Below are 72,089 nucleotides of genomic sequence, written 5' to 3' on the forward strand. Positions count from 1 at the left end.
TTTGCATTTCTCTAATGATTAGTGATGTTGAGCATTCTTTCATGTGTTTGTTGGCACTCTGTATATCTTCTTTGGAGAAATGTCTATTTAGGTCTTCTGCCCATTTTTGGATTGGGTTGTTTGTTTTTTTGTTATTAAGCTGCATGAGCTGCTTGTAAATTTTGGAGATTAATCCTTTGTCAGTTGCTTCATTTGCAAATATTTTCTCCCATTCTGAGGGTTGTCTTTTTGTCTTCTTTATGGTTTCCTTTGCTGTGCAAAAGCTTTTAAGTTTCATTAGGTCCCATTTGTTTACTTTTGTTTTTATTTCCATTTCTCTAGGAGGTGGGTCAAAAAGGACCTTGCTGTGATTTATGTCATAGAGTGTTCTGCCTATGTTTTCCTCTAAGAGTTTGATAGTTTCTGGCCTTACATTTAGGTCTTTAATCCATTTTGAGCTTATTTTTGTGTATGGTGTTAGGGAGTGATCTAATCTCATACTTTTACATGTAGCTGTCCAGTTTTCCCAGCACCACTTATTGAATAGGCTGTCCTTTCTCCACTGTACATTTCTGCCTCCTTTGTCAAAGATAAGGTGACCATATGTGCGTGGGTTTATCTCTGGGCTTTCTATCCTGTTCCATTGATCTATATTTCTGTTTTTGTGCCAGTACCATACTGTCTTGATTACTGTAGCTTTGTAGTATAGTCTGAAGTCAGGAAGCCTGATTCCTCCAGCTCCATTTTTCATTCTCAAGATTGCTTTGGCTATTCGGGGTCTTTTGTGTTTCCATACAAATTGTGAAATTTTTTGTTCTAGTTCTGTGAAAAATGCCAGTGGTAGTTTCATAGGGATTGCATTGAATCTGTAGATTGCTTTGGGTAGTAGAGTCATTTTCACAATGTTGATTCTTCCAATCCAAGAACATGGTATATCTCTCCATCTATTTGTATCATCTTTAATTTCTTTCATCAGTGTCTTATAATTTTCTGCATACAGGTCTTTTGTCTCCTTAGGTAGGTTTATTCCTAGGTATTTTATTCTTTTTGTTGCAATAGTAAATGGGAGTGTTTTCTTGATTTCACTTTCAGATTTTTCATCATTAGTATATAGGAATGCCAGAGATTTCTGTGCATTAATTTTGTATCCTGCAACTTTACCAAATTCATTGATTAGCTCTAGTAGTTTTCTGGTAGCATCTTTAGGGTTCTCTATGTATAGGATCATGTCATCTGCAAACAGTGACAGCTTTACTTCTTCTTTTCTGATTTGGATTCCTTTTATTTCCTTTTTTTCTCTGATTGCTGTGGCTAAAACTTCCAAAACTATGTTGAATAAGAGTGGTGAGAGTGGGCAACCTTGTCTTGTTCCTGATCTTAGTGGAAATGCTTTCAGTTTTTCACCATTGAGGATGATGTTTGCTGTGGGCTTGTCATATATGGCCTTTATTATGTTGAGGAAAGTTCCCTCTATGCCTACTTTCTGCAGGGTTTTTATCATAAATGGGTGTTGAATTTTGTCAAAAGCTTTCTCTGCATCTATTGAGATGATCATATGGTTTTTCTCCTTCAATTTGTTAATATGGTGTATCACGTTGATTGATTTGCGTATATTGAAGAATCCTTGCATTCCTGGAATAAACCCCACTTGATCATGGTGTATGATCCGTTTAATGTGCTGTTGGATTCTGTTTGCTAGTATTTTGTTGAGGATCTTTGCATCTATGTTCATCAGTGATATTGGCCTGTAGTTTTCTTTCTTTGTGACATCCTTGTCTGGTTTTGGTATCAGGGTGATGGTGGCCTCGTAGAATGAGTTGGGGAGTGTTCCTCCCTCTGCTATATTTTGGAAGAGTCTGAGAAGGATAGGTGATAGCTCTTCTCTAAATGTTTGATAGAATTCGCCTGTGAAGCCATCTGGTCCTGGGCTTTTGCTTGTTGGAAGATTTTTAATCACAGTTTCAATTTCAGTGCTTGTGATTGGTCTGTTCATATTTTCTATTTCTTCCTGATTCAGTCTTGGCAGGTTGTGCCTTTCTAAGAATTTGTCCATTTCTTCCAGGTTGTCCATTTTATTGGCATAGAGTTGCTTGTAGTAATCTCTCATGATCTTTTGTATTTCTGCAGTGTCAGTTGTTACTTCTCCTTTTTCATTTCTAATTCTATTGATTTGAGTCTTCTCCCTTTTTTTCTTGATGAGTCTAGCTAATGGTTTATCAATTTTGTTTATCCTTTCAAAGAACCAGCTTTTAGTTTTATTGATCTTTGCTATCGTTTCCTTCATTTCTTTTTCATTTATTTCTGATCTGATTTTTATGATTTCTTTCCTCCTGCTAACTTTGGGGTTTTTTTGTTCTTCTTTCTCTAAATGCTTGAGGTGCAAGGTTAGGTTGTTTATTCGAGATGTTTCCTGCTTCTTAAGGTGGGCTTGTATTGCTATAAACTTCCCCCTTAGAACTGCTTTTGCTGCATCCCACAGGTTTTGGGTCGTTGTGTCACCATTGTCATTTGTTTCTAGGTATTTTTTGATTTCCTCTTTGATTTCGTCAGTGATCACTTCATTATTAAGTAGTGTATTGTTTAGCCTCCATGTGTTTGTATTTTTTACAGATCTTTTCTTGTAATTGATATCTAGTCTCATGGCGTTGTGGTCAGAAAAGATACTTGATACAATTTCAATTTTCTTAAATTTACCAAGGCTTGATTTGTGACCTAAGATATGATCTATCCTGGAGAATGTTCCATGGGCACTTGAGAAAAATGTGTATTCTGTTGTTTTTGGATGGAGTGTCCTATAAATATCAATTAAGTCCATCTTGTTTAATGTATCATTTAAAGCTTGTGTTTCCTTATTTATTTTCATTTTGGATGATCTGTCCATGGGTGAAAGTGGGGTGTTTAAGTCCCCTACTATGAATGTGTTACTGTCGATTTCCCCTTTTATGGCTGTTAGTATTTGCCTTATGTATTGAGGTGCTCCTATGTTGGGTGCATAAATATTTACAATTGTTATATCTTCTTCTTGGATCGATCCCTTGATCATTATGTAGTGTCCTTCTTTGTCTCTTTTAATAGTCCTTATTTTAAAGTCTATTTTGTCTGATATGAGAATTGCTACTCCAGCTTTCTTTTGGTTTCCATTTGCATGGAATATCTTTTTCCATCCCCTTACTTTCAGTCTGTATGTGTCTCTAGGTCTGAAGTGGGTCTCTTGTAGACAGCATATATAAGGGTCTTGTTTTTGTATCCATTCAGCTAATCTGTGTCTTTTGGTGGGAGCATTTAGTCCATTTACATTTAAGGTAATTATCGATATGTATGTTCCTATTCCCATTTTCTAAATTGTTTTGGGTTCGTTATTATAGGTCTTTTCCTTCTCTTGTGTTTCTTGCCTAGAGAAGATCCTTTAGCATTTGTTGTAAAGCTGGTTTGGTGGTGCTGAACTCTCTCAGCTTTTGCTTGTCTCTAAAGGTTTTAATTTCTCCATCAAATCTGAATGAGATCCTTGCTGGGTAGAGTAGTCTTGGCTGCAGGTTTTTCTCCTTCATCACTTTCAGTATGTCCTGCCACTCCCTTCTGGCTTGTAGGGTTTCTGCTGAGAGATCAGCTGTTAACCTTATGGGGATTCCCTTATGTGTTATTTGTTGTTTTTCCCTTGCTGCTTTTAATATGTTTTCTTTGTATTTAATTTTTGACAGTTTGATTAATATGTGTCTTGGCGTATTTCTCCTTGGATTTATCCTGTATGGGACTCTCTGTGCTTCCTGGACTTGATTAACTATTTCCTTTCCCATATTAGGGAAGTTTTCAACTATAATCTCTTCAAATATTTTCTCAGTCCCTTTCTTTTTCTCTTCTTCTTCTGGAACCCCTATAATTCGAATGTTGGTGCGTTTAATGTTGTCCCAGAGGTCTCTGAGACTGTCCTCAGTTCTTTTCATTCTTTTTTCTTTATTCTGCTCTGCATTGGTTATTTCCACTATTTTATCTTCCAGGTCACTTATCCGTTCTTCTGCCTCAGTTATTCTGCTATTGATCCCATCTAGAGTACTTTTAATTTCATTTATTGTGTTGTTCATAATTGCTTGTTTCATCTTTAGTTCTTCTAGGTCCTTGTTAACTGATTCTTGCATTTTGTCCATTCTATTGTCCATTCTATCTCCAAGATTTCGGATCAACCTTACTATCATTATTCTGAATTCTTTTTCAGGTAGACTGCCTATTTCCTCTTCATTTGTTAGGTCTGGTGGGTTTTTATCTTGCTCCTTCATCTGCTGTGTGTTTTTCTGTCTTTTCATTTTGCTTATCTTACTGTGTTTGGGGTCTCCTTTTTTGCAGGCTGAAGGTTCGTAGTTCCTGTTGTTTTTTGTGTCTGTCCCCAGTGGCTAAGGTTGGTTCAGTGGGTTGTGTAGGCTTCCTGGTGGAGGGGACTAGGGCCTGTGTTCTGGTGGATGAGGCTGGATCTTGTCTTTCTGGTGGGCAGGTCCACGTCTGGTGATGTGTTTTGGGGTGTCTGTAGACTTATTATGATTTTGGGCAGCCTCTCTGCTAATGGGTGGGGTTGTGTTCCTGTCTTGCTAGTTGTTTGGCATAGGATGTCCAGCCCTGTGGCTTGCTGGTCGTTCAGTGAAGCTGGGTGTTGGCGTTGAGATGGAGATCTCTCGGAGATTTTTGCTGTTTGATATTATGTGCAGCTGGGAGGCCTCTTGTGGACCAGTGTCCTGAAGTTGGTTCTCCCACCTCAGAGGCACAGCACTGACTCCTGGCTGCAGCCCCAAGAGCCTTTCATCCACAGGGCTTCTTAATTTGGGATGATTCGTTGTCTATTCAGGTATTCCACAGATGCAGGGTATATCAAGTTGATTGTGGAGCTTTAATCTGCTGCTCCTGAGGCTGCTGGGAGAGATTTCCCTTTCTCTTCTTTGTTCTCACAGTTCCCAGGGGCTCAGCTTTGGATTTGGCCCCGCCTGTGCGTGTAGGTCGCCGGAGGGCGTCTGTTCTTTGCTCAGACAGGACGGGGTTAAAGGAGCCGCTGATTCGGAGGCTCTGGCTCACTCAGGCCGGGGGTTAGGGAGGGTCACGGAGTGTGGGGCGTGCCTGCGGCGGCAGAGGCCGGCGTGACGTTGCAGCCTGAGGCGCGCCGTGCGTTCTCCCGGGGGAGTTGTCCCTGGATCCCGGGACCCCGGCAGTGGCGGGCTGCACAGGCTCCCCGGAAGGGCGTGTGGCTAGTGACCTGTGTTCGCACACAGGCCTCCTGGTGGCGGCAGCAGCGGCCCTAGCGTCTCATGACTGTCTCTGGGCTCCGCACTTCCAGCCGCGGCTAGCGCCCGTCCCTGGAGCTCTCTCAAGCAGCGTTCTTAATCCCCTCTCCTCGTGCACCAGGAAACAAAGAGGGACGTAAAAGTCTCTTGCCTCTTCGGCAGGTCCAGACTTTTCCCCGGACTCTCTCGCGGTGCACTAACGCCCTGCAGGCTGTGTTCACGCCGCCAACCCCAGTCCTCTCCCGGCGCTCCGACAAAAGCCGGAGCCTCAGCTCCCAGTCCCGCCCGCCCCGGCGGGCGAGTAGACAAGCCTCTCGGCTGGCGAGTTCCGGTCGGCCCGATCCTCCGCGCTGGAATCTGTCCGCTTTGCCCTCCGCGCCCCTGCTGCTGTGCTCTCCTCCGCGGCTCCCAAGCTCCCCCACTCCGCCTCCCGAAGTCTCCACCCGCGAAGGGGCTTCCTAGTGTGTGGACACTTTTCCTCCTTCACAGCTCTCTCCCGCTGGTGCAGGACCCGTTCCTATCCTTTTGTCTCTGTTTAGTTTTTTCTTTTGCCCTAACCAGGTACGTGGGGGGTTCCTTGCCTTTTGGGAGGTCTGAGGTCTTCTGCCAGCGTTCAGTAGGTGCTCCGTAGGAGTTGTTCCACGCGTAGATGTATTTCTGGTGTATCTGTGGGGAGGAAGGTGATCTCCGCGTCTTACTCTTCCGCCATCTTCCCGGAAGTCAGACCCCTATTTCTCTTAAATGAGTCTTAGTAGTTTGTTACTTCTTTCAAGGAACTTGTCCATTTCATCTAAGTTGTCAAATTTATTTGGTTTAAAGTTGTTAATAATATTTACTTACTACCTTTTTGATGCCTGTAGGATTTGAAGTGATGTCTTCTCTCTCATTCTTGATATTGGTCTTCTTCTCCTCCTTCTCTCTCTCTTTTATCCTTGAACTGTATGGATAGAGCAGAGTTTCTCAAACTTGACACTATTAACATTTTGGGCTAAATAATTCTTTGTTGTGGGGAGTAGTCCTGTGAATAGAGGACATTAGCATCATAATTTAGCCTTTACCCACTACATGCCTGTAGCAACTATAATACATCCTCTCCATTTGTGCCAATCAAAAATGTCTGCAGACATGGACAAATGTCCTCTGGGGTGGGTGGAATCACCTTTTGTTAAGAACCACTGGGTCAGAGGTTCATAGATTTTTGTCTCATTGACTTTTTAAAAATATAACTTCTGTTGTTTTATTTCATTGTTTTCTGCTCTTATCTTTATAATTACCTTTCTCTTGTTTACTCTGGGTTTAATTTTTGTAGCTTCATTAGTTTAAGATCTTTCTTTTTTATAATATAAGCATTCAGTGCTGCGTATTTCTTCTTGGCACTTATTTAGCTGCATCTCATTAATTTTATATGTTGTGTTTTTATTTTCATACAGTTCAAATTATTTTGTAATTTGCTACTAGATTTCTTCTTTAACAAAGGGTGTCTTAGTCTGGTTGGATTGCTACAACCAAATGCCCCAGACTAAGGTGCTTTATAAACAGCAGAAGTTTATTTCTAAAGTTCTGGAGGCTGGAAGTCTGAGATCAGGTTGCCAGCAGAGTTGGTCCTGATGAAGGTCCCCTTCCTTCTGGGTTGCACACTGTCAACTTTGTGCTGTGTTCTCACATGGCTAAAGGGGCTAGAAAGCTCTCTGGGGCCTCTACAAGGGCACTAATCCCATTTATGAGGACCCTGCCCTCATGAATGTATCACCTCCGAAAGGCTTCACCTCCTAACTTCACCTGGGGCATTAGGCTTTCAACACATGAATCTTGGGGGTGACACAAACATTCAAACATAGCACAGGGATTATTTAAAAGTATGCTCTTTAATTTTTAAATGTTTGAGAACATTGTCAGATATCTTCCTGATCTTCCTGTTACTGTTTTCTAGTTTAAATTCATTTTGGCCACCATATTTTTAATTATTTTCATTTTTAAAAAGTTACTGAGGGAGTTTCCTAGTGGCCTAGTGACTAGGATTCTGGACTTTCACTGCAGCAGCCTGGGTTTAATCCCTGGTTGGGGAACTGAGATCCTACAAGCCGTGTGGCATGGCCAAAAAAAAAAAGAAGTTACTGAGAATTTTTTTTTTAATCCCAGAATATGGTCTATTTTAGTGAATGTTTCATAAGCACTTTAAAAAGTTGTGTATCCTGCAGATATTGGTAAAGTGTTCTATAAATGTCAGGTCAAGTTTGTTGTATTCTTAAAGTCTCCTACAGCACTACAAAATTTTTATTTGTTCTATTTATTAACAAGTGAGAATTGTTATAATCTCTGTATAACTGTAGACTTGTCAATTTTCCCTATTAGTTCTATCAATTCTTGCTTTATGTGTTCAAAATTTTTGTTATTATATGCATACACATTGAGAGTTTGTCATCTTGAACTTACCTCATTAATCTTTATGAACTTTATCCTTGATAATACTCCTTGTTCTGAATTTTGATTTGTTAGATATTAACATAGCCACTTAAGTTTTCTATAAGTAGCTTTGCATTTTATAGCCTTTTTCCATCTTTTTACTTTTAAACTATCTGTGCCTTTATATTTTAAGTGGGTTTCTTACAAACAGCATATAATTCCTCAGATTGTCTAGTTTATATGAAACTATCTTTAAGTTTACTAGCACTTTCTTCTGTCATCTCCAACCACCTGTTAAGACTGTCCAGTGTATGTTTTATTTTAGATATTAATGTTTCAGTTCTATGATTTCAATTTGGTTATTTCCAACATTTTCTATTTCTCTCTGGCATTCCTTATTTATTCACTTGAGCATATTTTCCTTTATAGTGTTGAGTATATTTAAAAAACTGCTTTAAAATCTTTGCTAATTTCAATATCTGTGTCATCTTTGGGTTTGTCTCCATTGATTGCCTTTTATTTGAGCTTTGGTCGCACGTTCTTATTTCTTCACATGTCTGGTAATTTTGGATTGTATCTTGGAGATTGCTAATGATATGGTTTTGGTTTCTCTTATGTCCCTCTTTAGAATATTGAATTCTTTTATCGGATAATTTTCTTGACTGCACTCATACTATAAACTCTTTGTTTGTGTGTTGTGTGAAGCAGTGGAAACCTAGTTTATTTCTTCTAGCATTGGTTGGGCTGCTTGGAGCCTTCCCCATGCACGTGTAGTTCAGGGATCAGCCAAGGATTTAAGCACAATTTATGTGCAGAATATAAGTCTCCTCCATGGCTCTCTCCTTTCTCAGATTTGATCTTAAATTTCTAGCTGCTGTGGTCCCCTTGAAACTTGTCTTCTGATTATTCAAGGCTGTAGGACTGTGGATTTTCTGGCCAAGTTTTAGCCACCCCATCTGCCATACATTGGGGTTTGCTCTCAGGTAAACAATTTGAGAAAAAATGAGCAACTTATCCCATGTCATTTCTTCCTTCCAAGAGTAGACAGCTATCAAGTTTCTGCCTGTTTTTGTTTGCTCTCCAGTGCCTTCACACAGGTGTTATATTTTCTCCAGAGTTCATAGTTGTATTTTTAAGAATATTTGGCCCAATAAGAACTATTCTTCTATTACCAGAAACCAGAATCCCATCACTCTGGCTTGAATTCTTTTAATATACAAATACAATTCTTCTCCATCACTGACAATTTTCCGTTTATTCTCAAAGATAAATCAGATCTTTCAGGAGTCTATTCTTATCTTAACTACCCAAAATGACTTTGTATCATCCCCAAATATATTTTGCTTTGTTGTCTCTCTTTCAAGTTATTTATTAATTCATAAAGTCTTTACAGAACACTCTTATTCACCTATTTCTATTCAGAGAAGTGTTCATTTATTTATACCATTTGTTTCTTATCTCTAAACCCTTTACAAGGTAAAATAGACTCTTCACTACAACCTGACAAGATTTTGAAAATAGCTTGTGTGAAACTTTGTCAAAGGTCTTTTGAAATTCTCAGTGGACAATATCAACCAATTGTTTATGCTTATGCCTTTTTAGCTCTTTAAGGGCATCAATATTTGTTTAATATGGGAAAATATAACCCATCTCTCTGTGACAGGGCACACATTAAGGACATCAATAATTTATCCAATCCATAACTTTTTTTTTTTTTTTTTTTTGCGGTATGTGGGCCTCTCACTGTTGTGGCCTCTCCCGTTGCGGAGCACAGGCTCTGGATGCGGAGGCTCAGCGGGCATGGCTCACAGGCCCAGCCACTCCACAGCATGCGGGATCCTCCTGGACTGGGGCACGAACCCGTGTCCCCTGCATTGGCAGGTGGACTCTCAACCGCTGCGCCACCAGGGAAGTCCTATCCATAACATATTTTTAAAATGTTTTTCTGAAGAATCCATGTTGCCTCATGTGTTATTTTAAGAGTTTGATAGTCCAATCCTTTATTAATTATAATCTAATATCAGCTTGTCTAGAATAGAAATGTGATGTAATTTTAAATTCTTGGATTCTTTCTGGATTTTTTTAAACTGTTATTACAGTTTATTATTCTGACCTGGAAATCATAACAAGTCAAAATTTACATTTTGGCCACACATCTCTGATTTTATACCTCAGTGACTTTAAGAGTGCCATCTAATTTTGGTGATTTAAGATAAATTTGTTTTGCTAATATTAGCTAATATTTATTGTGCATGTATTAGATGCCAGACAATGTTCTAAGTGTATGATTTCATTTTGTCCTCCAGTTGCCCTATAAATTGGCTTCATCATTCCCATCTACAGATATAAAACTGTTGGAGCACATCTGAGGTATTGGCCACCGTTTGATCTAATGCTTCTAATTTTTTTCAACTTAGAGGAAATTTTGGAACAGCACATCTTTTTTCTCAGCAAGCCTTCAAAACACAAGGTTTCTTGACCCATTCTTTAAACTGGTTCGACAAGAATAATATGTTTTTCCCCCAGGGAGGGAGAACTTTAAAAAGTGGGAGAAATGACAAAGTCAGGAGGTTGTCACTCAAAAAATTAGAAATGCTGCAGCTGCCAACAGAAATAGACTAGCATGTTGTGGGGTAATAAATCATATTTTATTACTCTCAGAGCATCACTCTTTTATCAATGTTTGAATAAAACAGGTATGTTTTATAATTTTTTTTCCATGTGTTTCTGGCTCAGTTTATTTGCCCCATATGTTTTGTCTCTTTCTTTTCCTATTTTGGGTTATAGTTGATTTTTCTGTCATTCAGTTTGAGGCATTCCCTTGGGACCTTTTTCTCTTGACATATCTTTTCATTTTTTTAAACCTTACTTTTTGTTGGGAGAGTCTTTTCCTTTTCTTATCATTGTCTTTTTTTAAAAACTTTTATTTTTCCATTTTTCTTTTTTCATCTTCTTAGTCAGTTGTGATTCATTTTCATTCTTTGTGTTTTGAATTACAAGCTTCCTCCATGGTGCTTATTCTCTGCTCCCTTTCATAATTTTCCTTTATCTCTTCACAACATATTGTTTTCTTTCTAGAGTTAACCATCTTATTTGACTGCCCCAGTTTTTTTGTGATTTCTCCCTTAGTGGGGTCCTTTTCCTTCCTTCTTTCCTTAAACTCTTCTGCCAGCACTCAGATTGGTAATGCACTGGGTTGAAACAAAGGATTTCATGACATTTCCATTGCTTCCATTCCCTGCTTTTCAAAAACAAGTCCTTGAAATTACCCACTGTCTTTTTAGACCGTAATTCTCCCTTCAACTTAGATTAAAATGTGACAGGTGTAGTTAGAAGATGCAGTTGGAAGTTGCCCACATTAATCACGTAGAATATCTGGAACAAAGCACATCTGAACTAAGGACATGAGTGTAAGAGCTCTTACTGATGAAAGCAAGGTTTCTATGTGTTGAGAAGGAGCAGAAAATAGTCCTCTCAATCAATGAGATGAGAGATGAGCTGGTGTTGGTTTGAGTTCTTGTTTCCTGAAGTAGTAAATCACTGAAAACAAAAACAATATTGAAAAACATAGTTTACAAAAAGTTTTCTAGAGTCTTACTGCCTTCCTTTGGATTGTTATGCTACCTTGCATTTATTTGGTTCTTATTTCCAAAGTGTTTTTAAATATTATCTCAGTTAATTCTGTTTATAACTCTGAGAGAAAAGAGCTGCAGTGAAATTATGCCCAGTTGAAAGGTAAGCTCACTGAGATGGAATTTCACTTACCTGACATAAAATCATTATTTAATAACAAAAAGGATTTAAATCTATGTCTATTGAGTTGTGTGCTTTCTCAACTTTTATTTCCCTGCCACCCTCCCCACCTTACCTCTGCACCTCCTGGTTTTATATTCCTGTTTTTCTCTCCTTTTGTAACTCTTGAGTTCATTCTTCTTTATCACCAGGAGAACTAGGATGATTTGAACTGAGGGAGAAGGATGTAGTCATCATTTTCATGCACTCCCATGAAAGTGGACCATATATACCCATGCATTTAAACCTCATCTAATAATTATTTAAGTTCAAAGTTGGTTACTATTCCTGAGGAGTTCCTAAAACTTTTCAGCAGAGAGAAAAGACAGATGAATCAAGGGTGGAAATAATGGGGAAGGTGGTTTAGTAGGGAGGATGGCTAAGAGCCCCACACAGGGCGGGAGGCTGAGGAACAGAAAAAGGTTTTTCTGTCTTTATTGTTTCTACTTCCATGGTCTTCTGGTAGTGTCAGTGACAGCGGTGACTCTCCTCAGGTTCTGGAATAACCAGGAGCCCAAACTGTGCCTCCTGTTGTTTTCCTGTGGAAGGAACAACTGAACATCCTCAAATGACTTCTTATCACAAGCATCCAAAAATTCTTTTGAAGAGCTCTCAAGATATTCTCTTTTGTCAGCTGCTTTGTTTACTTTCTACAAAGCCTAAGGGACTCACACCCTGTGTTCTCATGAAAATATTTACAATCCATTGTTCCCTCCCATTATCCAGCTTGCGTCAAGGTCACCCATTTCACTGCTCAGCTGAGCTTCCACAGACCGGAAGTAGTGCTGAAGAGTATAATGAAGTTCTGGGCTTACCCCCGGCGAAGCAGGCACAGTCCTGCAGCAGAGGGTGACTTTGATTAATTCCGAGAGGTCTCATTTCATCTGTTGGGTTTCCTCACTAGTAACTTCCACTGTAGACACATTTGATGGAGGTGAGGGTGCGGCAGTGTGGAGCATGGGTAGAAATAGAAGCACAACTGAACAGAACACTCTCTGGCCACCTAGTCCTGCTAAAATTTGACAGCCTCATTGCACTAACTGATAGGAGAAGCCAGCTGGATGGCAGTCTGTGGTCTGTGGTCACAATCCTTGGTCCAATCTAAGTTGATGAAAACTTCTTTTGGAAATATTTCATTCTAAAGCTAGCTTGAATAAAAAATCTGGTGTGAAATAGATCTTATTCTGTTTCCCTGCCATCAGTCACTTTTCAGAGTTCATCCTGCAATACAACATGCCAAATAAATTTAGTCTAAGGAGAAGCACTATACTATACATTAAATACACATTTTTAATGGCCAGTAGCAATTTATCCAGAGAAATCTGTTTTCCACCACCCTCTGTAGCACAGTAAATGGCTCAGTGAATGGCGTTTGCCATAGCCAACAACACTTGCTGATGCTTTTCCAAAGAGCCACACCAACCAAGAAAAATATATCATGAATGTTATTGAAAGTAAATTGGTTTTTGAGACAATGAAAACATTTTATTCATTTAAATTAAAGCAGAATGGCAGTGGCCTGCTTTTAATTCATGTAGTCCATGAAATTGAAGTAATGCTTACATTTTGAGTTTTTCATGCTCGTTGTCCTTATTTTTAAATGGTCAACTTCAATTGCCTCTTATTTGCTCAAGTTGTTTAAATTTTTTTAAAAAAACAGATTTCTAATTTTTATTTATATGTGTGATTCTTTTTTTAATTTATTTTATTCAAGTAAAAAGAATATGAAAAAGTGGTTTAACTTTGAGTTTGTTTTTGACCAAAATTAAACAAGTGCATTGAAATATCATTGTTTAACACGTGGCCAGTCATCTCCTTAAGTGAAGCAACTTGTCCTTATAGAGTATTCAGAGACCCCAAAGATGGTATTCTCCTTGACAATGAAACAACGTTGTGCTTAGGGATTTGGTAATGGGAAGAGAGTATTTGCTAGTACCGAAAAAGCTAAAATTGAAAAAATCCTCACAAAATTGTCAGAAGCCAGCATATGCAGTCATTTAAAGTATGGTGTGTATATATATTCCATCATTTTCAGAATCAGCTTCACATTTAGGAAGTGGAAGAAGGTGATACTGATAATTTCTAAAGTCACTCTTAGCCCCCACAAATTAGAGATGTGTGACAGGCATACAGAAACATCTTCATTTTTTGAGATAAAAACTTTGTAATTTTTTTACACCAAACTTTTCACATTAAACTGATGGCTTATGTTAAAATGTCAGCTTCTGCAACTGGCACAAAATTTTTAAATGTTCTAAATATCTCAAAATGGGTGACTATATAATAAACCTTGTGCCTCAGAAACATTTATTTGTGTCACCAAAACCAGGGAATAAATATGTTGTCTAAGTGTCCTTTGAGTTGTACATGTCAGCACCATTATTCATTTATAATTATTTATCATTAAATAATTATGAGCAGCATTTACACACAGTTTTCTTTTATAGAAAAAGATCATCAAACCACAAGACTAGGTTAAAAAATTTTAATTTACAGAATATTTCTTAAGGAAATTGAGTTGTTTCTTTTACAAAGTACAGATAGAGTGGTATTGAATGTTTATAAATGGAATGAAGGGGAGGAGTTATGGTCCTTAATAGACTTACACTAAAAATCCCAAGGACCTTTATAAGGAAGGGAGTTGCTAGACCTGGAAGCAAGAGAAAAATGAAAAAATCTTTACTCAGTCAGCTCTTATTTTGAAATAATAAAAAAAACTGCTTTGAAAATCAAATATTTTATTCTTAAGGGCCCAAAACATTTTCAATAAGGAAATAATTTTCAATTTTCTATTAAATAAAAATCATAGGAGTGGTGTTTCAATTATGTAAAATTCTGGATTAGTGGAGTACAAATTAAAGAGGAATTATAGTAAAATAGAAACAGATTGTACAAGTTTAGTTTTAGAGGTACTTCAAAAATTCAGCCACAAAGCAGGATTTTGGAACATGTCGTGATTGTGGACTCCGCGCAGAGGCTGCCTTCTGAGTTTGGAAGGGGCTACATGTCTGGGTTGCCAGGCCTTCATTTCTCAGAGGATGCCATATTGAAATGACTTAGCGATCTCCCCACAGAATTTAGTTTGAGAGGAAGATGAATTGGAACTTCAGAGTGAAAATGAGCAGTGGAGCTTTCATCATGGGAGAAAGAGAAGTTTTATAACTGGACACATATGATAGTCATTTACTTTGCTATTAATGCTTTTGAACCTAAGTACATCTAGCATTATGGATATCACACAAAGAAGAGGCTATTCTTTGGGCTGGAATGAACTCAGAGAAAGAATCTAAGGATTTCTCTAGTGGACCTGAATATTCTGGGCAATTTTTTCCCCATCACTCCCTATTTATTGCCACTTTGGTTTCCTTTATCCTTCTATCATGGCTACATCTAGTCACCGAGTCACACAAAGCTCACATTGTGAATTTAGGAGGAAAATAACACCTCTGACCCCAGTCTGAGTCCTGAACTAACTGAAATACAGAGCAGAACTCCTATAGATAGGCATCAGAAAGTTTGACTGAGTAGTAATAAGCCATTTGTTCAATATAGTTTAGGTATAGCCAAAAATGGGCTTGATAGCATTCTTCTGAATTAGACGTTCACCACCAGAACATAAGCTTTCTGCAGGCAGGTATTGCTCCGAAAAGAAAGCTCAATTCCATCTCTGAAACTTACTAATCACCATAAGTGGTAAAGAGAACTTAGGAGTGTTACTCTAATGCAGTGGTTCTCAAATGTGTTCCAGGGCTTGGAGATCCACAAACCCTTTCAGGAATCCACAAGGTCAAAACAACTTTTGTAATGATACTATTATTTGCCTTTTTCACTCTCATTTTCTCGCAAGTGTACAGCAGGGTTTTCCAGAAGCTTTATGACACACAGTGTTGCAACAGACTGAAAGTAAAATTCAGAATCCAGCTGACTTTCATTAAGCTGTTCATTAAATAGGATTTTCAAAAATGTAACACAAGACCACTTTTCTCACTGAATTGTTTCTTTAGCGTCTTAAAAACTTTTTGTTTTGAAATCATTTTAAACTTACAGAAGAGTTACAAAGATAGCACAAACAGTTGCAGTGTACACTTTACCCGACTTCTATCAACATTTCATGTAACCATGATGAAATTATCAAAACTAAGAAATTAACATCAATGCAATACTATTAATTAAACTGCAGAATTTATTCAGATCTCACTGGTTTTTACACTAATGTCCTTATTCTGATCCAGAATCCAATCCAGGATATGTCATTGCATTTAGTTGTCATATCTCTTTGATCTCCTCTGATCTGCGGCAGTTCTTCAGTCTTTCCTTGTCCTCATGACCCTGATACTTTTTAATCATACTGGTTAGATATTTTGGAGAATGGCCCTCAATTTAAGTTTGTCTGATACTTTCTCATGATTGGATTGGAGTTATGGATTTTGGGGAAGAATGCCCTAGAGATAGTGAAGTGCCCTTCTTTGGGAATATGTGTTATTCCTATGTCATGTTACTGGTGATGCTAAACTTGATTATTTGGTTAAGACTGCACCTAGCAAGTTACTACTTTTCCTTTTAAATTCAATAAATATTTTGTCTATGCAATACCCTGTTTCTCGTTAAACTTTTGCCAACTAATTTTAGCATTCATTGATGGATCCTCCCTGAATCAATTATTATTGTGGTGTTCTAATGCTGATTTTCTATTTCCCTCACTCCATCGACACTTTTAATTTAAAAAATTTTGTGGTTATCTTTATCCCTCACATATTTATTTATTCAATTATTCATTTATATCAGTATGGACTCATGGCCATTTATTTTATCCTTTGGATTACATAAATTATTATCATTAATTATTTTGTTGCTCAAATTGTTCCATCTTTGGACATTGGGAATTCTTCCATCTTGGATCATGGGTTCTTTTGAGACTTCTTTACTTTCTGACACTACAAAAAGTTCCAAGGTCATTTTGTACTTTTTCTGCCCCAACCCTGGAATCAACCAATTCTCCAAGGAACACTGGTTCCTTTTACTAGAGAAGATATTTAGAAATGAAGATGTCTGAGTGCTGGGTGTGCTCATTGCTGTGGGAGTGCCGCTGCCTCTAGATACTAGAGCAAATGTATATGTATGTATAGTAACTCATGTCTATCTGCCTGCTTATTATCTATCTAGCATCTATTTTTTAAAACACATGAGTTCATATAAATAACTCCAAATCCAATCCAGCATTACATAACACATTCTAGAATCTCCCCTTTGCTTATCTGTAACTAATTTCTGTTACAGTGAGAAACTGACTACTTATTTGTTCAACTCTAATATACACGTAAGGAAAATTCAGAATTTCTAACCTAGACTTCTGTGAGAAACAAATTTACCAACTAAAACAGGGTTTGCATAAAATTATTTGTCTTTAGCCTCACAGTAGCCAGACAACACAGTTTCCAAAGTTAGGTCAGCTCCTTTGTTCCATACCTTCTTCATTGTCATTATGTCATACATTTGTAAGGTAGTTAGATATAATTATCACAGTCTATATTCCATCTTGGGTCCCACTGTTCTGGTTGATTTTTTATTAGTTCACGTGCAATAAAATTCTCTCACTGTGATGTGCAGTTCTATGGATTTTGACAAATCCACCACGAGGACACTATACAGAACAGTTCCTCCACTCCTAAATGTCTCTCATGCTGTCCTTTTACTTATTTATTTTTTAATTGTTTTTAATACATCTAATGGGAGTATAATTGCTTCACAGTGTTGTGTTAGTTTCTGTTGTACAACAAAGTAAATCAGACATATGAATACATATATCCCCATAACCCCTCCCTGTTGAGCCTCCCTCCCACCCTCCCTATCTCACCCCTCTAGGTTGTCGCAAAGCACCGAGCTGATCTCCCTGTGCGATGCTGTTTCTTCCCACTAGCTATCTATTTTACATTTGGTAGAGTATATATGTTGATGCTTCTCTCACTTCTCCCCAGCTTCCACATCCACCCTACGTGTTCTCAAGTTCATTCTCTATGTCTGCATCTTTTTTCCTGCCCTACCACTAGGTTCATCAATACTATTGTTTTAGATTCCACATATGCATTAGCATATGGTATTTGTGTTTCTCTTTCTGAATTACTTCACTCTGTATGACAGACTCTAGGTCCATCCACCTCACCACAAATAACTCAGTTTCACTTCTTTTTATGGCTGAGTAATATCCCATTGTATATATGTACAACTACTTTCTCCATTCATCTGTCAATGGACATCTAGGTTGCTTCCATGTCCTGGCTATTGTAAATAGTGCTGCAGTGAACATTGTGGTACATGTCTCTTTTTGAATTGTGGTTTTCTCAGGGTATATGCCCAGTAGTGGGATTTCTGGGTGGTATGGTAGTTCTATTTTTAGTTTTGTAAGGAACCTCCATACTGTTCTCCATAGTGGTTGAATCAATTTACATTCCCACCAACAGTGCAGGAAGCTTCCCTTTTCACCACACCCTCTCCAGCATTTATTGTTTCTAGATATTTTGATAATAGCCATTCTGACCAGTGTGAGGTGATACCTCATTGTAGTTTTGACTTGCATTTCTCTAATAATTAGTGATGTTGAGCATCTTTTCATGTGCCTCTTGGCCATCTGTAGGTCTTTGGAGAAATGTCTATTTAGGTCTTCTGCCTATTTTTTTTAATGTTTTTTTTTTTTGCTTTTTTGATATTGAGCTCCATGAGTTGTTTGTATATTTTGGAGATTAATCCTTTGTCCATTGTTTCATTTGCAAATATTTTCTCCCATTCTGAGGGTTGTCTTTTCATCTTGTTTATGGTTTCCTTTGCTGTGCAAAAGCTTTTAAGTTTCATTAGGTCCCATTTGTTTACTTTTGTTTTTATTTTCATTACTCTAGGAGGTGGATTAAAAGAGATCTTGCTATGGTTTATGTCAAAGAGTGTTTTTCCTATGTTTTTCTCTAACAGTTTTATAGTGACCAGTCTTACATTTAGGTCTTTAATCCATTTTGAGTTTATTTTTGTGTATGATGTAAGGGAGTGTTCTAATTTCATTCTTTTGCATGGAGCTGTCCAGTTTTCCCAGCACCGCTTATTGAAGAGACTGTCTTTTCTCCAACAGTCTCCAAGACTGTTCTTGCCTCCTTTGTTGTAAAATAGGTGACCATATGTGTGTGGGTTTATCTCTGGGTTTTCTATCCTGTACCACTGATCTATATTTCTGTTTTTGTGCCAGTACTGTATTGTCTTGATTACTGTAGCTTTGTAGTGTAGTTTGGAGTCGGGGAACCTGATTCCTCTAGCTCCATTTTTCTTTCTTAAGATTGCTTTGGCTATTCGCAGTCTTTTGTGTTTCCACACAAATTACAGAATTTTTTGTTCTAATTCTGTGAAGAATGCCATTGGTAGTTTAATAGGGATTGCATTGAATCTGCAGATTGCTTCGGGTAGTATAATCATTTTCACAATATTGATTCTTCCAATCCAAGAATATAGCATATCTCTCCATCTGTTTGTGTCTTCTTTGATTTCTTTCATCAGTATCTAATAGTTTTCTATGTACAGGTCTTTTGAGTCCTTAGGTAGGCTTATTCCTAAGTATTTTATTCTTTTTGTTGCGATGGTAAATGGGATTGTTTCCTTAATTTCTCTTTCTGATTTTTTGTTGTTAGTGTATAGGAATGTGAGAGATTTATGTGCATTAATTTTGTATCCTTACCAAATTCAACCTTACCAAATTCATTGATTAGTTCTAGTAGTTTTCTGATGACATCTTTAGGATTTTGTATATATAGTACCATGTCATCTGCAAACTGACAGTTTTACTTTTTCTTTTCCAATTTGTATTCCTTTTATTTCTTTTTCTTCTCTGATTGCCATGGCTTGGATTTCCAAAACTATGTTGAATAAGGGTGGAGAGAGAGGAGATCCTCGTCTTGCTCCTGATCTTAGAGGAAATGCTTTCAGGTTTTTACCATTGAGTATGATGTTTGCTGTGGGTTTGTCATATATGGTCTTTATTATGTTGAGGTAGGTTCCCTCTATGCCCATTTTTTGGAGAGTTTTTATCATAAATGGGTGTTGAATTTTGTCAAAAGCTTTTTATGCATTTATTGAGATGATCATATGGTTTTTATTCCTTAATTTGTTAATATGGTGTATCACATTGATTTATTTCCATATATTGAAGAATCCTTGCATTCCTGGGATAAATCCCAATTGATCATGGTGTATGATCCTTTCAATATGTTGTTGGATTCTGTTCGCTAGTATTATGTTGAGGATTTTTGCATCTATGTTCATCAGTGATATTGGTCTATAATTTTCTTTTTTTGTCATACCTTTTTCTGGTTTTGGTATCTGCGTGATGGTGGCTTTGTATAATGAATTTGGGAGTGTTCCTCCCTCTGCAGTTTTTTGGAAGCGTTTGAGAAGATTTAGTGTTAGCTCTTCTCTAAATGTTTGATAGAATTCACCTGTGAAGCCATCTGGTCCTGGACTTTTGTTTGTTGAAAGGGTTTTAATTACTGTTTCAATTTCATTACTTGTGATAAGTCTAATTTCTATTTCATTTATTTCTGCTCTGACCTTTATGATTTCTTTCATTCTACTGACTTTGGGTTTTCTTTGTTCTTCTTTCTCTACTTGCTTTAGGTGTAAGGTTAGATTGTTTATTTCAGATTTTTCTTTTTTCTTGAGGTGAGACTGAATTGCTATAAACTTCCCTTTTAGAACCGCTTTTGTTGCATCCATAGGTTTTGGGTCATCATGTTTTCATTGTCATTTGGGTCTATGTATTTTTTAATTTCTTCTTTGATTCTTTCAGTGATCTCTTGGTTATTTAGCAGTGCACTGTTTAGCCTCTATGTAGTTGTGTTTTTTACTGTAACTGATTTCCAATTTCATAGCATTGTTATCAGAAAAGATGCTTCATATGATTTTAATTTTCTTAAATTTTCCAAGGCTTGAATTGTGACCCAAGATGTGGTCTATCCTGGAGAATGCTCCATGTGCACTTGAGAAGAATGTGTATTCTGCTACTTTTGGGTGGAATGTTTTATAAATATCAATTAAATCTATCTGGTCTAGTATGTCATTTAAAGCTTGTGTTTCCTTATTTATTTTCTGTTTGGATGACCTGTCCATTGGTGTAAGTGGGGTGTTAAAGTCCCCTAGTATTATTGTGTTACTGGCCACTTCCCATTTCATGGTTGTTAGCATTTGCTTTGTGTATTGAGTTGCTCCTATGTTGGGTGCATAAACATAATTGTTATATCTTCTTCTTGGATTGATCCCTTGATCATTATGCAGTGTCCTTGCTTACCTCTTGTAAAGTCTTTATTTTAAAGTCTATTTTATCTGAAATGAGTATTGCTACTTCAGCTTTCTTTTGATTTCCTTTTCCATAGAATATCTTTTCACATCCCTTCACTTTCAGTCTCTATGTGTCCCTAGGTCTGAAGTGGTCTCTTGTAGACAGCATATCTATGGGTCTTGTTTTTGTATCCATTTAGCCAATCTATGTCTTTTGGTTGGAGCATTTAATCCATTTATGTTTCAGGTAATTATCAATATGAATGTTCCTATTGCCATTTTCTTAATTGTTTTGGATTTGTTATTGTAGGTCTTTTCCTTCTCTTGTGTTTCCCACCTAGAGAAGTTTCTTTAGCATTTGTTGTAAAGCTGGTTTGGTGATGTTGAATATTCTTAGCTTTTGCTTGTCTGAAAAGCTTTTGATTTCTCCATCAAATCTGACTGAGATCCTTGCTGGGTAGAGTAATCTTGGTTGTAATTTTTTCTCTTTCATTGCTTTAATTATATCCTGCCACTCCCTTCTGGCCTGCAGAGTTTCTGCTGAAAAATCAATTGATAATCTTATGAGGATTCCTTTGCATGTTATTTTTTGCTTTTCCCTTGCTGCTTTTAATATTTTTTTCTTTGAATTTAATTTTTGATAGTTTGATTAATATGTGTCTTGGCATGTTTCACCTAGGGTTTATCCTGTATGAGACTCTGTGCTTCCTGGACTTTGGTGACTATTTCCTTTCCCACGTTAGGGAAGTTTTCCACTATAATCTCTTCAAATATTTTCTCAGACCCTTTATTTTTCTCTTCTTCTTCTGGGACCCCTACAGTTCAAATGTTGGTGCTTTTAATGTTGTCTCAATGGTCTCTGAGATTGTCTTCAATTATTTTCATTCTTTATTCTGCTCCTCCACTGTTATTTCCACCATTCTGTCTTCCAGCTCACTTATTCATTCTTCTCCCTCAGTTATTCTGTTATTGATTCCTTCGAGTGTATTTTTCATTTCAGTTATTGTATTGTTCATCTCTGTTTGTTCTTCAGTTCTTCTAGATCTTTGTTAAATATTTCTTGTATTTTCTCAATCCATACCTCCATTCTACTTCTGAGATTCTGCATCATTCTTACTATCATTACTCTGAATTCTTTTTCAGGTAGATTGCCTATTTCCTTTTCATTTACTTGCTCTTGTAGGATTTTACCTTGTTCCTTCATCTGTGACATTTTTTTTGCCATCTCTTTTTCTTTGGGGGGGGGGTGGTATTGTGTTTCTGTCTTACTGGTTGTTTGGCCTGAGGTTTCCAACACTAGAGTTTGTAGGCTGTTGGGTAGAGCTTGGTCTTTGTGCCCAGATGAGGCCTTCTGGGAGATCTCACTCTGATGAATATTCCTTGGGGTCTGAAGTTTTCTGTTAATCCAGTGGTTTGGACTCGGAGCTCCCACCACAAGACCTTTGGCCTGACCCTTGGCTCGTGAACAAGGATCCTGCAAGCCGTCCAGGATGGTGGTTTGCTTGGGGTTTCCTCCCGTTTCCTTGGGAATCGAGGTGCCCCACCAGTGTTTGGCAGGTGCCCTAGTTGTGGGGAGACATCAACTCCATGTTGATGCCTCTATCTTGACTCCGCCCTGCCATGCTGTTCTTTTATAGTCAAGCCTCCCCCACCGCAACACCTAGCAACCACTGATATGTTTTCCATCCCTATAGTTTTGCCTTTTTCAGAATGTTATATTTTGTGTCTGGATTCCTTTACTTAGTGAAATGTATCCATTTTTTTTTATGAATCAATAGCTTGTTGTTTTTAACAAACAGTTTTCCATTGTATTGATTGTACCACAGTTTGTTTATCCATTCATTCACTGAAAGACATCTGGGTTGTTTCTAGATTTGGGCAATTATGAATAAAGCTATTATGAACATTCACATATGGGTTGTGTGTAAGTCCAATTGATCATTTTTTTCTTCTTTAGATTGTGCTTTGGTACTGTATTTAAAATTCTTTGGCATACTGAAGGTCACAGAAATTCTTCCATGTTTTCTTCTAGAATTTTTATAATTTTGGATTTCATATTTATGTCTATGATCTATTTTGAGCTAATTTTTTATAAGATGTAAATTAGAAATCAGTCTGGCTCTTTTTCATGGTAAGGATGGAAACATGCTTCTCCCACTTTTTTATATCCTGGTATGTAAGCAGAAGTCTACTAAATTGTGTGTGTGTGGGGGGTTGTCCAAGAAAATATACTTATTTTCCTTTTTCTCCCATTTGCTTGTTTCTTTTTAAAAACAACTTTATTGAGATAACTTTGACATATGAAAATTGTATATATTTAAGGTGTACTTAATGTTTTGATATACATATACACTGCGAAAAGATCTACAAGATGAAGCTAAGTATCTTATCTACCATATCTACATAGTTACCATTGTGTGTGTGTGTGTGTGTGTGTGTGTGTGTGTGTGTGTGTGTGTAAGGTGTATGGAAAGATGTTATTTATGTTAGTAGGCAACAGGTATAGTATTGTTATATTTAAATAAGTAAACATTCAAAAAATCATTTGTTTTTAATTTCTAATTCCTTACAAACTGAAGTAACAGAGACGTATATACCCTTCTACCTTAAACAACAACAAAAAAAGAAAGAAACAATGGTTTTATATATTAGACAAGTAGCATAGGACTGTGATACTAAGAGAGGGGAATAAACATGGAGAATTCAACAATTGCCTCAACTTACTTCCTTGAGAGAGTTTCCAGGTCTCAAGGCAGATAGGAAGAAACCTAGGTGAAGCCCAGGCATTTCTTTGAGTTCAGAAAGTGGAGCTGGGAGTTTAAGAAGGCTAGGGAAACTAGAGTTCACAGGGAAGAGTACTGGAGAACAGAGAGTTGCACAGAGAGAGAGTATAGGAAATGTGCAGAGAGCCTCCTCAAGTCCTTAGCTGAGTACTGATGAGTGCATGCATAAACACACACACACACACACACACACACACACACACACACTACACAGCACTGGGAAAGGAACACTCATAATAATCCATAGGGCTCACACATGACCAGGAATAGCTTGTGTTCCCATGAGTCAGGATGAAAAAATACCAAAAAACCTGCAATAGGTAAGGCACATGGGTAGAGTACTCAGAGTCCTTAGTATCTGTAGTGGGGCAAAATTAGCCTTAGAGTAAAAGCTGTTTTAGTCCCACTTAACAAAGCTAAAAAGTGTACCTCAAAAGGGTCAAACTATTTACTAGCAACTTAAATATGTCTCAGAATAAACCTAAAAATATTTTTAAATATATCTGAAGGCTTCCCTGGTGGTAGAGTGGTTGAGAGTCTGCCTGCCGATGCAGGGGACACGGGTTCGTGCCCCGGTCCGGGAAGATCCCACATGCTGCGGAGCAGCTGGGCCCGTGAGCCATGGCTGCTGAGCCTGCACGTCCGGAGCCTGTGCTCTGCAATGGGAGAGGTCACAAGAGTGAGAGCCCCGCATACCACACACACACACAAAAATGATTATCCAGCATCCAACAAGGTAAAATTCACAGTGGCTTCATCCAATCAAAGATGACTAAACATGCAAAAAAGAAAGATAATATGATCCACATTGAAAATGACAGCATATTTCTCATCAGAAAAAATACAACTTAGAATTCTATACTGAGAGAAATATCTTTTAAAAATAAGGTAAAATAAAGACTTTTTCAGATATACAAAACCTGAAAGTGTTCATCATCAGCACACCTGCACTGCAGAAAATAATAAAGTACTCAGGCAGAGGGAAAATAATACCAGAGGGAAATATGTGTGTATAAGGAAGGACAAACAGCACTGGAATAGTAAATATGCAGGTAAAATATAAAATATATTTTTCTAGATTTGAACATCATGTTAAGGTAAAATTAATACAATGTATGATGGGATTTATAAAAAATGTAAAGTAAAAATGCATGACAACACTGGGACACAGACTGGGAGGGGAAAAACAGAAGTATACATCTTAAGGTTCTTATAGTGTACATGAATTTATATAATATTACTTGAAAGTAGACTATAATAAGTTGAGGGCATATACTATCAACCTTAAAGCAACAATTAGGAGAATATAAAAGGTATAGCTATTGTATTAGTTTCTCAGCGTAGCTGTAACAAATTATCACAAATTTAGTGGTTTGAAAAACCACAAATCTATTTTCTTGCAGTTCTGGAGGTCAAAATTCTAAAACAGGTCCAAAGGGCTGGGTTTTCTCTGGAAGCTTCAGGGGAGGATCTGTTTCCTTGCATTTTCTGGCTCCTAGAGTCACCCTACATTCCTTACCTCATGTCCACTCTTCCATTTTTGAAGCCAGCAGCACAGCATTATCTCTTCTCCAACCTCCTGTCTCCCTCTTATAAGGCTTCTTGTGATTACTGCAGGCCCACTCAGGTAATTCTGATCTCTGCCTTCATCTTTGCATGGTATTTCTCCCTGTGTCTTCACATTGTCTTCCTCTGCCCTCCTTTCATGGCATTCTCTTTATAACGACCCAGTCATATTGGATTGGGAGCCCACTCTACTCCAGTATGATCTTGTCTTACCTAATTACATCTGCAAAGGTCTATTTTCAAACAAGGTCACATTCTGAGGTACTGAGGGTTAGGACTTCAACACATAAATTTTGAGGTAAAATAATTCAGTCCATAACAGACACAAATTACCAAAGCTCATTCAGTAAGAAAGAGATAACTTGAATAGCCTTATATTTGTTAAACAAATTGAATTTGTATTAAATTTGTATTCAGAAACCTACCCACAAGGAAATTCCAGAACTGGATGGCTTCATTGGTGAATTCTACTACCAATAAGTAATATACATTCTACACAAACTCTTCAAAAATTGAAGAGGAGAGAATTCTTTTCAATTTATGTATAAGGTCAGGTTTACTTGATACCAAAACTGGAAGAAAACATCACAGGAAAAATATAGATCAATTTCCATCATTAAAATAGAAACAAAATTTCTTAATAAATTTTAGTAAATTGAACAAAAAATATGTAAAAAGGATAACACACAATGAACAAGTGGAGTTTGTCCTAGGAATGCAAGGCTGGTGCAAATTTTGAAAATCAATGAGTGTAATTTAAGCTAAAGTAGAAAAATCATATGATCATTTCAATAGATGTAGAAAAAGCATTTAACAACAGTTAACATCCATTCTTTATAAAAAAACAATTAAGTTAGGAATACAAGAAACTTCCTCAACATGACAAAGGTCATTTACAAAAAGCCTAGAGCTAACATCATAGTTAATGGAGAAATACTGAACGCTTCCTCCCTAAGAAGGTGAACAAGGTAAGAACATTTGCTCTCATCACTTCTATTCAATATCAAACTATAGGTCCTAGACAGTGCAATAAGGAAAGAATGTAAAGGGATCCTTAAAACAAAAAGATGGAGAACACTAATCTAATGGAAATTCCTTCACATAGACAAATGAACAGTGAAAAGTAGTCATTTCTTTCTTTATATTATTTTTTCTCCTAAGTTTAGACTCGTGTAAATATTAGACTCTTGTCTAATAATGATTACCATTTTTGAATGACTGCCATGAGTTTCACAAGCAATACATATATTATCACATTTAATCCATAAACCAACCACATAAATTAATGTCATTTTAGAAACAAGGAAAATGAGGGTCAAAGATATTAATTAATGTGCCCACAGCCACATAAGTGACAGAATTGGAATTCAATCCAAGCCTGTCTGATTTCAAAGCCCATGTTCATTCCTCTACATCATGGGCAGGTAAGTAAATGCCCTCAGCTCAAGGGGCTGGAGAACACTTTCCCATCTTGTAATGCAGGCAGAGGTAGTGGCTTTGCGTCATATGTCTATTCCAAGGGACTAGCTTCCAAAATGGGAGGGAAAGGGATGGGGAAGGGGGCAGTGTGGTACAGACACCTGGCGCTGCCAGAAATGGCCTGTGAAGTTTCCATTGCATTCTCTGGAGGACTGAGGAGAATGCAGAGGGGGAAGTTTAGGCATCTGGGAGAACTCCTCACCCACCTTTTCCCAAGGGTCTGAAGACCATGGATGAGGGGCTAGGTGTATGGTCATCAAAGATTTAGTGTGTATCTTTCATGCATAAAACAAAGAAGGTAGTATTGTTATGTCTTGGGAAAGCAAACATAGACTTTCCTATCCCCAAGTTTCTTTCTGGAAGCCTACAAGGTCATTATTTTGCTTTTTCACTCTCTTTTATGCATGTACAGTACAGTTTTCCAAAGGCTACATGATATATGAAATTGCAACAGATTCAATCTGCAGAAGCAGATATGTGAATCTGGCTTTCTCCTCTTAAGTCAAAACATTGAAAAGTTTTATAAAAATGCAAAACAATGTTACTCTTCTCACCAAATTTATTTCTGCTCTGGAAAATATAATTTTCACAACCATACATTATGTTAATATGAAATGGGTTTGTTACTGGTATTGTAAACAAACTAATAACTGTTTAAAAGATTTCCAATTTTTAATTTCTAAGATGGTAATTACCAATAGATAGAAACTATGTAAACAAAAGCTCTTTGGAGTCCTCAATTTTTGAGTGTGGCAGGTCCTTAGATCAAAAAGTTTGAGAATCACTAGTGCAATAGAATCATATTAAAGATGACTAAGCTGAGGCTCACAGAGTGGAAGCAAATTGCCCAAAGCAGCTACTGTCTGGCAGAGCTTAGACTCAAAGCCAGGGTTTCCCACTCCAGACGTTTGCATTACACCACTCTGACCCTCTCTCTTTTGCCCTTTCTCTTTTTCTCCATCCTGCCTGCCCAACTGCAGCCACTGTGCTCAAAGGCGCATCACTTTTGTTTTTACACAAACATATCTGACCTCACAAACAGGGGTCACAACTTGTCACAAGCCACACTGACCTTCCCCTCTTCATCACAGATGGCGTCTCCATCCTCACCTGGTTTGGAACTATTTTAAACATAACTCACTCTCTTCCCAGAAGCCAATGATTGGAAACAGCCATTGAATCTCTGCACCATTTCAGGGTGGTCCTCATGGAGCTTTTTCCCTTCAGCTCTATTTCTAAATTCTGTTTCTTTTCTTTAATTCACTGGCACGATAATGTATTTGCATGAATTTAGAATTTCTATAAATGAAGCCTGGAAAACTTAGCCTGTGTCAAGGTTATTTAGAGAGTAGAAGGAATGTGTCTTAAAGTGAGCAGTTGCAGGAAGAATGCCACATTCCCCTCTGTCCACTCACCAGCAAAGAATGTGTGTGCTTTGGAAAGAAAAGATGTCATTTAAATGGATGCTAATGGACAGACACTGGATCCATTGGGGAATTTCTTCTATCCTCAGTTAGTGCCTAGAAAAATAAAAGAACCCCCCCCTCCCAAAAAAAATTCCAAAGGCATATTTTTTTCAGATAGCAACAAGATCACCTTTCTCTACCATAAATACAAGTTTATTTGAATACTGAGACTAATTACTTGACAAACACCTTCAAAGGAACACAATTATCCAGTTCACAAAATCAGTGCTGATTAGGAAAGATTGGGGGCACTTCTAGTAGGGGTCCTCTCTACCTTCCGCTGCCCCATGTATGAAGCCATGCAGCTCCTCTGACTGAAGGCCCTTCACACTTGAATAATCTGGCTGCCTCTGGCCTCACAGCTTCATCACACGCACATTGGGATGGTACCTTGATGTTCTGAGCAATCACAGCTATTGACCAAATGGAACTGCCCAATAGATTCTCTCTGGTGGGTCTGACTCCCCACACACGTCATTCATTTCCTTCAAAAAAATGCACCAAATATTCTTAATAACTCTTTGTAATTTTCTCCCCTTCTAACTTCTTTCATAGTTTTCTTTTTTTTTCTTTCTTTTTTTTTTTTTGTATACTTATGTGGACATTTGATAGAAGGGATGGGTTTGTAGGAGATAATTACAGATAGAATAGAAACACTTCCATTGACATGTGGAGAACTTGAATCTGAACGTTTTGTCCATCCCTGCCAGAGTCCTCAGGATGGCTCGGTGACTGATTTTGGTAACTAAGTACCAATCTGGGAGGAAGCTTTCATATCTGCTATTAATTAATTCTGTTTTCCCCATGCTTAGATTATTCCTGGTGATGATGTGCTCACCCCTTCCCAAAGGCATTAAAGATCCAGTGCACCTTAGCAGAGCCTGCAAACTATCACAGAGGCATGCTTTGCAAACTCTTCCCCAGGGCCACTTCTGGGGAGCACTGACAAGCTGTGCAATAAAGGAAAAGAAAAGGAATCGAGTTCCCTACACCCCTCCCCACCACCTACTGGGGAGGGTCAGTTTGCCCTTCCATACTTCTTATTTTCCAGCAGACTTTCCAAAGATGTTTCACTTAACAGGAAGCATTTATTACTGTGAACATTAAAGGAATGAAATTTACAAAAAGGAAAGTCACGGTTTAGAAATTGTTGTAACCATTTCCTTACTTGAAAGTCAGCAATGGAGCAAAAAATACTTTGGCAGATGTGTATACTATAATACTATAAATACTATATAAAGAGTAAATACTGTAGCAGTCAAGCTGTGAACATAGGTGTCTCTAGGTAAACAATAACTTTCTGGGCATGCCATGTCTCAATGGGTGTAAAAATGGTGGCAAGGAGAGCCTTGCATGGGACCTGAATTGTAAATATAACATGAGTTCTTTCTGCAGAAAAGTGCAGAAGTACTGCATTTTCAAATCCACTTTCCATTAATCCTAACAGCATCTACCAGCATCGTTATACTATCCTGAAACCCAGAGCAATTCGGGACCATGTTCAGAAACAGAATGCCCAGATTTGACAGACAAAGGTAACTTATGTCTTTATTTTAAACATTTAATAATTAAGTGCCTCTGAGAATCACAGTTTCCCAGATGGTTTGTGAGGAACACATGAGCCACACTGCAGGCATCTCCAAGGCAGTCGGCACAATTGCTTGAGAACTGTGCCAAACAGCTAAATGCTGCTGATGGAAAATATGACCATCAGCACATTGGCATGTGACTGACGTGACTGCCATCCAAGGGGGGGAAGGGGGAGAGCTGGGCTTGGGCCACCACCACCTGCTGAGGCTAGTGATGGAGACCCCAAAAAGGAGAAGTTCACACACCCCCCAAAAAACCACTCATTTAAGTTGAATAAATTCACTTTGAATTCTCTTTATCTTATACTGGGCAAAAAATGGTTAAAAATGAAAAGATTGTTAATAACCCTGACAACAGCTTTTTTTCCCCTTCAAACAAATCACTTTTTTTGGTGTGTGTTTTCCTTCAAAATAACTCTATGCTTTATTCACAAAGCAAACTCTATGCTTTATTCACTTTTTCTTTGTGTGTTTTCCTTCAAAATAACTCTATGCTTTATTCACAAAGCAAACTCTATGCTTTATTCACTTTTTCTTTGTGTGTTTTCCTTCAAAATAACTCTATGCTTTATTCACAAGGAATAACTTGAGATTCCAATGTATTATTTGGGGTGGGAAAGCTGGAAGTTGAAGCAGAAAGCCCCATGTTTTTGCAATTATTTCTCTTTTGCTTCCCCCCTCGTGTGTTCCCCAGTGAAGGAGCAGAGCTGAAACGTGGGGTAGGGTGTCCACAGAAAGAACTGAGCAACTCTCATGGTGAAGATGTGCTGATTTTAAAAGGTAGTAAAGAGAATCAGTGATAGAGCTCTGTAGACTCACGACTCATTTCTTACAAAAATACAGCTGTTTACTGTTGATTTTTATGCTATTTAAGTCTATAAAAATATTTTATTCAGAGTATAGTTTTGCTCCAATTAGCTTTGGGGCTAAATTGTGTTATATTGGTGCTCTCAGAAGGCAATCTGGGGACTTCCCTAGTGGTGCAGTGGTTAAGAATCCGCCTGCCAATGCAGGGGACACGGGTTAGAGCCCTGGTCCGCAAGATCCCACATGCTGTGGAGCAACTAAGCCTGTGAGCCACAACTACCAAGCCCACACGCCACAACTACTGAGCCCATGCACAACAACTACTGGAACCCGGGCGCCCAGAGCCTGTCCTCAGCAACAAGAGAAGCCACCGCAATGAGAAGCCCGTGCACTGCAACAAAGGGTAGCCCATTCTCGCCAGAACTAGAGAGAGCCCGTGCACAGCAACGAAGACCCAATGCAGCCAAAAATAAAAAATATAAAATAAATAAGTAAATTTTTTAAAAAAGAAGGCAATTTGGAAAGAAAGGTGAAAAAGATGTGACTTCCTGGGGAAAACTGTACAGTACAAGTGGAGTTTTCCTTGTGTGTGTGTGTGTGTGTGTGTGTGTGTGTGCATTTCAATAGATGGGAAAGAGATGGGGTTTTAAAAAAATACAAAATGTATCCTTGATCTCCTTTGCTAAAATTGAATAGAATTGGTTAAGGGTTAAAGAATTTATCAACAAATGGAAACAGCATAGAACACGTGTTGTTTTATAATTAAAATTTCTAAAAAAATTTAAAGAACAACAAGAGTAGAATCTAGTTAGACCCACACACACAGGCATCCTTATATGTGGAGGCACAGAAATCGTTCCCTGGAGTGCGTGTATCTGTTGTCTCATCATCATCTCAAAAACGTGAGGGCACTACCACGGATAATGTTTCAGCAATCCTGTGTGCACATGTATACAATCAAAGTACAAGTCAGACCCTTGGGTGGTTAAAGCATGGATAAGGAATACGACAGCCTTGTTTTCAAAGGGACATTGACTTTGTCCATGGTGCTTTTGGGGGCAGGAGTGAGTTTAATAGAGCTGGCCGACTGGTCTCTGGGTCATGGCCTTGTGGGAGAAGCTGAATGGAGGGAGGTGTTTCCAGAAATCTCTGAGAGCCAGGGAGTCAGAGCCAGATAGGAAGCACAAAGAGAAAGCCAGAAGGCAATCCTTGGGAAGAGTGTTAAGAATCAAGTCTGAGGGAGGGGGAAGATGGCGGAAGAGTAAGACGCGTAGATCACCTTTCTCCCCACAGATACACCAGAAATACATCTACACATGGAATAGCTCCTACAGAACACCTACTGAAGGCTGGCAGAAGACCTCAGACCTCCCAAAAGGCAAGAAAGTCCCCACATACCTGGGTAGGGCAAAAGAAAAAAGAATAAACAGAGGCAAAAGGATAGGGACTGGACCTGCACCAGTGGGAGGAAGCTGTGAAGGAGGAAGGGTTTTCACACACTGGGAAGCCCCTTCGCGAGGGGAGACTGCGGGTGGCGCAGCGGGGAAAGCTTCGGAGCCGTGAAGGAGATCACAGCAACAGGGGTGTGGAGGGCAAAGCGGAGAGATTCCCGCACAGAGGATCAGGGCCGACCGGCACTCACCAGCACGAGAGGCTTCTCTGTTCACCCGCCAGGGCGGGCGGGGCTCCACGGCTAGCCGGGGGGGAGTCCGGGAAAAAGTCTGGAGCTGCCGAAGAGGCAAGAGACTTTTTCTTCCCTCTTTGTTTCCTGGTGCGCAAGGAGAGGGGATTAAGAGCGCTGCTTAAAGGAGTTCCAGAGACGGGCGTGAGCCGCGGCTAACAGTGCGGACCTCAGAGCTGGGCATGAGACGTTAAGGCTGCTGCTGCCACCATCAAGAAGCCTGTGTGCGAGCACAGGTCACTATCCTCACCTCCCCTCCCGGGAGCTTCTGCAGCCCACCACTGCCAGGGTCCCGGGATCCAGGGACAACTTCCCCAGGAGAACGCACAGCGCGCCTCAGGCTGGTGCAATGTCCTGCTGGCCTCTGCCGCCACACGCCCGTCCCGCATCTGTTTCCCTCCCTCCCCCCAGCCTGAGTGAGCCAGAGCGCCCGAATCAGCTGCTCCTTTAACCCCGTCCTGTCTGAGCAAGGAACAGACACCCTCCAGCGACCTACATGCAGAGGCGGGGCCAAATCCAAAGCTGAGCCCCAGGAGCTGTGCGAACAAAGAAAAGAAAGGGAAATCTCCCCCAGCAGCCTCAGAAGTGGCGGATTAAATCTCCACAATCAACTTGATGTACCCTGCATCTGTGGAATACATGAATAGACAATGAAGCATCCCAAATTGAGGAGGTGGACATTGAGAGCAAGATTTATGATTTTTTTCCCTTTTCCTCTTTCTGTGAGTGTGTATGTGTATACTTCTGTGTGAGATATTGTCTCTATAGCTTTGCTTTCACCATTGGTCCTAGGGTTCTGTTGGTCCGTTTTATTTTTTTAACTGAATTTTTTTTTTCTTAATAATAATTATTTTTAATAACTTTTTATTTTATCTTATCTTATTTTATTTTATCCTCTTTCTTTCTTTATTTCTACTTTCTCTCCCTTTTATTCTGAGCCGTGTGGATGAAAGGCTCTTGGTGCTTCAGCCAGGAGTCAGTGCTGTGCCGCTGAGGTGGGAGAGCCAACTACAGGACATTGGTCCACAATAGACCTCCCAGTTCCATGTAATATCAAACGGTGAAAATCTCCCAGAGATCTCCATCTCATCACCAAAACCCAGCTTCACTCAACAACCAGTGAGCTACAGTGCTGGACACCCTATGCCAAACAACTAGTAAGACAGGAACACAACCCCACCCATTAGCAGAGAGGCTGCCTAAAATCATAATAAGGCCACAGACACGCCAAAACACACCACCAGATGTGGACCTGCCCACCAGAAAGACAAGATCCAGCCTCATCCACCAGAACACAGGCACTAGTCCCCTCCACCAGGAAGCCTACACAACCCGCTGACCCAACTTTAGCAACTGGGGACAGAAACCAAAAACAATGGGAAGTATGAACCTGCAGCCTGCTAAAAGGAGACCCCAAGCACAGTAAGATAAGCAAAATGAGAAGACAGAAAAACACACAGCAGATAAAGTAGCAAGATAAAAACCCACCAGACCTAACAAATGAAGAGGAAATAGGCAGTCTACTTGAAAAAGAATTCAGAATAATGATAGAAAACAATATCCAAAATCTTAGAAATAGAATAGACAAAATGCAAGAAACATTTAACAAGGACCTAGAAGAAATAAAGGGGAAACAAGCAATAATGAACAACACAAAAAATGAAATTAAAAATACTCTAGAGGGGATCAATAGCAGAATAATTGAGGCAGAAGAACAGATAAGTGACCTGGAAGATAAAAGAGTAGAAATAACTACTGCAGAGCAGAATAAAGAAAAAAGAGTGAAAAGAACTGAGGACAGTCTCAGAGCCCTCTGGGACAACATTAAACGCACCAAGATTCGAATTATAGGGGTCCCAGAAGAAGAAGAGAAAAAGAAAGGGACTGAGAAAATATTTGAAGAGATTATAGTTGAAAACTTCCCTAACATGGGAAAGGAAATAGTTAATCAAGTCAAGGAAGCACAGAGAGTCCCATACAGGTTAAATCCAAGGAGAAGCATGCCAAGACACATATTAATCAAACTGTCAAAAATTAAATACAAATATAACATATTAAAAGCAGCAAGGGAAAAACAACAAATAACACACAAGGGAATCCTGATAAGGTTAATAGCTGAACTTTCAGCAGAAACCCTGCAAGCCAGAAGGGAACGGCAGGACATATTTAAAGTGATGGAGAAAAACCTGCAACCAAGATTACTCTATCTAGCAAGGATCTCATTCATATTTGATGGAGAAATTAAAACCTTTACAGACAATCAAAAGCTGAGAGAGTTCAGCACCACCAAATCAGCTTTACAACAAATGCTAAAGGAACTTCTCTAGGCAAGAAACACAAAAGAAGGAAAAGACCTACAATAACAAACCCAAAACAATTAAGAAAATGGGAATAGGAACATACATATCGATAAATACCTTAAATGTAAATTGATTAAATGCTCCCACCAAAAGACACAAACTGGCTGAATGGACACAAAAACAAGACCCATATATATGCTGTCTACAAGAGACCCACTTCAGATGTAGGGACACATACAGACTGAAAGTGACAGGATGGAAAAAGATATTCCATGCAAATGGAAACCAAAAGAAAGCTGGAGTAGCAATTCTCATATCAGACAAAATGACTTTAAAATAAAGAGTATTACAAGACACAAAAAAGGACACTACATAATGATCAAGGGATCAATCCAAGAAGAAGATATAACAATTGTAAATATTTATGCACCCAACATAGGAACACCTCAATACATAAGGCAAATACAAAGAGCCATAAAAGGAGAAATCGAAAGTAACACATTCATAGTAGGGGACTTTAACACCCCACTTTCACCAATGGACAGATCATCCAAAATGAAAATAAATAAGGACACACAAGTTTTAAATGATACCTTAAACAAGGTGGACTTAGCTGATATTTATAGGACATTCCATCCAAAAACAACAGAATACACATTTTTCTCAAGTGCTCATGGAACATTCTCCAGGATAGATCATATCTTGGGTCACAAATCAAGCCTTGGTAAATTTAAGAAAATTGAAATTGTATCAAGTAGTTTTTCCAGTCACAATGTTATGAGACTACATATCAATTACAGGATATGATCTGTAAAAAATACAAACACATGGAGGCTAAACTGTACACTATTTAATAACGAAGTGATCACTGAAGAAATCAAAGAGGAAATAAAAAAAAAATACCTAGAGACAAATGACAATGGAGACACAACGACCCAAAACCTATAGGATGCAGCAAAAGCAGTTCTAACAGGGAAGTTTATAACAATACAATCCTACCTTAAGAAACAGGAAACATCTCGAATAAACAACCTAACATTTCACCTAAAGCAATTAGAGAAAGAAGAACAAAAAAAAAAAAAAACCCAAAGTTAGCAGAAGGATAGAAATCATAAAGATCAGGTCAGAAATAAATGAAAAAGAAATGAAGGAAACGATAGCAAAGATCAATAAAACTAAAACTGGTTCTTTGAGAAGATAAACAAAATTGATAAGCCATTAGCCAGACTCATCAAGAAAAAAAAGGGAGAAGACTCAAATCAATAGAATTAGAAATGAAAAAGGAGAAGTAACAACTGACACTGCAGAAATACAAAAGATCATGAGACATTACTACAAGCATCTCCATGTCAATAAAATGGACAACCTGGTAGAAATGGACAAATTCTTAGAATGCACAACATGCCAAGACTGAATCAGGAAGAAATAGAAAATATGAACAGACCAATCACAAGCACTGAAATTGAAACTGATTAAAAATCTTCCAACAAACAAAAGCCCAGGACCAGATGGCTTCACAGAGGAATTCTATCAAACATTTAGAGAAGAGCTAACACCTATCCTTCTCAAACTCTTCCAAAATATAGCAGAGGGAGGAACACTCCTAAACTCATTCTACGGGGCCACCATCACCCTGATATCAAAACCAGACAAGGATGACACTAAGAAAGAAAACTACAGACCAATTATCACTGACGAACATAAATGCAAAAATCTTCAACAAAATACTAGGAAACAGAATCCAACAGCACATTAAAAGGATCATACCCCATAATCAAGTGGGGTTTATTCCAGGAATGCAAGGATTCTTCAATATATGCAAATCAATCAACGTGATACACCATATTAACAAATTGAAGGAGGAAAACCATATGATCATCTCAATAGATGCAGAGAAAGCTTTCAACAAAATTCAACACCCATTTATGATAAAAACCCTGCAGAAAGTAGGCATAGAGGGAAATTTCCTCAATATAATGAAGACCATATAAGACAAACCCACAGCGAACATCGTCATCAATGGTGAAAAACTTAGACCATTTCCACTAAGACCAGGAATGAGACAAGGTTGCCCACTCTCACCACTCTTATTCAACATAGTTTTGGAAGTTTTAGCCACAGCAATCAGAGAAGAAAAGGAAATAAAAGGAATCCAAATAGGAAAAGAAGAAGTAAAGCTGTCACTGTTTGCAGATGACATGATATTATACATAGAGAATCCTAAAGATGCTACCAGAAAACTACTAGAGCTAATCAATGAATTTGGTAAAGTAGCAGGATACAAAATTAATGCACAGAAATCTCTTGCATTCCTATACACTCATGATGAAAAATCTGAAAGTGAAATTAAGAAAACACTCTCATTTACTATTGCAACAAAAAGAATAAACTATCTAGGACTAAACCTACCTAAGGACACAAAAGAACTGTATGCAGAAAATCATGACACTGATGAAAGAAATTAAAGATGATACAAATAGATGGAGAGATATACCATGTTCTTGGATTGGAAGAATCAACATTGTGAAAATGACTCTGCTACCCAAAGCAATCTACAGATTCAATGCAATCCCTATCAAACTACCACTGGCATTTTTCACAGCACTAGGACAAAAAATTTCACAATTTGTATGGAAACACAAAAGACCCCGAATAGCCAAAGCAATCTTGAGAACGAAAAACAGACCTGGAGGAATCAGGCTCTCTGACTTCAGACTATACTGCAAAGCTACAGTAATCATGACAGTATGGTACTGGCACAAAAACAGAAATATAGATCAATGGAATAGGATAGAAAGCCCAGAGATAAACCCACGCACATATGGTCACCTTATCTTTGATAAAGGAGGCAGGAATGTACAGTGGAGAAAGGACAGCCTCTTCAATAAGTGGTGCTGGGAAAACTGGACAGGTACATGTATGTATTTGTGAGATTAGAACACTCCCTAACACCATACACAAAAATAAGCTCAAAATGGATTAAAGACCTAAATGTAAGGCCAGACACTATCAAACTCTTAGAGGAAAACATAGACAGAACACTCTATGACATACATCACAGCAAGATCCTTTTTGACCCACCTCCTAGAGAAATGGAAATAATAACAAAAATAAACAAATGGGACCTAATGAAACTTCAAAGCTTTTGCACCGCAAAGGAAACCATAAACAAGACAAAAAGACAACCCTCATAATGGGATAAAATATTTGCAAATGAAGCAACTGACAAAGGATTAATCTCCAAAATTTTTAAGCAGCTCATGCAGCTCAATATCCAAAAAACAAACATCCCAATCCAAGAAAGGGCAGAAGACCTAAATAAACATTTCTCCAAAGAAGGTATACAGATTGCCAACAAACACATGAAAGAATGCTCAACATCATTAATCATTAGAGAAATGCAAATCAAAACTACAATGAGATATCATCTCACACCGGAAAGAAAGGCTATCATCAAAAAATCTAGAAACATTAAATGCTGGAGAGGGTGTGGAGAAAAGGGGACACTCTTGCACTGCTGGTGGGAATGTGAATTGGTACAGCTACTATGGAGAACAGTATGGAGGTTCCTTAAAAAACTACAAATAGAACTACCGTATGACCCAACAATCCCACTACTGGGCATATACCTTGAGAAAACCATAATTCAAAAAGAGTCATGTACCAAAATGTTCACTGCAGCTCTACTTACAATAGCCAGGAGATGGAAGCAACCTAAGTGTCCATCATTGGAAGAATGGATAAAGAAGATGTGGCACATATATAGAATGGAATATTACTCAGCCATAAAAAGAAACAAAATTGTGCTATTTTTAATGAGGTGGATAGACTTAGTGTCTGTCATATAAAGTGAAGTAAGTAAGAAAGAGAAAGACAAATACCGTATGCTAACACATATATATGGAATTTAAGAAAAAAAAAATGTCATGAAGAACCTAGGGGTAAGACAGGAATAAAGACACAGACCTACTAGGGAATGGACTTGAGGATATGTGGAGGGGGAAGGGTAAGCTGTGACAAAGCGAGAGAGAGGCATGGACATATATACACTACCAATCGTAAAATAGATAGCTAGTGGGAAACAGCCGCATAGCACAGGGAGATCAGCTCGGTGCTTTGTGACCACCTAGAGGGGTGGGATAAGGAGGGTGGGAGGGAGGGAGACACAAGAGGGAAGAGATATGGGAACATATGTATAACTGATCCACTTTGTTATAAAGCAGAAACTAACACACCATTGTAAAGTAAGTATACTCCAATAAAGATGTAAAAAAGAAAAAAAAAAAAGAGTCATGTACCAAAATGTTCATTGCAGCTCTATCTACAGTAGCCAGGAGATGGAAGCAACCTAAGTGTCCATCATCAGATGAATGGATAATGAAGATGTGGCCCATATATACGATGGGATATTACTCAGCCATAAAAGGAAACGAAATTGAGTTATTTGTAGTGAGGTGGATGGACCTAGAGTCTGTCATACAGAGTGAAGTAAGTCAGAAAGAGAAAGACAAAAGTGTACGCTAACACATATATATGGAATCTAAGAAAAAAAAAATGTCATGAAGTACCTAGTGGCAAGACGGGAATAAAGACACAGACCTACTAGAGAATGGACTTGAGGATATGGGGACGGGTAAGGGTAAGCTGTGACAAAGTGAGAGAGTGGCATGGACATATATACACTACCAAACGTAAAATAGATAGCTAGTGGGAAGCAGTCGCATAGCACAGGGAGATCAGCTGGGTGCTTTGTGACCGCCTAGAGGGGTAGGATAAGGAGGGTGGGAGGGAGGGAGATGCAAGAGGGAAGGGATATGGGAACATATATATATGTATAACTGATTCACTTTGTTATGAAGCAGAAACTAACACACCATTGTAAAGCAATTATACTCCAATAGAGATGTTAAAAAAAAAAAAGAATCAAGTTTGAGTAATTGGTACAAATTATAAACAGCAGGTCAGGCGAAGGATGAGGGACCAAGGAGATTAGGTGCAGATAAAAACTGTAGTTTGGTGGAGATTTTAAAATGGAGAGTGGATGCAAAAAAGTTGGGGATGCAGACTGTAAATGAGGCAGGAATGCAGTGGAAGGAAGCAGCAGTTGAGAAGCTGTGCCCAAGTCTCTCATGATGTCTTGTAGCTGGAAGGAAAGATTTAACTGGCAAAGGAATTGCCAGGCTTTGTTTGTGCTGGGGGTCCAGCCTGGGAACCACTCCTTAGCCTGGATAGGAGACTCCCCACATAGAGGCAAGACCTGATTCATTTAACAAGACCTGATGATTCCTGGAAGGTTTATTTAGCTTCTGTAATTTTTTAAACCCCAGAGAGAAAAGTGATAAAATATTTGTCCAAATTGGTGCAACCATCTTAAATGTTTCTACTCTTTCTTTATGCCTGACTCAACACCAACACATTAGAAAAAAGAAACGTGCAAACAAACCCAAACTGGGCTCAAAAAACCATTTACAAGCAATGTAGAGGGGTCTTGGAGAGGGAGGCAGGGGTTGTGCACATATTTGGAAAGCAAAATTTCCTAAGAATCCTCCTTGAACATTTATTTTCTTTCAGGAATTCTACTCCTTGAGGCAGTTCCTGCCTCTTTAACCCCGTCTTCACCTGCTTCTCCCCTCTTCCCGTCCTCCTTGTCCATCCCCTTTTGTCCTGGAATCTTCACTTCCTTTGCCTCCATCTTCTCTCCCGCAGCACAATTTGCCCTCCTCAGCTTTCCCATTCTCTCCACCTATCACCTCTCCCTCAGGGTGTCCTTTCTCTACAAGGCAGGAGAAGGGAAGGATTTTACATTTAAAAAGTAACTTTCCCTGTCACATAAGGAATTCAAATCATTGTTTCGAGTTCCTTGCTCAGCGTGATACAAATTTGAGTCAAGCAACTCGATTTAGATGCTGGGGTGAGCTGCTGGGAAAGAGGACTGCGGCCAGTTGGGATTCTTGGACTCCAGTCCCAGCCCAGCTACAAAACTGATTGACATGTACCTGGCAAGACTAGCACTTCTATGAGTTTTGTGCAACATGAGGATGTCGGCCTGGACGACAGGAGCGCGAGTGACAGCCAGCACCTGGGCAAAAAGCACTCGCAGGTCACAAAGCACTTTTCACAGTTATATCATTAAATTTTTGCATAATCTGCAAGGCTTTGGGGTCCACAGTTGACAGATGATGATAATCAGAGGGATTATCTAATTTGTTCAAGGTCACACAATTAGAAAGTGGTCAAGGCTGTATCAGAAACACAGATGGATGTAGAAGCATAAAATTTCAGTGCAAATTTAGATGCCCTTCCCTTCCAAGAGCCTTTTATTTCTCCATTGAAAAAGACACGGTCAAATACATTTGGTGTCAGTGAGCCCCAATAGCTTCAGGAACAACTACATATTTCTAGTGTATTTTAACCCTTTATAAAAATTCATTCTCATTTATTCATTGTATTAACATGGGACTCAACATGTCTTCAAATTCAGTCTTCTAATCTTTTGAATAAGCTGGTATTACATAGATGGCACTGCTATCAGAGAGTCAACAGGCTTCTTCAGAAAGCTTGTTAGAATGCAGATTACTAAGCCCTGTCCCAGACATTCAGGTGGCCTGGAGTCAGGGTCCAGGTGACTTGTGCAAATGGCCCAGGGCCCGCATATTAAGAAACACTGGTCTTGCTTATAGCCCCTGGAAATCCAGAGCCACTGAATTTTCTTGGAATAGAACTGGAGATTTCTTTTCTGATAAGCTTTGATATTGAGTAGAAATACACAATCTGGCCACAGCCTCTATGGTATGGCCCGCCATGGTGCTGGAAATCAGGCAATCCATTTAAAACATTTTTTTCCCTCCAAGGAGACCATTTTCCTTTAGGGAAGACATTAAACTTTCATGTTATTGAGGGAAAAAATCATTTTAGAGTTTAGGGAATTTAGGAGGGAGGGAGGACACCTGATGAAGAACAAAGCAAGGAGGCCCAGAAAGAGAAAATAGAAGGACCGAGAACACGCTCCCAGCAGGTCCTCAGCCTGGGCTCATGTCCACCTGGGAAGATCTGAAAATAAGAATGCCTGGGTCCCGCCTCCAGAGATTCTGATGGAATTAGTCTGCATGCAGCCTAAGCGTCAGGATTTTTAAAAACTTTCCAGATGATTCTAACGTACTGCTAAATGGAGAACCGCTCCTTACTTCTGCCCCTGCTCACTTTGCTCAGCAAAAGGTAGGAGGTTTGTGCCCAAGTGAAAACTGTAGCTGCAAAACAGCACATCCACTGAGCCCACATGGGACTAGAAAACCTTATGTTCCGTGTTGCCATGCTCCTGGGACCACAGCAGGTGTTGACTGAGTCAAATGTAACGTTTTTTATTTTTATTTTTTGGCCATGCCACGTGGCTTGTGGGATCTTTGTTCCCCAACCAGGGATTGAGCCCGGGCCCTTGGCAGGGAGAGCAGGGAGTCCTAACCACTGGACCGCCAGGGAATTCCCCCAAATGTAAGGCGTTTAAAGGAGCAGCATTTGTCTTGCGCTTTGGTCTTGGCATAGATGCACATTCAATGGATCTAGATAATAGCAAACTGATTGCAAGCACTCTGGTGTTTAGTGTGCATGTAAAAGTTTATGGTTTATTGAAATGGGCACCAGCAAGGGTCTCCTAACCCACAAAGGAAGTCTTTAACGGCCTGTGGGTTGGCAGCTCACAGTAGAGAGAGCGGGTCTTTTTTTTCTGTGTGTTGCGGGAATTGGGTTCGTGAGTTTTCGCGATTTTCACTTATGTAAAATCCCAGCCACAATGTTGCATTTCCATTAACTTAGTGGATACAGTTGTGTGTTCTGGCATGACTTCCAGCAATAGTCCCTGCACTGGTGAAGTCTTGCTGTTTGACACTGACCTATAAAACGTGTTATAATGATCTAAAATAAGGGAAAGAAATGAAAAATAAAACCAGCCACAGAGGCATTTTGAAATGAGGTAAGATTTGAAATGGCTTTGGCACGTGCAGTGTCCTATAAAGTCAAGTCCACGACTCAGCTTTTCTTTCATTTTTAAAAGATTCTTGAAAAAAAATCCAGTAATATTTATATAATAAAAGACTGGAGATGGTGAATTCATAGCAAAAGCTGTCTTACAGAAAGAATCAGGACCTGCTTGCTAACAGCTTATCTTGTACATCTTATAGCCAGCCATAGGCAGTCACAAAAATCTCTAGGCTGTGTTTAGAGATTGTCTACCAAGAGCAGGTTATTATATAAAGATGTCTAAGATAGCACTTGGTACCCATCACACAAAACACCTAATTTCCATTTAATGGCCAAAAATAATATCAACATTCTTAAAAGAAACAAGCTTACACACTTCAAACTCAAAAATGAAATGCCCTAGTTGCCACCTCCTACCAAACCAGACCCCAGGGCCACCTATAGAGAAGATGTCTATTTCAAGTCTAAGAAACATCTCCCAGACTTGTATGTTCCTTAAACGTCCTTTTCCCTTTTTAAGTGAAAAGCTGTGCAGAGTCATGGCTGAGAGCTCAGCTTTGAAGTCAGGTAAAGCTGGGTTTGACTCCTAGCTCTGTTATTTACTGGCTGTTTGACCAAGCCAGCTACTTATCCTCTATGAGAATCAGTTTCCTAATTTGCAAAGTGGGCCTTAGCTACTTCATAGGACTGTTGTGAAGACCAAGCTGAGTGGTGGACTTGACTTTATAGCACACCACATGTGCTAAAGCCATTTCAAATCTTACCACATTTCAAAATGCCACTGTGGCTGGTTTCATTTTTCATTTCTTTCCTTTATTTTAGATCATTATAACACGTTTATAGGTCAGTGTCAAACAGCAAGACTTCGCCAGTGCAGGGACTATTGTTGGAAGTCATGCCAGAACACGCAACTATATCCACTAAGTTAATGGAAATGCAACATTGTGGCTGGGATTTTACATAAGTGAAAATCTCGAAAAAATAAACATGAAAGGCTTAGTAAAGAGCACCACAGTAGAGTAGCTTCTGCAGAATTAGCAGCACAGGGCCGAGTTTGTATGGAATTATCTTCGATTCGGCATACAGTGGCTGGTGGATGCAGGGGACAAGGAAACAAAAGATGACTTTCAAATTTTTTGCTTAGTAGCAAAAAAATTTTTTTTAATCTTTTATATCATCTTCATAGCCAGAATGCTCTTGTAGATTTATTTAATGCTTTTTACTTGAAATATTAATAGTAAATTTTCTGACACTGGGTTACTTTCTGCATTTTACAAGTCACCTAAACTCCTTTTCTTAGTCTTCACTGAGAGAAGCACTAAGTAAAGAGAGAGAGAGAGAGAGAGAGGGAGATACTGGGTTAAATTTTAGTAAAGTGAGATCCTCGTAACGCCAAGGCCTCCAAGCCTAGGCTGGTAGCGGATGCTGGGATGGCGGGAAGCGGGGCAGCTATGATTTTCTATGTCTCACCACTTTACACTTACACTTAATAATAAATATTTATGGAAACAAATGAATGAATTAGCCCTGCTCTGTTGTGTGCTGACAGCTATTTGTGTGAACTAACAATGACAAATGCTTCCCTCAATTCCTGGGTAAGTCATTAATATTTATCCTGAAAATGCAGGCTCTGTGGGTGTCTGGAATATTCAGCACTTCCTAAGACGTCTACCTGTACATAATTCCATTGCCAGTGCATTGGCTGCAAACTTTGTTATATGAATAGTGGACAGTTATGAGCATTTTTGGCCTTCCAGCACATGGGCCTCCTTCCCGTGCTGGGGAAATCTTCCAGAGTGGGGGCTCTTAACTGGAAGTGGAGTGCCACTTCTCAGAAGCTCTGAACACCCTTATTGTTCCAGACCCCTAGAGATTGGCAGGAACCTAAATTCGCCTCCACAGACGATCACCACGGGGTCCCAAGGTCTGGAGTGAGTATGGCACGGGGAGCAGAGGCAGCTGATGATACCTTCCAGAGGCAGGAGGAGTGCTTGCCTCCATCTCAAGTCTCTAGAGAGACATCAGAGTCAAGAGTCCAGTGCTGCAGCCAGGCATCCGTCATCAGCTCTGTGACAGCACTCTGTTCCCCACATGTGTTCTGCCTAAACTCTCCCTTGCTCCTGCCTAGCCTCCTTAGGTGTCTGCCCATCTTATAAACAAAGCTGGTTCTCCAGACTTCTGGTTGAGTCTGTAATTTACGAAGTATTGTCCCAATAAATTCCTTTTCTGATTAAAGTTACCCAGAATCGGTTTGTATTGTTTTCAACCAAGAATTCTGATAGTCACAGTAAGACTGGATGGAGTTTGTGAAAGATGAATAAAGGCATACAATCTTTTTAAACTATCTTTTAAAAGCAATTGTCATTACGCTCATGTAATTAACACTAGTTAATTAATAGTAGTTAACACTCTGTTCATTTTCATAATCAATCCAATGCCTAGCATGAATTAAGAACTCAATAAATATCTTTGTTGAATGAATGAATGAATGCAGAAAACGCAATAATTGAAATTAAGAACTCATTAGCTAAGCTTGACACCAGGTTGAACATGCAAAGACAGGTGAGCTAGAAGAGAGCTGAGTAGAACATTTTCAGGCAACAGCAGCTGCAAAGAAATATGTTTGTGCTTTATGTCCCCATGAAACTTACAGTCTAGCTAAGAAGAGGAGACTGACTTTCAAGAAACAATTTGTGAACAGCAAAAGACAGAATTGTATATAAATAAGGGGCAAATGGGGAAAAGTGATGGAAGAATGTACATATTGTGTTCATTTGACATTCCTCTTTTGGTGTTTGTTGAATTATCCCTCACTCGCCAAGCATAAAGATGTGGGCAGGAAACGATCCAGAACAGAATATCCATGTACTCATTGTATTAGTTTTGAATGATGTCAGCTGAAACATTTATTCTCTGAGATCTGTGTATTGACCGAGCTATAATGTCAGGTTTGTCTATTGAGGTTTGGTTCAGAAATAGCCGTTGTTCTCTCTAATTAGAGAAGGCAAAGAACCAGAAATCTTGTTCAGCGACATCCCTGATCCCAGTCAACCTCTGTGGAAGCCACGGAGTCATACAGAGGGCTCCTCTGTCGCTAGATGTATCAGCCAAACACAAGCAAATCAAAATAATTTAAGAAGGATTTAATATAGAGACTATTTTCAAACGGTGTCGGGAGCTCACAGGGGATAGTGAAATACCCTGGGCTGTTACCTGCTCTAGACCCAAGGGGACAAGGTGAGAGAGTAACTATTAAAAACTGGAAGGAGAAGGTCATAGAGAGATGGCCACCTAAGAGGAACTGTGACTTTGAATCAAGGGAATCAACCTGCCCTGGAAAACACTGCTGAAAGGAAATCTGACTTACTCTCTTCCTTAATTTATTGAATAACCCAGCCAGAAGCCAGAGGATAAGAAAGGTTGCTGGTATCATCTATGTAGCCTCCAGGAGAAAAGGAGCAGGGTGGGGAGGGGAGGGAGTAATCTGGAGGGAAAAAGGAACATTACCTATCCCACCACAGAACAGTGGTTTTCAGTGTGTTATACCCCTTAACTAAGTTGAAGGACACATAAAGATTTTCCTAGGGGTATGTGGCAAGGGGAGCTCTAAAACACACAAGCTCTATATCTTTGACTTGAATTTGTATTCTTTCCTAATATTGATCTGCCAGAGAATGTGCCTTTTGTTGAGGCTACTTTTTTCCCTACCTCCCCTTCCACAAAGGCCTTAATTAAGCTTTTTTTTTTAAAGTTGTATCTTACCCATCAAGAAAGAAAGATATACCTCTTATCTATATTGATGCATTACCATGAAGTATGAAAACCTTTGAAATGACAAACAAAAGTACAACTTGAAACATTGGTGTCTGTGAACTCTCTTTCATCAAAATTTATAACATATTTAATTTATTGTGATCAATTGTGCACCTGGTAAATTTGCAATGGTTACTCAATCCATAGGAAAAATTTTCTGACATTTAGAGCAGTGATTGCCGACCATGGCTGCACATTATAAAGACTTGGGGAGATTTAAATATACCTTAATGCATAAAGCACCCAAGACCAATTAAATAAGAATTTTTAGAGGTAGGACCTATATATCAGCAATTTTTAAAGCTCCCTAGGTAATTCAAAATGCAGACAAAAATGAGAACCATTTAATTAGAGACTTAGAGAATTAGAAACCATTGGTCATAAAAATTAAATTCTAAAAATATTTTGTTTAAGAAAAATATTATATGGAAATCACAAGACATTTAAGTCTAAGATTACATTACATAGGGATCCTACATTACATAGGATACTTTTGGAGAAACTAGAATGACACTATGTAAATAAACCAGTTCAAGGAATGAAAGGAACAGTTCTAACATAGAACTTCTAAACAAATAGATAATGATATTTATCAAATTTTTACTATGTTGGGCTAAGAGAGAGTAGCTTTCAGCAGACCATACTTCTGATGAGGCAACTAGAAAGGCTGGATAAAACACAAATAAAAATTCTCTTGACCTCCTGGAGGTCATCAAAGAACTACTAAGGTAACCAAGACTTGATGAGCCAAGATCTCAGAGCAAAGAAAGAAAGGTGCACTGACATTCCTTGAAACAAATTACAAATTGAGGTATTTGCTGATTTCAGCCCTGGACAAGAGGCTGAAGACTCAAGAAGAGCATCATAGTGAAGAGGCACAGAAATCAGTAGAGCTTTAGGCAATCTTACAGGCTCAGGAGGCAAAATTTATAGTTAGGGATGCCGAGGCATCTAGGACTTGGGGGACCAAGATCTTAGAGAAAGGATGTACAAAGAAATAAGCCCCGTGCAAAGTGTTTTCCCTTCAAAGGAAAGCGCCAAATATTAATCTTCTCAGGGCAAAATGCTATGTATCTAATCCAAACAGCTTCTGAAATGCAGAGTGGTATTTTCAGCGTGTCAGAGGGCGGTAAGATTCACTGATTGTAGCAAATGTACCACTCCGATAAAGGACGTTGATAGTAGGGGCGGCTGTGGGGGGTGGGGTGGGTGGGTGGGGGGTGAGCAGGGGGTATTTGGGAACTCGTTCTTCGTGCTGTCCAGTCTTGCTGTGAACCTAAAACTTCTCTAGAAATAGAGTCTATTTCTTAAGTAATGTCAAGCATACCAAGAAATGGGACCAAAAAGAAGAAGAAAAGAGAACTATTGATGACCCAGTTACTGAAGTACTAGACACAGACTTTCATCTGTGTCAACATATTCAAGAAAATGAATGTTAAGATGTAGAATTTCAATAAGAAACTAAAATATATTTTAAAACATCAAGTGGAAATTATCAAAATGAAAAATGCAATAATATAAATAAGGAATTCAATAGATAACCTTGACAACAGATTGGATATAAAAAGGATTAGTGAACTGAAAGACAGAATAATAGATATTCTAGAGAGAGAGGATAAGAATAAGAAATATCTGGGGCATAATGAAATTCCATCAGAGGGACATCCTATACTCTACCTGACCAGCACTCCTCAAAATTGTCAAGGTCATCAAAAACAAGAACTGTCAACACCAAGGGGGACCTAAGGAGACATAACAATCAATGTTAGTTTATTAATTATAACAAATGTACCATATTAATGTAAGATGTTAATAATAAGGGAAACTATGTGTGGCTGTATATGGGAATTTTCTATAATACCTGCTCAATTTTTCTATAAATATAAAACTATTTTAAAGTACAAAGTCTATTAATTAAAAAGAGGACATTATGAATAACTTTATTCCAATACATTTGAAAGTTTAAATACCACAATTGAAAACCACAATTTTGATAGCTCAAAAACCACAATTTACCAACATTGATGGAAGCAGAAAATTTTAAAATCTGAATATTCTTATATCTGTTAAAGAAATTGAATCTGTAATTAAAAATCTTCTTAATCACAAACAAAGATATCTCCAATACCACCTAATTTTAGAGGTAAATTCTCCAAAATATTTAAGAAAGAAATGATACCAATCTTAAACAAATTTTTCCAGAGAAGAGAATAATTGCTTCTTTAATGAGGGCATTAAAAATGTGATTTCAAAATATGGTAAGACCATTATAACAGACAAGAATTATAAGCCAATCTCTTAAGAACACAAATATTTAAATCTATGAAAATATTAGCAAATTAAATCCAGATATATATCATACACATACACATATGACAATGTAATTTACCCAGTAGAAGAAAAAAGGAGAAAAATTATATAATCATCTCAATAAAGAAAAATATTTAATATACCAAATCATAATTTTAAAAGTTTAGCAAACCAGGGATAGAGGGGAGTATTTACAAAAATTTTCTTTCTCTGATAAAGAATATTTACCAAAAACACCATATTTAATTAGTACATATTGACAGCTGTCTTCATGAGATTAGGATGAATCAAAGATGCCCACCATCACCTTTTCTATTCAACACTGTATTTGAGGTCTTATCCATTTCAATAAGGCAAGGAGAACAAAGTTTTAATAAATGGAAAGAGAGGAAATTGTCACCAGAAGATGACAGTATTGCATGCATAGAAGCCTTCCAATTAAAAAAACTAATAAAATTAATAAAACATTTTACAAAGTTATGAATAAAATATTAATATATAAAAATTCAATGTACTTCTATATTTCAACAATAAAGAGAAATTTAATTTTGAAGGGATACAATTTATTTGTTAGAAATCTAAAGGAATACTGAAAACTACAAAACATTATTGAGAAAAATTGAGCAAGATCTAAGTAAGTGGTAGACATACCATGTTTATATGTTGGAAGACTCAGTATTAGAAATATATCTTCAAATTAATCTAATATATACTATATATCACAATATATATCGATATAACCTCAGTCAAAATCCAAGCTGGTGTGTGTGTGTGTGTGTTTGTGTATATGTGTAAAACAGATTCTAATTTTGTATAGAAATGGAGAGAGTCAAGAATAATCAAAGTAATATTGAAAATGAATGAGATGGGAAATGTATACCACTAGACCATATTATAAACCTGTTGGGATTAAGATGGTATGGGACCTGCAAAAGAAAGGGCAAATAGACTAATGGAACTGAATAGTCTCCAGAAACAGCCATGCATATAAGGTCACCTAATTTATAAAAAAGATGGCCTTGTAGTGTTATGTTGAAATAAATGTCTTTTCAGTAAATGTTACTGGGTCAATTGTATGTAGGGGGAAAATTAATATTAGCTCTACCTCACACAATGCACAAACAATCAATTCAAATTGACTTTTACCTAATCAATTAGGTAGTACAATACTAGTTGTATAATTAAATGTGGATGCTAAACCAATAAATGTAGATGAAAACTTGCAAGAATATTTTTTTGATGTTGGGTGGATAAAACTTTCTTATACAGGATACAAAAGGTACTAACCATAAAGGGAAATAATTGAACATTGGTCTATGTTAAAATGAACAACTTTTACATTGAAAGACACCACTGGTAGAGTAAAATGAAAGCCAAAGAGTAGAAGAAGATATCTGTGAAAGGTATCAATACATCAGACAAAGGACTTACACAGAGAATATATAAAGAACACCTATAAATCAGTAAGAAAATGAAAAACTCAATAGAAAAATGGGGAGAAATCTGAATACACACTTCACAAAAACAAGATATCTAAATGGCCAAAATTATTGGAAAAAAAGCTCAAATTTCATACACATCAGAATAAGTAAAATGAAAAAGACAGACTCCCAAAGGATGTGAAGCAACTAAAATCATCATGCACTTCTAGTAAAAATGTAATTTGTTACAAACACCCTGGAAAAATGGTGCGTAGTACCAAATAAAGCTAAATATATGCTTGATCTTATGACCTAACAATTCCACTGTTAGATATTTACTTAACATAAATGTTTACACACTTCACAAAAGGCATGCACAAAAATATTTATAGAAGCACACTCGTAATAGCCAAAAATTGGAAAGAAGCCAAATGTTCACCAATAGCATAATAAATAAAATGCAGTATATTCCTATCATGGAATACAATACAGCAACGAGAAAGAAGTATTGCTACATGAAACATAAATCTCATAAAGATAAATCTGAGCAAAAGAAGCCATACTTAAAAGAATAACTACTGAATAATTCCATTTATATAAAGTTTAAGAATAGGAAAACAAATCTATGTTGCTAAAATCACAATAACAGTTACTCTGGGGCAGGGGAATGGCTTTGGGAGAAGTAAAGAGGAACTTCTTGATTTGTTTGTTTGCTGGTTACATGGATATGTGGTTCACTTTTAAAACCAGCGAGATGTACACTTAACACTTGTGAACATTTTTAATGAATGTTATACTTCAATAAAAAGTAGGTTTTTAGAAAAATCACTATGGTATTTTGATGCCATTAGCATCTTTAAAAGAATAAAATAATGGTTGAAATTTTAAATGTTATTTATGGACAACACGCTGGAAAATGATATCGTTTACAATTATTTAGTGTTTTGGTGAAAGTATTTTAGATGTTCACTTAAACATTTGTCAGACAGTATATCATTTTTTTCTTTAAAACATTTTGGTAGATGTCTGAGAAAAAAGATTGAGGACCACTATTATAGTTTGTAGCACTCTCGGTAGAAGAAGCAGAGCTTTATTTGGGTGCTACTTCAGTAAGGGACTGTAGACCTGTATGTATTTAATATTCTCCCAGTGTAGGTCTCAAGTTCATCAAACATTAGGGTATGTTTATAAAGTTGGTGATATAAGTAGGTGAAGTGCTCTAGCTGATGAAAAGTTGTTAGCGAATTCAATGGTCATGCCAGCAGTGCTCTAGGATGTCAATTGTGGGCAGAAATCATCCCTAGGATCAGCAATGCTTTCTTCTCCCTGTCCTTCCCTACTGGTAGAGGGGGAGGCAGTGATCATACAGATGAGGGAATAAACCTTTTTACCGATCCTTTCTTGCTTTCTGGGAAATTGTTCCCTGTTAGGCAGGTGAAGTGTCTTCAGTCCCAGCTTTGGGCATATTTGGAGGTAGGGGCAATGGCTTGTTCTGATTCTTCTGCTTCTAGAATTTTCTAGAATTTACTAAGTCCACCTCTTTGATCAGGTCACTCTGCTTCTTCTCCCCTCTTCCTATGCTTGAAGTCTTCAAGAAACTCCCCACATAAAATGTAAGTTACTGGCCAGTTCTACATCTGCCTCTGTGCTGACACCCTCCATCCTCATCCTTCAACCTCAAAATCTCTGCAACTTCCTCCCCCTCCTCCTTCACCTGTGATTGCAATCTCATCTCTCTCCCCTGTTTCCTGCTTCATCCATTATACTGTTCTTCTATGTACCTTCAATGTCCTTGCTGCCAATAAATTCTTCCCTTTTGTTTTAGCTACAAAGTCTTTATTCTTCCCCCAAATTTCCCTTTTGTCTCTATTCCCCCCTTGGGTACCAAATTTTGTTGTCCATCTCTCTGAAAGAATAGTCTGGTCTTAGAAACACACTTGCACTCCAGTCATTCGCTATGTAAACTCATACTATTTGGATCTTGACCCATAATTACATGGAAAATCTCATGGAAAAGTTGTCTGATGGACAAATCCAATAACCTATTTCAGTCCTCATCTTCTCTGACTCACCTGTGTCATTTTCCCCTGTAGACAAGTCTCTCCTCCGCAGGACAACTATCTTTGCTTTGATAAGGTGGAAGTTACTGACCTAGTTCCCTCTCTCATCAACTCCTTCTGTGTCTTCCTTTCTTTCTCTTGGCATCCAGCCTTGTAAAACGGGGAGTTCCTTCAGGCACTGCACTAAGAACACCTCTTACTACACCTCACACTCCTTGTGCTTGCCTTCTCATTCATTCCCTGGTGTTGGCCTTACACATAGGAACTCCAAACATGTGTTGCAGTGAGAACTGAGGCCTCAGCGAGGGCTCTTGGGTTGGATCTGTTGACTCTTAAATCATTTATTTATTTACTCACTCAACAAGATGATGGTTGCACGGTGTTTTGTGGTGTTTTGTGTGTGTTTGTATGTTTGGCATTAAGCTGGAATGTTTTCAATTTTAAGGTACCCAAGAGCAGAGGCCATGCATATTTAACTAACTTTCTACTCTTTAGTAATGATGATGTTGGTGATTTGAAAGCTTCATCTTTCTTACTTCTTTAAGTCTCACAATAACATCTCAAGTGGCCCTTTTCCCTGATAATCCCAGCTTTTCACCCATGACTTGGCCTCTGGATGTAAGGGCAGCATATGGGAAACCAGTCAGAAATAAACAGTGCTTCTCCAGCAGTGCGTGAATCAGCAGCCACAAGTTTACATTTTGGAAATAGTTTTGGCAGTTGAGGAAATGTTCCTGAGCTCATTGGGACTGTTATCTCTGAGTGGAAAGAAGGAGTCATCTGAGGGTGAGGTGGGGCAAAATGAAATCAGTGGAGAAGAGGTAGCAATTAGGCTAACTCAACAGAAACATGGGAAAGGTTAGAAACAAATATTCCACTGAAACTGAATGTGATTTAGAGCCAGAAAATTCCTGGGAAACCACAGGAGCCAAACCTCTCATTTCACAGATAAGGGGCCCAGAACGGTTGTTACACGAATATGTCAAAGGCAGAACCACACCAGGATTCCACAGCTCCAATGCCCAGTCCCTGCTGCCTTGGGATGCTTTCAGGACACAGTCTGCCCAGTGCTGGCCTGACGGTCCTCTCTGGTGGGCCTTTTAGGCTCTCAGGAGTCTTCAGAAGCATAGCCAACAACAACTTAGCAACACTTTCACAGAAAAATCAAAGAAGGCAACAACTTTGCAGGAGCTAAGTTGTCCACGTTGTACGTAGATTTTTTTCTTCCACCAGAGTCTTAACATCATCCTAGATGAGATTATCCACGTGTTGACTCAGCCATTGTCCCCGCCTTGTGGTTTCTTGACCTTATACTCCATTCCTACACATCAGTCCCCTCCCAGGCCCACAGTCCAGATTGCCACTGCCAGGAACTGCTGTCTCAGGAAAATTTCACTCTCCGACGTCTGTCTCTGGTTCTTCCACTTCTCACACTAGCTATGTCTGTTCTGTGAATTTTCCAGTCCCACTCTGCCTCCCTACCCTCCCACATTTCTCTTGGCTTCACTTTTCTCACCCAGTTTGGACCCCATAGTCAGTAATTTCAACCACATCCTTGTCAGCATCTTTGAGTCTCTCACCTCCATGGTCTCTGAGTGTTGGGGCCAACAGTTCATAACCTCACTTAACCCCATCACTTCCATTTGCTCTGTTCCTGATGGCCTGCTAAGTTCAGTTGAAGAAAATTACAAAGTTGTAAAAATTAGCCACTGGTGCGTATTTATCATTTGCACCCTCACTTGGGCCCTCACTAGAGCTCATCAGTCTTTTTACTCTTAGCCTCTTTCTATCTCCCAGATTGCGAAGTTCTCACTTTAGCTCTTTCACTTGCCTGCCATGACCCTCAGAGATGACCTCATCTCATAAGAGACCAGAAAAGGACCCAATGATGTACCACCCTCAGATTCCACCTTCCCACCTCCAAATAAATACATCTTTACCCACGCTAATCTTCTTCAACCTTCTCTCAAAAAATATGAAGCTATTTAGATACAAACACTTGTGCTTACTCCATTCCAATAATAAGGGAAACCTCCTTATTGCACAGAGACATTAAAAACCATCATTGCACTGGGAGAAGTTAAGCCTTCTGCTTTCCCTCTTTTCACTTGCTAATTGAGTGTCTAGGTCTAGTTTCCTCTAAGTTTTACATGCACACACACTCTAATTTAAGAAGTCTGTATAAGTGAGTAAAATTAATGTCTTTTGTTAGTAATGGATTTTCTTTACAGAGCTCAGGGAAAAATAAATTTTGGTACATGTTAGGTCTGAACATTTGTGTTTCTATACAGTCTCCTAGTGAGTGATTCATATTAGTTCTACCAGTAATGAAATGCTGATTCTCAGCAGTTAACACACATAGTTAACCTACTGACATCGTATGAAGTGAATCTTTTTATTTGCAAAATTTCTAAATTGACAGGTCAGCTTTGGGGTTACTTTATAAGGCATTCCTGATACCTATGATCTCCAGGTATGTTTCCCAGAATTTATTTTAACTAAGCAGCAACTATACACATTACATTTTCCCCATGAATACCATTTCTGCTGGGAGAAATTACTTAGCCATCTGCACATCAGGAAAAAATGGACATTTTGATGGCCCAGGATCCTGGCAAAAAACACACTCTATACTTCATAGGAAAGCTGAGAAAAAATACAAAGGTATGACATCCCCTAAATAAGTATCAGTATTTGTCCCTCCTTATCAAATAAACATAAGAAACATTTGAGTGTTTCTTGACTTATAGCTAGGTTGCCATTAGACAGAAAAAAGAACCCCACATATAATAGGAGAAGGAGATCCTACGTACTTTCTTTGGCTAGCTACCATTTTCAGTTTAGATATTTCCAAACTCCAGGCTGATGGCCATAGCAATGTTCTGTCTTTCATAAATTTGGGGTAGATACACACTCAGAATTCCTAAGCCTTCCCTAGGCAGTTGATCCTGACCTTTGAGGTCCTTAATCTACAGAGGAGGATGGAATGAAGAGACTAGGCCATATGTTACCGTGTTTTATCATGACTTGTTCATAACTTACTTATTACACTTGGCACATGACATGATGTCCACAGCTGTACTTCTTTCCTGAATTTGTTTGGAGCTGATGGATGATGGCCCCTGAGCCAGGCTGGGCTGGCCCCCATTAATGGTGCCTTTTGCAAAGCTATTTTGTCCAGTATCAGAAATAACTTTGCATAACTTATTGCATTGCTTTATTGAGTTTAAATAACGATGTGTGTCATCTGATAGTTTATGAAGTAATGCACACATGCTCTTAATATGGCAAGCGATGCCCAGAGGTCGGGGCGATTTAAACATTCAACGTCTCCCCTTCTCTCTCTCCTTCACACCAAAAAAAGAAAGAAGAGGGAAAGTTATCTTATTCAGGAGTTAATAGGGAACTCTAACAGTTTCAGGTAGGGTTTAAGGATTTTATGTGTTCTATCTTTTAAAAATAGCCATAAGATGAAAACCTTTGGGAGAGTTGTTTAACCAAGTTTAGGAGAACTTATGAATATTTAGTTCCTATGGCATTTTGGAGAATCCCAGAAAGAACAGGAACCTCTTCCTTTGTGCTTACTGTCAGGGTTTCCACTGATGTTGCTGTGGTTCTGAGCACTTCTGTAGACCAGATCTCAGGACAATAAATGCAGCAAATTAAATATGGCTCCAGTGGTTTTGGACCTGAACCAATAAGTTATCTTTATTAATGCATGCAGAGGAAAAGTTCTCATTTTTACTGCATTGTTTCCTTAATGATAAAGGCAGTAACAACACTGAACCAAAACACACCAAAGAAATCTCTAGCTTTTGGCAGCCAGGTTAATTTCCCTGTGTGCTCGGTACAGTTAGGACTTGGCACTGTCCGACTCACTCACTCCTGTGTTCCAAAAGCAGCCCCCTCCCCATTTTCTCATGCTGCCTCTCTTTGCTTACTCTGACATTTTCTTGGCTTTAGCTGAAATTTTGACACATAAATCCCACTTGTCCAATGATATTGTAAAACAAGCATCCAAGTGTCAGCACATGGCCCTATGGTCTGGGGACCAGAGTAAAATGAGGAGCTTTCATCTGCCTCCAGCCATCTGCAAGTAACTTGAAACCCGTCTCCAGTGCAGCTCGGTTTTTTGGCCTGGTAACACACGCACAGCAAAAAGAAAGTGCCAGAGTCATCAGAACCTGTTAACTCTGTAAAGAGCAGATAAAACTGTATAATTTTTAAACCTGCCTCAGACCCATCCATTAGCATTCAATCAGCTGGTCTAAAGTCTCTTTTCAGTTACAATCTCAGCAAACAGCTCTAGCCTGTTAAGATATCGAATTTGCAAAACACTCCCAGTCTCTTGGTCTCACATCTCTGGACTTGAAAATGGCTAAGACCCTGATAGGACTTCTGTGATCCTTCTGAGTGTGAATCTGAGACACTTCCTTATCACTTAAGGATAAAAACAGAGACTTGAAGTCAAGATGTGGAAAATATCTTATCAAGAAGCAGGTATCATCTTTTTCTGGACCAATCCATAAAATATCTGTGATTTTTCTTTATTCTTAGCAAACTTAGAGAGATTTCTGTGGAAATTTTGGTTTGCTTTGCAAGAACGGTGCAAAATTCCTGCAAATCAATGAGGAGAAAATCAAGAAAGAGAGGATGTAGAGAGGGAATGACTGCTAGAAAATGACAGTCCGTTCCAGGTCCTTGCCTGGACAAAGTCAACCTCATTGAATATCAGTTTCTTCATCTATAAAACGGGGACGCTAATAGATACTTCAAAATGGCTAAATTGAATCCAGAAAATTTATCTAAACTGCTCAGCAAATGTTAGTATTTATTATCTTCTTCTTTGCACTGCTCTCCCAGCAGTAAGGAACAAGTATAAGAACCAACCAGAGATAGTTTTGTTACTGAATTAAGTCATGTGGACCCGGCTGGGGCCATAACCCAGCCAAGGTTCTCTGTCTTGGTGGGGCAGGGTCCTTTTTCCATTTGGGTTCAGTAAGCTGAATAACGAAACTGCAGCTGAGACCGACACAGCACAAGCTTTATTCAGTTGCCAAAGAATGGAGAAAGGGGAACTAAGTTCATGGCTCAACTTCTCACCCACCTGGTGAGGGATTTAATTTTAAAGAGTAAAGACAAAGGGAGGAGGAGTGAGGCTAATGATGGGGAGGCACATGCATTAGTCTACCTGGGAAGGGGCAGAGCTTTTTTAAGAAAGTGGACTGTCACCCCCTCTTTATCCTTTTTCGGTCCTTAATGTCTGGTCCTGGCTGCTGGTAGGTGTGTCCTTTAATATGCTAATGTAGTCAAATCAGCATATAGTGAAACTCGGGGTCTGTTGGAGATCAGATGTGTCGCCATCTTGATCTTAGTTAGTTCCATCTGGTGCTTTTTGTTTGTAGCTTCCTTTATTATCTCTGGACCCTTTAACTTAAAGATTTATGTTAACTCCTTCACAATGATACACATGATGACTACCCAAACATACACGGACACACCAGTACATGATTTTTGTCTTTGTTCCCCATTATCAGCAGTATGTTAAGATCATTTGAACCTTTAAAAATCAACTTTGTAAACCAACCTAAATCTTGTAAAATGGTTTTAAACTATTTTTTACATGAAAAAAAAATATTTATGTTAACTCCTGCTAAAGGTGGGCTCAGTGGGTTTTGAGCGAAGACTTGGAGCAGCTCTGGCAACAGCTTCACTGTGAATCTAAAGAAGTTAAAGCATCAGGGCCCTTCACGTGAACATTCTCTCACCTAAAAGAGACCCCAGCAGTAGATCAATACACTTGTAAGATTTTAAAAAGTAAAATATAGCTATAGTAACAAAACTAGTTTTTGAATTGACATCACCAATTCAAAAATATTTAAGGTCAATCTTCACACAATAAAACTTGAAATAACCTGAAATCCACAGTTCGTCTGTAAAAGAGACTTGATAGAGATTTTTTTCCAAATTTGACAAGAATTTTTACATAACAATGCCATTAACAAGTCGTGAAGCTGAAAGAATGTTATGAAACCATAATAAAAAAAAATTCTGATCATCCCTGCTGGAAGAAATATTGTTATTTTTCTTTCCTTGCAATGAAAAATGATCAAACAAAAGCATTGTCATAAGAAGCAGTAATTAAAGAGTATGCAGGCCAAAAATGTAGGAAAAAAGCATTTTAGAGGTGTGTCAGAAAGTTAATTAATGGAAATATATATAATTTTCTTGGAGTTTGTAATATGGTAATTACTGTTTTCAAATATTGTGATTTATTGTGTTTGGTCATATTGATGCCGAATCCTGCCTGTGTATCCCAACACCGAGTCAAATCTTGGAGACAGAGTTCTGGGTGAAGTAGAAAATAATAGCTTTATTGCTTTGCCAGGCAAAAGGGGCCACAGCCAGCTAATGCTCTCAAAACTGTGTGTCCCAACCTGGAATGGGTAGTGGGGTGCTTTATGATAATGGTTCAAAGGGGGCGTGATCAACTTGTGGACATTCTTCTGATTGGTTGGTGATGAGGTAATCAGGAGTCAGCATCAACAACCTTCTGGTTCCAACCAGTCTAGGGTCTACTTGCTTGTGGGCATCATACAGTTAACTTCTCCCATCTTTGAGCAGAACAGCTCAAAGATATTGTTATGTGTATCCCTTGAGGGGGATCCAGGACCATGCCCCAAGTCTGCACTATTGTTTCTTGACCAATCCTCCCTTGTCTCTGCATCCCCTCCCTTTGCTGATTAGCAATTGTTTGAACCTGCCCCTTGGAGCTCAGGAAAGTTCATAGAGGCTGAATGAAGCCTATTGCCTGTAATCAAGAAAACCCGGGACACAGAAAGTCTTTTGTACCCAGGATCCCCATAGGGTCCTTCTCAGTTTCAACATCATTATAAATTAATACTCATTTCTATATCAAGTCTTTTCATAATTTTTATTATTCTTCTCAAAGAGGGCTTCTATAATTGTATGCGCTTCAGGCCCCGGGACACCTAGATTTGCCCATGTGGCCAAGGAGAAAACTACACTCCTGTGATCACAGGCAGGCGGGCAGGCCCTCGGAAAAGCTTATACTAGTTTATTTTTGGATACAGCTGTCCCTGCTGCCCCTCGTGTCTAATCCTGGTTTCCTCTTTCTGCCTGTGGTCTGGCCCTCTGCCTTTTAGTGTCATTCCACTAAGGCCAGAAACCAACACTGTCCTTTGCACCCTGCTTCCCCTCTTCTCTGCCTGCGTCACTGTCCATATTCACCTGTGCAAACTCATCTTCCGGAAACTTGCTAAGTCAGAACCAGAAAGCCCTTTATAGTTTACTATGTGACAATCAATTACCTGACTAAATGCTAAACTGTGTAAATTAGCCATGCAATCTTGTTGTTACTGAGTTTCCCAAAACTCTTAAGCTCTCCATCTAAAAATAAGAATACCATTGCTTGGAGACATCAGGGCAGGAGGTACTTTCTGCATCTCTCAGTGCTGGAGCTTCTTTGCTAGTGGCTGGCAGTTAGCTGGAGATCTTTCCAGAACCTAACATACTATAGCTTGTTCAGAGGAGTCTTTAAAAACAACAGCCGCCTGCTTTGTTTCTATTGTTCAGACCTTTTCACAGACTATTACTGAGATGTTTGGATAATGCAGTCATCCCAGAGGACAAACCCATGGGCTTTAGTTTACAAAAGTTTGTAGACTTCCCACTCTACTCTGGGCACAGAAGAAAAACAACCTCTGCACACATTTCCTACTGCCAGACCCTTCCCTTAGCAGCCCTGCCCACCCATTGCATAGTGTTCCCATCACTCACCACCAGGACGATCACAGGGCCGGCCCAATTTGGTCACTGGTCACATTTTCAACCTCATTGCTGCCCATGAGGAGGTCCGTCTGATTCAATGGTCCCCAAACCTTGCTGATTGGCAAAGTGCAGGAGAGCATGTGACCAGCTCAGCAACTCAGCCTCACTGTGAACACACTGAGTTGGGATAAAGAGAACAGGTCTCCAGGTAATGTCCATGATTTGTTTATTCTTCATTCTCAGATATATTTTCCACACTAGTTGCTGGCCAGTCTCTCCTGTGCTCTTTTACAAGCCTCACTATTTGATCACCCTTCTTCCATAAAACCTCAGTCTCCCATCCCACCTGAAAGAGATCCCACACCTCAGTGTTTCAGGACCAGAACATTCATTCAGTAAGTCCCTATCACCGTTCATGTTGCCTGTAATGATCTACTGACCGGCAGTCATTCTGGGCCCTTTATGGGGGCCAGACACACAACAATGAAAGTGATCTTTGCAACATACAAATCTACATATATCACTGAGAACCTGTCCCGGGGCTTGCCTGGCACAGCCTTTCCCGTGTCCGGATCCCCTTTGGCACCATCTGCCACCTCCGTCTCACAGTGCTCCTCCAGCCTGCGCCTCCTCAGTTCTTTGAATCGTCCATGTTATTTCCCCACCCCAGGACCTTTGCACATGCTATTCCCCCTCATACATATTGCACAATCAGGAGGCTAAGCATATTCTTAAAGCCAGTAAAGCCTCAGCAACCAGAACCAGAGCAAAAACAGCTTTAGAGCATATTTGGAAATTAAAAAGAAAACACGTCAGGAAAAGGGCACAACTTTGTTGGCCTTCCTATGTTATTTGAAAGTTCAGTTTAGTTAAGTCTTCATTTTTAAACACATGCTACAGGGAGGGTGGCTGGGGAGGAGAGCTTCATCATTTTGTTCTGGGCCCCATTCCCAGAGTTTCTCGTTTAGCAGGTCTTGTATGAACCTGAGAATATGTATGTTTAACAATTTCCCAGGTGCAGCTGGCATTGATCATCCAATATTTACAACTCTGAATACACAACAGAGTCACTCGCTGAGCTCTTGAAAATACACTTGCCTAGGCTCACTCCAGGCATATTAACTAGGAATCTCTGGGGACAGAGCTCAGGAACTTTTATGTTAAGCTTCTCAGGTGATTGTACTGCAGTCAAAATGGAAAACCACTAGTTTAGGAATCACAGTCTTAATCTAGGCAGAGGACTCCCACTCATAGAACATTCCTCCCCTTCAGCTTGTTAATTTTTACCTATCCTTTAGATGTCAACACATGTCACTTCCTTTCTTATAAGCCCTAAGATATCTGTGTCTCTTTCCTTGGAAGGCTGTCTCAGATTGTAACAGCAGATCATTGATATGATGATTTCGGTGCTGCCTGTTTCTTTGCAAGGCTGTAAGTTCCATGGATCTGGGCTCATCATTGAAACCTCAGAGTCTAATGAAGTGCATAGCACATCACAGCTCTTCAATAAGTATTTGTCACATGAACGAACCATAAACTACCTAGTCACCAATCACCTCTCTCATATCTTGTGATTCTAAGAAACCAATTCTAAGAAACCTGTAGAAGGAGCTTCATAACTTTGCTGGCAGTATGTAGGAGACAGGTCCATCTCATGCCACAGAGCAGCAAGCACACAGATGCATAAGGCTCAGAGTCTTGAACCAGTGCCTACATCATGGAAAGGAACACCTGTTGGCTCATGAAAGAGAAAGGAAGCTTCCTTCTTTCTGTAAGTTGGTGTCCAAAAGAGTCATCCATGAGAAATCAAAAACCCAGATTTGCCCATGTGTGGGTAAGGACCCCAAACTGATACAATCTGCACAGTTCTACAACACCAAGCTGAAAAGTTTATGGTTGGGGGCCGGTGTGAGATGCAGGTGGACAAAATTTATTGAAGATGCATTCACAATAAAAAAAAAAATTACAAAACTCATGAGCATACAAACCACTATATTGAGAAGCTTAATGCAAAAGAACAAGCAACACCAAAGTCTAGGAGGACAATAAAGATGTGTTTAAAATAAATATACTTTAAAATGATTAAAGATATAAATTAACAAATAAAAACTTTAACAAAAGAACAAGATGTGAATAAAGGGGTATTTAGAGGAGCTTCAGTGTTGAGTACATCCCAGGCTCAAGAGGTACCTCAGTGAACCAGGAAGGCCTCAAAGCACCCCAGATATCCCAATCCACAGGGGCAGAGAAGTGGACAGTCCTAAAGGGAGGGTTGGTGCTAAGAAGGAGGAAATGGAGACAGATCGCTTGCATAGCTGGAGGGGCCTGGAGGCAGAGGAAGGACTGCGGTCCCAGGGCAGATGTGCAGGAGTGCAGGATGATGCTGATGCTGAGAGGACCTGGGCCAGGGAGGGCCAGGCACAGCGGTGTGACCAGAGCCTGTCTCCTAACTCCAGGGGGAAAAGGAAGTCATGCCAGGGGGAAAGGAAAGAAAGCAGCATGGGAGGGACTGAGATTGGCTGAACATTTACCCAAAGGGGCTGACTAATATAGAAGCAACTAACTTCTTTAATTTTTTTTATAAGTTTATTCATTTATTTATTTGTTTGTTTGTTTATTTATTTATGTCTGCGTTGGGTCTTCGTTGCTGTGCACAGGCTTTCTCTAGTTGCAGCGAGTGGGGGCTACTCTTCTTTGCGGTGCGTGGGCTTCTCATCGCAGTGGCTTCTTTTGTTGCGGAGTAAAGGCTCTAGGCACGAGGGCTTCAGTAGTTATGGTACTTGGGCTCAGTAGTTGTGGCGCACAGGCTTAGTTGCTCCGTGGCATGTGGGATCTTCCCGGACCAGGGCTCAAACCTGTGTCCCCTGCATTGGCAGGTGGATTCCCAACCACTGCGCCACCAGGGAAGCCCTGACTACTTAAATTGACAAGTTTGTTATGTGCCATGGAGGGAAATGGGGACTGAGTTAACAGAAATAAAGTTTCTCCAGAAATATAGTTGCTGTGCTGTCACGGCTGACTTTGTTTTTTATTGAAACCCTTACCTATTACCCGACACAAGAGGGCTTTTGCTGTTTTGTAGTGAGAGGAATCTTCCTACCACATGAATAATTTCATCCTTGGATTTGTCAGTTTGCAAGGAAAATGCTGGTGTTCCTTTTAAATGTTGTGTCATGATACAAAGGGCAGGCCTGCCAGGGAGGGGACACAAGTCTCTACCAAAGATTTTCTCATTTCTTGCCTGCCTCCCCATGGCGCAGTGTGGAGGACGCGTGTGCACCCTAACTCCTAACTTTCTTATGGAAACAGCAGCCGGGCTCTGGGCAGGTGCACCCTCACTGCAGATCGACATGCTGGTGTGCTGCTCATAGGTCAGCCTTGTCACCCAGTGGTGCCAGGCTGTCTTTAAAAGATGGAGTCCTGCTCTCTTGCTGTGCTGAGCAATCCTGTGTCAGAGCCTGCCAAGCTGAAGGTCAAACTTCAGACCATAGAAAATTCCCACTTGGGGTCATTCATCTGGCTTTTCCCCTTAGTACCTCTTGCCCACCCCCATACCTCTGCTGGCCCTGACTAGACCTTCTGTTTGTACATCTATGTGCAAATAACTTCTTGAACCACAACTACCAGGTCAGCACCTGGTGCCCATGTGCCTCCCTGTTTGCTGAAAGACTGATGATCTTTTAATTTTATCTCCACCCCGTGCACCATGACAATTCTTGGCGGTATGGGTTACTAGGGGTCCTGTAGGGTCACTGGAGAAAGGGGGGACTCAGATGCAATTAACCTAAACCAGAAGTGCTTTGTCAATGTATCTATGAGCTGGCTGTAAGGGTGCTGGGTAGCAGCAGGTGCAGTGAACCCAGGGGACGCGGTAACCCCATTTTGTCCACGGGGCAGCCTCACGTGTGGACCACAGCAGCGCTGTCATTCCCTCTCTGCTTGCTTTCACCAGGCTTCTTGACCAGGTTGAAGTTGAGGCTCTCCCCTCACTTTAATCCTGCCTGGTAGCCCACCTCTGTCACAGTTGGACCTGTAAGAGCCGCCAAAACAGGAGAATAAGATGAACTCAGGGGCTTCTAGTCTTTATTAGCAACATTTTCCTAAATAGGGACTTTTTAAAATGTCATCATTGAAGCCTCAAGAAAAAGAAAGAGACTTTAAAATATGCTGAAAGACATATAAGTAGATTTGAACAAATAAAAAGATACACCTTTTTCTTGGATAGGGTGTGTCAACATCATAAAAATGTTACTTCTGTCCAAGTTAATTCACATTCTTGTTAAATTTACTCTAAAATACTTTATATTTTTGTGTGTCTCTTATGGCTTTTATAAATGGTTGGGGGGGGTTCTAATGCAAATTTATATCAGAATAGAACTGGAATCTCTCTTTCTCTTGAAGCTTCAATGGTGATATTTTTAAAAGTCCTTATTTAGGAAAATATCTGTCCTTTAAAAAAACACCTATCAAGCTTAGACATACACTTGGAGAAAATATTTGCAAAACACATAACTGATATAGGACAGGTATCCAGAGCATATAAATAACTCTCCAAATTCAATAGTAAGAAGCCAAGCAATACAACTTTTAATAATTGGGAAAAATATTTGAACAGATTTTTTACCAAAGAAGATACACAGATGGCAAATAAGACATGTAAATATCTTGATATCATAAGTACTTCCAGAAACTCAAGTTAAAACCACAGTGAGATACTACTTTATAACTCTTATAATGGCAAAGAGAAGGAAGCATGGAAAGATGAAAAGAAGGAAGGAAGAGAAGGAGAGACGGAGAGAAGAAAGAAGGAAGGAAGGGATGGAGGGAGGGAGGAAGGAAGGAAGGAAGGAAGGAAGGGAAAAAAACTTTGACAGTAAGTGTTTGTTGATGAGGACCCAGGATGTGTAGAGCAACTAGATCTAGAACCCTCACAAGTTGCTGGAAGGAGTGCAAATTGATACAGAAACTCTGGAAAATAGTTTGGCAGTCTCTTACAAAGCTAAAAATACACTTCAAATAAAAATCAACAATTTCACTCCTAGCTGTTTACCTAAGAGAAACGATAACCTATGTCCATACAAATGTTTATGGTGGTTTTATTCAAAATCATTCCAACGTCTAAATGTTAAATAGATTTTTTTTAATGTGTGCTCTATCAATACAATGAAATACTACTCATCGACAAAAAGGAATGATAAAAGGGATCTGTTAATTCTTACAACGTGGATTAAGCTGCATTATACTAAGTGAAAGAAGCTGGACTCAACAATCCAGGGCAGTTAAATGACATCTGGAAAAGGCTAAAACATAGTGAGAGAAGACAAGGTTATGGGCTGCCAGGGGCTGGGTGTTGAGGGAGGGGATAGAATAGAAAGGAGAATGAGGAAACTTATTGGGTGATGGAAATGCTCTACGGCTTGATTGTCGTGTGGCTACATGACTGTATATAGCTGTGAAACCCTCATAGAACTCTGCCAGGGTGAATTTTACTGTGTGTAAAGTAAAATTCACTTAAAAACTGTAAACATGATCAGAGAAAATAATTAACTGAATTTACTTTGGAATACAATTTCTCTGATTGTACATCCTCTGTGGAATATATTCTAGGACAGAAAGAACTGAAATGAAATTTTAAACTTAGTATGCTTAGTATTTGCAGTAAAACTGGTATTGTAATTATAAAACTATCTTATGTATAGTGTAGGATAAAGCAGTTAAGTAAATATATTAATATTGTTAGGAACTAATATTTGAACTAAAAGAGGAAAGAAGTATTAATATAAAATTAAAGTTAAAATCTTGTAATTTTTCATTTTTAATTGAAATTAGTATGAACTTACAACTTATATGCATTCTGGCATTGTCTACCTAAATCAGCTAGAAATAATGACACCCCAATAGGAATGAACAGAGTTAGTGTTTAGCTATTGATTTCTAAAGATAGTTCTACACTATACAGTGATTGTTACAGTGATAGCTAATTCTGGATCTGGGGCAAGGAAAATAAAAGGGGCAGTGTAGAGTAAGACAACAACAAAGTGCTCAAACACTAAAGGCACTAAATCAAAGAAACACGGGAGCCTTCTTGAATTAACTTCTACTAACCAAATCTGGAACATCTGAATGTCAAAAAGAGCAGTAGTGACAATGAATTATAATACACTGAATTTTTTTATTGAGTCCATAATCATATTAGAGGAGCAGTAAGATTGAGAAATAAGAAAATCTCCTTTTTGTGGAAGTATACCAGTTAATATATGAAGAAATAATGGAATTGGAAAAATTACCATTTTGCAATCACCAAGTAATAATTGTAACAGGCAAAAATTATTGCTAGAACAAGAAAATGTAAGATGAAAGTGAACACATCATATTCCCCCCACAGATTATTTACTAATCTCAAAGAGGGAAATGTACTTCACTATGGAGAGATCACTCTAGTCACCATTTTAACCAAGTGACCAAATTTGAGATCACTGGTGGTAGGACAATATGACATCATGTACCTCCTGGTGTAAAGCATTAAGAAATATACACCATAGATATAATGTTCTTGTCAAAGCATCTGAATCTAACAATGAAAAAATCAATCAGGCCAATTCACAATGTACACGATTCCATAAAAAGACTAGCCTGGAATCTTCAGAAAAGTCACTGTCATGAAAATTAAAGAACAAACAAAAATGTGGGAGACCTGTTCTAGATTAAAAGAGACTGAAAAGACAACCAGATGCAACCCATCAATTATGATTGAATCCTACACCAATAAATTAATAAGTACAACAGAAAACATTTGGAAAGTAATTGGGGAAATTTTAATATGACCTTTATGTTAAATGATACAATGGACTTATGATTAACTTGGGAGTGTATGATAATGGTGCTGTGGTTATGTCCTTATGCTTAGGAAATGCATAATAAGGTCCATAGAGGTGAAGTGTCATAGTGTCTGCTAATTACTTGCAAATAGTTCAGTAAAAGTACATAAATAAATAAATACATAAGAAAGAAGTGTGAAAAATGGATAAATCTAGATGTAGGGTATATGGATTTTTTATTGTAGTAGTCTGTATCTTTTATGTACTTTGGAAATTTTCAAAATAAAAAATTTGGAAGGAAAAATAAATAACTGCCTCAATCAATGAAGCTAAGGCCTGAGATGTATTTGCACCACATTGAGCAATGCATTCCTTATTGTGGTTTGGAGAAAGAGGTTAGCTTCTGAGGTTACTGACCTGTGGAGGGCTTTGGTGCTGTTGGGAAAACCTGAGGCACTGATTTCCATGCCTAGGGTTCCACTGCCCAAGGCCAGAGTGCAGACTTTGCATTTTCCCAACCGAGAATCTGGAAGGCGCATGCAATACTGAACAACAGAGGTCTGTGCTTCCCAGAAGTTTAAGCAAAGGCATTGGGCCAAAAAGTTATTAGTCTTAATTCTAGCTAAACCGCTGGCAAAAATGGATGGCTCCTCTCAAATTCCTTGGGAATTGATGGAAAGTACAGGCTTCCTTGGAAACCTGCAGTAGGATTTCTGTGGGATTGCTTTGGGAAGTGATTTTCATTTGTTAATTAGTTTAACAAAGAACCATTTACCGTCACTCATTTTTAGCTACTCATTAGCATCACATCTAATCAAATTTAGATACAAGAGGAGACAAAGTCTTAGTATGAAATTACATTGCTTTTTTTACTTTGACAAACATTTGTGAAAGTATGCATTTTTTGTTTTTGTTGTTGTTGTTGTTGTTGTTTTTCTCCTCTACTAGATGTTTTATGGAGAGCTAAATGTTCTTCAAAGAATATTGTGGGGAGAGAGGGCTCTGGCTGGACAGAGAGATGAAAAAGCAAGTTTTCCAATGAAACAAATGGAAGAAGTTCTCCAAACCATGTGTATACCAAGGGCCCATCCCAATCAAAGAACTCAATCCAATCCGCTCCAATTATAAAAGGAGGCTTTCAATACTCAATTTCAATACAATTCAAGCCAGGCTTTTGGTTGCTCAATCTTTGTAACCAGGTGCCAAAAACTTGGCCAAATGTATGGAAATGGATTTCTCTTCTATGAATGGCCGCAAGAACTTTGATGCTTATGCCAAGCAGAAGGAATCTAGGTTGATTACCCTCTCTTCCGAAAGACCACCCCTTTCTTGGTAAAGAGCATTCTTCCTCATTTATCCAGGTTGGAAGGACACCATGAATTTGGAATGCCAAACCTACTTGCTAAAAATCTCTTCCTTTTTTTTGATCAACCTTAAGAATCAAAAATTCTCACACAACAAAGTAATTAATTTTGCAATTTTTTTCCTGATAAAAATCTGTTTTTAAGATAACCCAAATGTAATGTGCATTAGCATTTTCAGGGTATTATTTCTTTTTAAAAAGCAGCAAAATTAAATCCCTTTGATACTAGATTTCATAATTTGAAAAGTGAGTTTGCCTTGTGTTTCCCTACCCACATGAGGTTTCTCCTGAGAAACTCTTGTACAATATACTGCCTGTTATTCTTAAGACTCAATTGTATAATGTAAAACTATAACTAACTAGATATTCCAATGAAAATCCATGTAAATACCTCAGTATGTAACATTTTTAAGGAGTTACTACATATAGCACCTCCTCTCCTTAGCGCTCATTGAAAACATCTTGTTTTAATTAAACAGCTGGCATTTTTCAGACTCCTAAAAGGGTGAAAGAATTAAGTATTCTAATGTCATTTCAGATAAGACAAGAGCGGGTTTTAAAATGCTTGTCTGGCATGTGGGATTGGAATTTAAGACATCCTGTATATAAAATTCCTACACAGCAATTGGGAAGTTAGTCATGGACCCGGGCACTAGAAAAACATGTTTGTTTTTTGATACCTCTGCAAGGCAAATTTCATTATTCCCTCATTAAGAGTTATATAGGATCGTTACACAGAACCTACCATCATCACTTGTAAAGAGAAAACTCGATGCTTGTTTATTGTATGCATAGGTACAGCCAACCAAACATGCTAAACCACTTAAAGCAGTTCATTGACACTGGCGAGAAACAACAGTTTAGAAAAGCAAATGATGTAGAATGTATATTGTACAGTTTTCAAGGTTTCTCCAACCCCCCCCTCCCGCCCTCTACTTTTCTTTAGAACAGCTTTCTACATTGAAAACATGTCAAGAATTTGGAAGCAACAAGCAATCAGGTTTTTTTTTTTTTTCCTACTAAAGCCATAATTTGGTTACGTGCCCATCTCAAAGTGGACTTTTCAAATTTAATCAGTTTCACTTATTCAAAATGTGAAGGTCTATCCAACAATGAATACATATAGGTATTGGTTAGGTCTTTTGAGCCTGAACCAGTGAGCAGAAATCAAGCTAAAGATTTGCAAAGAGCACCTCTATCATCACCAAATTCCAAAGTGAAAAAAATAGTGCTAATAACATTCACATATTCAGTTTTACTTTTGACCAAACACTACAGTTAATTTTGTGTTCTATGTGAAAAAGTAAAATTAGCCTCAGTCTACAAGCACTCAGTGAATAGACTTCCTTTAAAAGATAACATATGAATCTTAGGATATGGATTTTGGCAGAGTACTATGTGATGTGATGATTATATCATCATGTATCATTACTGAATCACCAGGTCCCACCAGTTAACATTTTGTTAACATAATGGATGAGAACACTACCAAACTGGATTTTGTCCTGTCATTTAGCAGTTCTGTGACCTTGGATAAGTTAATTAGCCTCCTTCTGCCTCAGTTTCCTCATCTACAAAATGGGGATAATAAGACCTTCTCTTAAGTAGACTACATGAAGATATGAATGAGAAAATATCTGTAAAATCATTAGTACAGCTCCTATCACATAATGAACAGTTATTGAGAGCTATTTCTTTTAAACTCTAGAAGACTTCTTTCTGGAATAGTATTCAATTTGGTTCATAGAACAAATACATCATTCTAATTCACCCACAGACATTTCCTTGAGAAATCTTGATTTTTTTTCTGACCGCATCTGACTCCTGTCTAGCCTGCCAAGGCTTCTGCATTCCCAAGGAGAAAGGCAGCATTTGCATGCCAAGCAAGTTAGATTTGGAAACTCATTATTCCTCCCAATAATCTTGAGGCAGGAACCATGATTATTCCCATTTTATAGCTGAAGAAACCGAGGCTAAGAACTTTCCTAAGGTTACACAAGCAGTGAAGAGGTGGGGGCGGCACTCAGATCTGTGAAATGACATTGGATAATAATCACCAACTTAGAATCCGTCTGGCCCTATATTAAATTATTTAAATTATGTGGTAGAGAAGAAAAAAAATATTTAGCAGGTGGAGAAGGGGAACCGTGTGCTCGGGGCTCACACTAGGAAGTGAGGTTTGGAGTTTGCGTTTTAGCACCTGCAGGACAACAGAAACATCTCATGGTTCAAGAACACTGACTCTCCTGGTTGAGAGGGGCAGCCATCACGTCTGTATACACGGCCCACGTTTGAATCCCATTCCAAGTCTGCCATTGATTTTGCCTTTCTGATCCTGGAGTGTGATAACAAAATCCAGATTCACATAGCTAATGTATTAATGCTCCAAGTCAGAGATAGATTGTAACAAGGTGAGGACAGTGGGATTAAACCTCTACCATTTCTACCTCAACAAACAGAGCTGCCTCGAGACTTTGGGCCAAATATCAGCAACTGCTCTGGTTCTCATCATTGTGCAGTTTGCACTTGACAGAATGTGAAGCAGTCCTAGTGTTTTGTGTTTATTAACTCATTTAATTCTCACAAGAACCCTAGGTGAGGAAACTGAGGCAGGAGAACTTTGCACAATGTGCCTCACGTTGCAAAGTCCACAGATGGCGTGGGCAGGATTGAAGCCAGGGGATGTGACAGCACCGCCTCATCTCCTGAGCCCCACTGACCATGAGTCTGGAAAGGGAAATGTCCGGTACCTGTGTGATTCACTACACACACTCACACACCTTCACACTTGCTTTCAAAAAATAAAGGTAAGTGATTGCCAGGGACTGTGGGAAGAGGAGAATGGGGAGTCAGTGTTTAATGGGAATGAACTTTTAGTTTGAGAAGATGAACAATTTCTGGAGATGGAAGACCACTATCCATCCATGATGGTTACACAGCAAGGTGAATGTACTTAATGCCACTGAACTGCACACTTAAAAATGGTTATGATGGTGTATTTTATATCATGTATAAATTTGATACCTACAGATTTTTTAAAAAAAAATCAGGAGCCAAAGGAGAAAACTTGCACGAGGTTAATCTGGCTGAAAGTGTCAACTGTGCTCAGGCTAAGAAACCCTGGGTCACAGAAGGGGTGACAGGTAAGTGACAGTGTCCTGCTACACTGGGCATTGATCGGACTGGTTTTATTTTGAGAACATGAGTGTTTGCTGTCTGCTCTTTCCCAGAGAGAATACAGGCCAGAGGTTTGTTAAGCTCCTGGGAAATTCAGCAGTTTCTATTGGAAGAGGGCTTGTTTCAGTAGCTGGATTTCCATGGCTGGGAACACAACTTTCATAGAATAATGATGGTCATTGTCCAAAGTGGCTTCCGGGCTGAGGTGGCCTTGTCATCTCTCGGTGTTTTTTTGGAGAAAAAGTGATGTATCTCCAATATTATCTCTGCTCGTTCATTCAAAATTGTAGAACAACCTTCAAGTGAGAACAGATTTTCAGATTTAGAAAATCGTTTTTGCCCACTAATCAGAAAGATGGAAAAGGAGAACAAAACTTTGGAAATGGCTAAAACCCCAAACTGTGGCATCCAGGCCTTTTGTCCATAAGGATCCCGTCTCTCAATGAATCAAAACCTTACCCTTGAAGGTCAAGGTTTTCATACCAACCAAGACAAATAAAACTACAATTGTTTTTTTCAGAATGTCTGTTAGAAATATAATTCCACATACCTGCTTTTTAAAAAAATCCAGTCTTAAAGATGGAAAATAAAATTTAATACCATGTTATTACTTACAGTTGTCATTGGCAAAGCTTCTAGCTGCCTTCTGAATTTTCAAGCACCACCCAGAGTTGTTTTCCTTTCAAAAAAGATTTTTCCCTCTAGATTTTATGAAGATCTCTAAGTAGAATTGCATGCAACCCTATGAAGGGTATATTTTATTCATTTTACTTCCAGTTTGATTTTTTAAATGTTAACTTTGTAATTTTCCAGATGCTGCAGGATTTACACCATATGTATTCGCGTGGCCCTGTGCCTGGGAATCTTATCTAAATCCGTCATCCCTACGGGCCCCAACTGGGACTTTATCACTGGAACCAAAGTGCTGGAAAATCTTTTGTAATACTTTA

The 72,089-nt window shown here is 38.8% G+C and overlaps 1 long non-coding RNA gene across 1 annotated transcript; it reads right to left on the reverse strand.

Annotated features, from left to right (window-relative positions):
• Positions 1–5,085: 5,085 nt before the first annotated feature.
• LOC141278812 (uncharacterized) lies at positions 5,086–32,523 on the reverse strand. Its single transcript, XR_012332125.1, has 3 exons — positions 32,074–32,523; positions 11,512–12,656; positions 5,086–11,183 (listed from the first exon to the last, which is right to left on the reverse strand). It is a non-coding gene; the product is annotated as an uncharacterized lncRNA (long non-coding RNA).
• Between the last annotated feature and the right edge of the window lie 39,566 nt (positions 32,524–72,089).

Source organism: Tursiops truncatus, chromosome 5 (assembly GCF_011762595.2).
Source record: "Tursiops truncatus isolate mTurTru1 chromosome 5, mTurTru1.mat.Y, whole genome shotgun sequence".
NCBI classification, from domain to species: Eukaryota; Metazoa; Chordata; class Mammalia; order Artiodactyla; family Delphinidae; genus Tursiops; species Tursiops truncatus.